The 72089-nt window shown below is 42.4% G+C and overlaps 3 protein-coding genes and 1 long non-coding RNA gene across 4 annotated transcripts; 3 read left to right on the top strand and 1 right to left on the bottom strand.

Annotated features, from left to right (window-relative positions):
• The first annotated feature begins 15251 nt into the window (after positions 1-15251).
• Positions 15252-25837, top strand: LOC148341699 (uncharacterized). Its single transcript, XM_088287926.1, has 4 exons — positions 15252-15274; positions 15748-16877; positions 25610-25731; positions 25796-25837. Exons 1-4 carry the CDS (start codon positions 15252-15254, stop codon positions 25835-25837), a joined length of 1317 nt encoding a protein of 438 aa, XP_088144052.1.
• A 2176-nt stretch (positions 25838-28013) lies between these two features.
• Positions 28014-31766, top strand: LOC148341700 (uncharacterized). The gene is made up of 2 exons (XM_088288471.1): positions 28014-28416; positions 30111-31766. Exons 1-2 carry the CDS (start codon positions 28293-28295, stop codon positions 31514-31516), a joined length of 1530 nt encoding a protein of 509 aa, XP_088144597.1. The 5' UTR covers positions 28014-28292; the 3' UTR covers positions 31517-31766.
• Positions 31767-35136: 3370 nt separating this feature from the next.
• On the top strand, positions 35137-38514 carry LOC148341701 (uncharacterized). Its single transcript, XM_088287928.1, has 3 exons — positions 35137-35144; positions 35652-37917; positions 38491-38514. Exons 1-3 carry the CDS (start codon positions 35137-35139, stop codon positions 38512-38514), a joined length of 2298 nt encoding a protein of 765 aa, XP_088144054.1.
• Positions 38515-43632: 5118 nt separating this feature from the next.
• On the bottom strand, positions 43633-45473 carry LOC148341702 (uncharacterized). The gene is made up of 3 exons (XR_015840635.1): positions 45075-45473; positions 44749-44842; positions 43633-44134 (listed from the first exon to the last, which is right to left on the bottom strand). It is a non-coding gene; the product is annotated as an uncharacterized LOC148341702 (long non-coding RNA).
• Between the last annotated feature and the right edge of the window lie 26616 nt (positions 45474-72089).

The raw sequence follows: 72089 nt of genomic DNA on the forward strand, positions 1-72089 counted from the left end.
TTGTAACTGCAATGATGCTGAACAGCCATAGGGTGTCAATAATGAGTAACAAAGTAACACAAGACCTCGCACTGATACATCATCATCGTCATTTGCAAAAATTACCAGGAACTATGATTTGTGGGGGAGATGCAAACCACCTGGGCCACAGGAACTTTATGACCAGGAACTAAATGTTCCTGGCCTTGTAGGTAGAAAAGGGGGTTGTGACTTTCAGCCTTTTTGAGCCCATAGTAAGCCAAAGATGCAGATGCATTCCTTGCAGCATGCGCTTGTTCACCGATGAGATCCGTGCAACCTTGGATGGATGCATGAAATGTATTTTAAATGTTTGGATGAGGTGAAACGATGCACACGTGCACAAAACAATGCAGAGCCACCGGAGGTTCTGTCAGGTTTAAAAAGGTCCTGACGCCTTCATTAGACTGAATTAAATGCAGAGAACCAGAGGAATAACCAGGGAAGGTTTTGTCTTTTCTCCATCGCGGATGGGAGGAGAAGCCAGGAGGTGGAATAGGCGTCTTGCCAGTTCAATCTCCCGTACTCTCACTGACTTCTTCGCCCATCCCTCTGGACTTTATTCAGAGAAAAACGAAACCTATGGAAAGTGAAACCCAAACAAGCGTGTGGGTGTGCGCATGCGTGCTGAAGCAATGATGTGCGTGTCTGTGAGTGTGTGTGTAATTATCATTGTTACAAATAGTGTATAAAAAACATGATTAAAAATACACAAACTATTTACATACTCTCACATTTCCCCCCTGTTTGTCGGATTTAAATCATGTCCATACGGCTTTAAGATGAGTCATCAGGGAATAAAACATATAAAAATACATTTCAATGTGCCTAGTGAAAAATAACAAAACTGTCTCCACGCAGAGCTTGTCTCTGGGGGACTCGATGCAGGCCCCTTGCCTCGCTGTAGGAGGAGATAGCCGTCTTTACCTCCCGGATCTTCGTGTGTGGGGCTTGGGCGACAAGTCCATATTCTTTTTACGTTTCAGTGTCCAGTTCGAGTCCGTCATTGTCCAGTTCGAGTTTGTCATACTCAACATCAATCAGATTGTAATGTTACTTTTGGACAACAAACATGCAATTAATCATCATTTTTGTCATAAAAATAATGCAACAAAAACAGTCTACACATAACAAAAATGAAAACCATAATTATCCCGATATATTGTCTTTCAAATTCTTCATAGTGGTCATAACATCAATAATTGTTTCATTTTTAAAACTTTAAATGCAATTATGTTCTTCAATCAAGGCTAAAATTTCTTTATGTACGTCATTAATTTCCAAACCATATCTAATCTTTTTATTCTGTGGCTTCAACATTCGTATCTGTGGCTGGTGGTGTGGTTCTGATGTGCGTGTGGTCCGAGATTCTGACTCAGGTGGACTCCTGTTCGAGGGATTCGCGTTGCTAGGCCTTTAGCTGGAAACCGGTGAAGTTTGTACTGCAACTGGTGGATCCAGCTGCCACGCCCCGCGACCTTTGCTGCGTCGGGGTCACCGCCATCATCTGGCGAGGGCCATCTCAGCATTCACTTCCCCCCAACGAAGTCGTTTCAACACCTTGAAGAAGAGTTGGTCTCCCACACGGACGTAATTTCTGTAAATCAGAACAACACTTGACCAGTATTGGCGTCTTTTGGATCTTTTTCGGTCAAACATATTTTTCGTTGGTGGTTCTGATGAACCTGAGAGTCTATAGGGGATAGTGTCCTTCCTTCGGCTGGCATTGTCCTCATTGCTGTGATTGAAACACAGTCTGGCCATTGTCTCTTTTTTTTCATTGTCTTGATAAGTCTGGCCATAACAGTTCAATTAGTGCGTTCCACAAGTCCTGCAGACTGTATGCACAGTGACGCTTTGAGTCCATTTTTTAACAACTGTCCCACTTGTTGCAACATCATTCACAAAATGCATCATTTTCACTTCAAATCACTTCTTGAAATTCCAAATGTCAGGATAATTTGATTACACAACACTTTTCCCAATCGTTTTTAGCATCAGCATGTGTTGATGGAAACAACTTAATCCATTTTGAAAACATTTTAATTATAACCAAACAATATTGCAACCCAAACAACTAACACCTTGTCTAAAAAAAAAAGTTTTTTGTTGAAAAGTCTATATGTGGGAACAATTTCATATCATACTTCCCCCTGTTGACACACGACTATCTGCTCGTGTGTCAATCATCTTATTCCTCTAATCAATGAATTAGGCAGCCAGGATTTGCCATCTGCCAATTTGCTGATCCTGTCCTCAGCAATGTTTGCACCTTTGTTCTCACATGTGCATGTTCAATTAGTGATGCCTTTTTCCCTGGCCTGAGATCAACTTGTCAAGTTGATTTACTGTGTGTGTGGGGGGGTGCGTGTGTGTGTGTGTGTGTGTGTGTGTGTGTGTGTGTGTGTGTGCTTTCATTAAACCTCTTGTGCTTTGTTGACTCTGGGGTTATGGCTTGGCTCCAGCCTTTATTCAATCGTAATCGTGTCATTTTCTGTTCAGATAATTTTTTTTTTATTTACAAATACTTACTTAGACGTGCTTTATGCGCAACTTTTCTTTTATCTTTTGTGATTTTTAAAGCACCCGTTCGCCCAAAATCAACAGAACACAAGAACATGTTATCTTGACTGTGAGTTCCCATTGTAACCATACAGCTCATACAAGATGGGAAACTCCAAATTTTAATTAGCTCACAACCGCCTATGCTCTTCCTGCTTATCCTAACAATTTCTCTCTTTTACAAGTTATCTGTTGGTATCACACTACTAATACTCCCATCGCATAAAAGTCAGCGTGATTTCTTCCTACAACCTTGGTTCTCAGACACTTTCTTATCAGTCTGGAAGGTGCACCTGGTCTTCATGTCTTCACACGTCTTAACTCCTCCAGTCGGGAGGAAAAAATGTCAAAAAGTCAAGTCCTGGGTTTGGTGAAAATTTGGACGGCTCCACAGTCGTGTGGCGCCTTCTAAATGGTGCGTGGAAAAAGAATGACGCTGGGCTTAAATGCATCGCACCTTATTAATGTAATGTTACAATTAAATCGCCGTGCAATGTGAATGTCGTGTGATGGAATGTCATTTTTTCATTCCTTAAAGCAGCAGTGAAAGCTCTTGATCACACTCTTAAGTGGTTCTCTGCCACGAAATCCAAATTGTTGTGACTAATATGCAAATGGGTTCACTTTCCTGTGTTTCTGCAGCAACACAAGTCCATGAAGCCATTTTTTTGCAGTCACTCTTTGCCCAAATGGCTTATATTAATAATTTGGTAGTGCATTAAGATGCTTTGTAAATCCAATCTTGCAGTGTATCTCCACAAGTTCCAACATACACAACCCATTTTATGGCCATCATACTATTGTTTTAAACTCACCCCAAGCCTGTTGGGCTCTTTCTCTGCCGCATAAATTACAGCCCTGAGAGACTTTGGGCTCCAACTTTATCTATGAAAGGTCAGGGACTTAATGGAGGTCATGAAAGTCCCAAGGAAAGTGTTTACACAAAAGTGGTCTGGCAAAGTTTTATTACTATTTTTCTTCCCGCTTATCACTGACAATGCGTCCTTTTAAAGTTTTGACTTTTGGTTAAATTCGCCCTTGCTTATTGATTCTGATATTAAAGTCCAATTGTCAGTGTATCACGGCCTAATAAGCAAAACGCATGTTGATGTAGAAGTCCTTCTACACACACTTTTTATGTTAGTTTTTTTCTTTCGCCATGTGATCCTCTGTTGCTTCTCTCTTCGTCCTGAAAAGTTATTGTTTATCACAAGACTCTCTGCTTCCTTCTTTTTTTCAAATGTTTTCTCTTTTTCTTCCTTCTGCTCAACACGTTCAAGCTTTTTGTGCATAATTTAGAATCTTCTTTTCCATTTTACAAGTTGGCCAATTTAAATTAGGTTGTTTTATTTGAAAAGCCTGTAATTCTCTTTTTCCCTTTTCACATAATCACAAATTTCTTATCACAAAATGAACATGTTAATTCTACTTCAAAGTGGACAAGTACACATCAATGTTATTTGCAATTTCTAATTTCTTCTCTGCTTTAATGAAAATTATAGCCCTTGCCAAATTTTTCCTGTATCATTTATATTTCTGCATTTCATTGCATCTCTGGCCTACTTTAATATAAACATCATCAACTGGAATATGAAATCTAAAATATTTATTTCTTCAATTCACCAAAAAGCAAAATCTAATTTCTATCCTCCTCCTCACAGGAGTCTCTCCACAGTCTGCTCCTAATTTCCAAATTCACTGTAGTTTTTCCACAACCACTCAAACCTACCAATGTCTCGAATCAAAATTTAAAAAATCAAGAAACACCTATGTTTTTGCAAAAATTCCTCATGTTCACTTTCAGAAGCTTCATCCAATTGTTAAAATTTCATAACACCTACTTCTCCCTTTCTGAAGGAGACGCAAGTATACAATTAAGTAAAAACCATCATCAAAATGATATATCTTGTCTATTGAATCATGTAAATATAAATTATCTCATCACTAAACTTTTTCTGTAAATTAATCACATCCCCACAACTTGGGCTCTCATTATTCTGTAAAAATAAAACTAATTTCAATTCATGCAACCAACTCAGTGGCCTTCTGGGTCCCTCAACCACACAGGTTCTAATTCTGTTACTCTATTAATTTTTCCACTTGCAAATCTGACTATGGCACCTTTCTCACTTGCCCTATCATTTGAAATTGATTTATTATAAGCAATCCTATCTGCACCAATGTCACATAAAAAGGGTAATTGGTGTCCCATTACCAATACGGTTATTTCAGCTCAATCATTTAATCAAAAGCCAATATCTTTTGTAAATTTAGGAAAACCTCTTCATTTAAAAACTCATCTGTTCTTTAATCTTTCTATCTTAGTCATGCTGAAGGCTGCTTCTTCTCAAGGCAATTTCTTGCTATCTGGCCTTCTTTTAGTGTGGTCTTCCTGTGTGGTTGACGGCAGTTTCTGGCAAAGTGTCCTGATCTGCCACAACTGTAAAAAATATCATCTCCGGTGGGAAGGCGTCCTTGTCTCAGCCTCTTCCACCTTGATAAAAGACTTTCTGACCTTTATTCTGATAAAAAGTGTCTATAGACCTCTGTTTCTTTTTATTTTCTATCTTCTCAGCATGGAGGGCGTGATTTACATACTCCTCCAGGGTACCTGTTGGCAGGCAAATGTAATGTTTATTTACCCACTTATGAATTTCCTCTCTTGATCCTGCATGTAAAGCATTCTTCAACTGCTGTTGAAATGCCCCATCCACATCACCATCTTCCTGCAGCCCACTGTGGTTTTGAAACACAGCTGTCATTCACCCTCTTCTCTTTTTAAGGCTACCCTCATCCAATATTCTGTTTCCTCAAAGCCATTTTTCTTAATCTTTTTGTGGTCTTTCTTTGTCTTTGCTATGATTGATTTCTGCAATGCGGCTATTTTTCGTGTTTTTAACTGACCATTAAAACCATGTTCAGCTTTCCATGAGTCTAAATACTGAATTTTATCAAGATCCTGTTTTTTTTATGAACTTCCTTATCTTCACTCATCTTTTTAAACCAGCCTAGGCGTCTGGGTTCAATTTCTTTATTTTTCAGAAAACGCACATCAGGCTATTTCTCTCTTTTCTTTTAAGCCTATCCCGTTGTATAAGTTATTTTATTTAATTTCAAATTTAAATGAATTTATCTCCTCAAATCATCTTCTTTATTAACTTCTTTTGTAAATTTAGGAATTATTTTTCTCAATAAGATCTCGTCACTCATAAGTAGCCTTTTGTTGGTTACTAATCCTTGATTCCATTTTATCTCTACTTCATCAATCCTTTTAGCATAATTCCAACCACTTTGATCACTCTCCCTGACATTTAGACACACACACAGACACTCAGACATATACACGGGCCCACAAAACGACACACACAGTTCTCAACACTGAACAACTTCAAACAAGAATAACATGTTAGTAATAACAGCAACACAATCCATCTTTATCTTTTGCCCATAATAAGTCCTTTAATTCAACTAATATCGCTCATAATTATGTATGTGCAGCCCTATAGGGCCAATGCAGCCTCTGCCACAAATGCACACTGTCACTTATACACGCAACACATTGAGGTGAGCGCTTTTTTGGTTTATCTATCTTTTATTGGGGGTTTTTGTCTTATCGATGCAGTTCTGTCTGATCTAGTTCTCATTCTATGTGGCGTTACCTGATAATGTGGGTGGTGGGGGTAATTCAGGATGCAGGGGGCAGTTGCAACCCCCCCCCCTTTCTTTACCTTCTTCAACAACACTCTCTGTCATCCTCAAATACTATTCCTGTTTATAACCCTTATTGCATTATACGGGATAAAATACCAAATGGTATTTGTAATCCCCAATCATACCATTCACTCACTTTGCATACAGCAAAATGATCATTCCACATCTGGTGTTGTGTGTGCGGGTTTTTTTTTGTTTTTTTTTTCTCTTCAGCTTCTCTGCAAATTCTTCTCTCACTACCCTGAAACCTGATCCTTCAGGCTTGGCCCAGCCAGACCTCTTCTTTTGCTGTTGTCTGGTCAGCTACTTCTCCAAACCCACACACACACACACACACACACACGCACCCCCGCACACCCCCGCACGTACGCTCTTTCTCACTGACTCAACCCTGTTTTTTGTCCTCATACACACACACACACACACAGCTGCGCAGCGCCAAAACTCAGTCAAAATGAGCAGTCTGCTTGCCAAAGAAATTCAAATAAAAATAATAAAAACCACCAAAAATAATGCCTTATTATTCCCTAAATTTTAGATGTGAAATTGTTAGTAGACCTCTAAGTCGTCGATAATTTCTATTTATCGACACCGAGGAACTTTTAATCGATGCTACCGTGATGTCGGTTTGAACGAGTTACGACCTAATTTCTTCTTTTTGTATCTCCCTAAACAACACGATCCGGTTTAGACGTACCGCAGGACGTTCTTTTTTCTCTACCGTGCCCTCCGTATTGAAGATCCAGCCTCCCGAGAAGTCCAGCTTCCCTTCAGCGCAATGAGTTATGGCCTAATTATTTTTCTATAACTCCTTAGACGAGCACGATCCAGTTTCTTTTCTTTTCGACCGAACTACTGCAAAACGGCCGGCGCGCGCTTCCTTACTCACATAAATCACCCCTTACGAATTGTGTTAATATTTTAAATTTTAAAATGGTGGCACAAAATAATTTGAAAAACAATACCTGGCTTCCTCTGGATCCGCCTGGTCCGACAGGGAACCGACATCCGGGCAGACGACCGCGCCGGAGCTCAGAGACCCGCTTTCAAATGGTGAAGCGCTGACGTCAGATTCGTTGGCCCCCGAAATATCCAGCGACGTTCGTCCGTCCGGGTGTGGCTCCCGGGTTTCGGCACCAATAAATGTCAGGTTTAAAAGGTCCTGACGCCTTCATTAGACTGAATTAAATGCAGAGAACCAGAGGAATAACCAGGGAAGGTTTTGTCTTTTCTCTATCGCGGATGGGAGGAGAAGCCAGGAGGTGAAATAGGCGTCTTGCCAGTTCAATCTCCCGCACTCTCACTAACTTCTTCGCCCATCCCTCTGGACTTTATTCAAAGAAAAACGAAACCTATGGAAAGTGAAACCCAAACAAGCGTGTGGGTGTGCGCATGTGTGCTGAAGCAATGATGTGCGTGTCTGTGAGTGTGTGTGTAATTATCATTGATACAAATAGTGGATAAAAAACATGATTAAAAATACACAAACTATTTACATACTCTCACACATACCAAATTGGGCACTGGAGGACCCGCTATCGCAAAAAACACATTCCGAAAGACAGAACAATTGGAGATCGGAGCACATGCACATACGCATGCACACACACAAACACTTACATACACTTGCACATACACACGCACATACACAGGCTCATACACGTATACCTGCATATACACGTGCACATACACATGCACACCGACAAGATTCCAGAGGAATGCCAGCGGGGAGAGAGACGGAGAGACTGCCCGCCGGGGAAGGCCAGACTTGGCGTGCCAGTCTTGGGGACCAGACGGGAATCAACTATCCACACGGTGACTAACCTGGGGAGGACCTTCCCTTGGACGTGGACCTGCACCGTGGGAGGGAGCGAGGACGACCGATTCAACCTACATTACCCTTGTGTTGCAAGTATGGTGACGAGCTTGCGTGACGTGTGGGGTGCGCATGCGTGGAGGAGGGAGGGGGCGGATGTTGTTGGAGTGTTGAATGAATGAAAAGGAGGAAGTGAAAAATGGAAGAGGGAAGAGCATGAAAACAATAAAGCGAGGCTACAGGTACACCACTGTCTCCCTGCTGGCGTGTTATTATTGATTGGGAGGACTCTGCTTTTCGACGACGTGCGCCGATCACGATCCCCGGGCAACTCCGGCCTTGGAGACGAATCTCCCCTGCGTCCCCCCCCCGACCACGGTCAGGAGGAAACCGAGCAGGAACGGATAACACTTGACATTGTCAGGGTCGCCGGCTGGCGAGGAGGAGGGTGGACCCAAGAATGCGGGGAAGCCAGGCATAAGGGTAACTTAAAGGGGAATTTATTAAATTAATCAAGATGAGGACAAACAACGTGGCGTGGACAAACAAACGTGGCAGGGTGCAAAATAACAAAGACAAGCTAAACGTGACAAAACTGGGTCAGGACGAGAACATAAACTGGGACGAAGTACAAAGGGACGTGAGCGAGGGCGAGAACAAAAACAAGTACATGAACGAGATCAATGCAAGAGTCATAAAGTCCGTAAGGCAGCAACAGGGAGCAAGCGGGATAATGATCCGACAATGAGTTGTTGAGGTGAGGTGTTTATATAGTCCAGTCAATAGGGGAGCAGATGGGAATCAGGTGTGTTGATCGTTAATGGGGAGCAGGTGCGTGGCTGGTGAGGGCGAGGTGCTGAGGGGAAACGCCCCTACTCGGCTGATCAAAACAAAAACAAAGTGCACATGGCAGGGAGGTGACAAAAACAATAACAAAAACACATGTAGACGAAAACAATGACAAAAACCCCTGTCATGCCCGACGCGGATCATGACAGTACCCCCCCCTCAAGGGACGGATTCCAGACGTCCCACAAAAACACATCAACAAAACGAAACCCATGTCCATAAACGAGGGTGGGCGGAAGGGGTCGGGAGGTGGGACCACCACCCCGATACGAGGCCGGTCTGGCGGATTTCCGGGAGGCCAGACCAGCAAGTCCCTTCGTGGCTCTTCGGGCGGCCGTCCGGGTGGCCAGCCCAGCGAGTCCAGTTGTGCCCATTCGGGCGGACGTCCGGGAGGCCAACCCAGGGAGTCCGACTGTGGCCATTCAGGCGGACGTCCGGGAGGCCCAGATCGCCACATAGAATGCGCCGCCAAGGGTGAGATGAGAAGCGGCGGCGGGTCGAGGGGCGCAACCGAGGCAGGGGATTGGAGCGACGGCTGGTCGTCGAGCCCCGCCGAGGCAGGAACGTGGCGCGGCGGCTGGTCGTCGAGCGTCGACGAGGCAGGAACGTGGAGCGGCGGCTGGTCCTCGAGCCCCGCCGAGACAGGAACGTGGAGCGGCGGCTGGTCCTCGAGCCCCGCCGAGACAGGAACGTGGAGCGGCGGCTGGTCCTCGAGCCCCGCCGAGACAGGAACGTGGAGCGGCGGTGGACCGTCGGACGCCGCCGAGGCCGTGACGAGAAGCGACGGCGGACCGTCGGACGCCGCCGAGGCCGTGACGAGAAGCGACGGCGCATCGTCGAAGGCCGCCGAGGCAGAGTCGAGAGGCGGCGGCGTGTCGTCGTCCACCACCGAGGCAGGAGCCAGGAGCGACCGTGGGTCGTCGAGCGCTGCCGGGGCAGGCCCTTGCAACGGGCGCAGGACAGGCTCCGCCGGAACGTGAGCTTGGGGCGGACGCACAATGTGCTCCGCCGGAACGTGAACCTGGGGCGGACGCACAACGTGCTCCGCCGGAACGTGAACCTGGGGCGGACGCACAACGTGCTCCGCCTGAACGTGAACCTGGGGCGGACGCACAACGTGCTCCGCCTGAACGTGAACCTGGGGCGGACGCACAACGTGCTCCGCCTGAACGTGAACCTGGGGCGGACGCACAACGTGCTCCGCCTGAACGTGAACCTGGGGCGGACGCACAACGTGCTCCGCCTGAACGTGAACCTGGGGCGGACGCACAACGTGCTCCGCCTGAACGTGAACCTGGGGCGGACGCACAACGTGCTCCGCCTGAACGTGAACCTGGGGCGGACGCACAACGTGCTCCGCCTGAACGTGAACCTGGGGCGGACGCACAACGTGCTCCGCCTGAACGTGAACCTGGGGCGGACGCACAACGTGCTCCGCCTGAACGTGAACTTGGGACGGACGCACAACGCGCTCCGCCGGGACATGGACTGGGGACGGACGCACAACGTGCTCCGCCGGGACATGGACTTGGGACGGACGCACAACGTGCTCCGCCGGGACATGGACTTGGGGCAGACGCGGAACGTGCTCCGCCGCAACATGGACTTGGGGTGGACGCAGGACGCGCACCACCGGAACATGGACTTGGGGCGAACGCACAACGTGCTCCGCCGGGACATGGACTTGGGACGGACGCACAACGTGCTCCGCCGGGACATGGACTTGGGGCGGACGCGGAACGTGCTCCGCCGCCACATGGACTTGGGCCATCGGCAGGGCGCCGGAACGGGGCTCAGCAGCTGACGAGGAGCCGAGACGGGGCTCAGCAGCTGACGAGGAGCCAAGACGGGGCTCAGCAGCTGACGAGGAGCCGGGACGGGGCTCAGCAGCTGACGAGGAGCCGGGACGGGGCTCAGCAGCTGGCGGGGAGCCTGAACGGGGCTCAGCAGCTGGGGAGGAGCCAGAGTGGGACTCTGGAGGCTGCAGCGGACGAGGAACCGGCACGGGGGTCTTCCGCTGACGAGGAGCCGGCACTGGAGGCTGCAGCTGGCGAGGAGCCGGCACTGGGGGCTGCAACTGACGAGGAGCCGGCACTGGGGGCTGCAGCTGACGAGGAGCCGGCACTGGGGGCTGCAGCTGACGAGGGGCCGGCACTGGGGGCTGCAGCTGACGAGGGGCCGGCACTGGAGGCTGCAGCTGACGAGGGGCCGGCACTGGAGGCTGCAGCTGACGAGGGGCCGGCACTGGAGGCTGCAGCTGACGTGGAGGCGGCGCGGGTTGCTGCAGCTGACGTGGAGGCGGCGTGGGTTGCTGCAGCTGACGTGGAGGCGGCGTGGGTTGCTGCAGCTGACGTGGAGGCGGCGTGGGTTGCTGCAGCTGACGTGGAGGCGGCGTGGGTTGCGCAGCTGACATGGAGGCTGCAGCGGGCCGGGCGCAGCAGCCGGGCCGGGCGCAGCCGAAACGGGGAAACTGATCCCTATCAGCCTGCCGCCATAGGGAGTCAGGGGAACGGGAAACATGAGGGACCGTGACTACTGGTGCTGGTGAACGTGAGCTATGAAACGCGAGGGGAACGTGACTAGGAGCGGAAACAGACCGTGGACGTGGTGAACGACGTGGCCGTGATCTACGTGATTTGGGACGAGGTGAACGACGCGAGGTAACGTGGGAGGTGGTCTCAAAACGGTCAAAAGAAAAAGGTGACGGAAATTGTTCGGGGGGAGGAAAGTGACTGGTACTAACTGCATCTGTGTCGTGCTGAGCATACAACAGGTCGTAAATGTATTCAAAATCATCCTCATGATCCGAGTCTACAACAATGCGAGGGGGTGAAATGGCAAGGCGCTCAAATTCCTCTTCGTAATCGGAGTCTATAATAAGATGGGGAGGTATGACAGGTGGGTAATCCTTAACATTATCATGAAACGCAGGGGAGGAAACAAACGGGGAACGAAAAATTGAACCTACGTGAAGGACACGGGATTGGTCGGCAGGCTGAGGGGGTAGTCCGAGCAGCGACGACGATGACGTCGCCGAGAGCTTCCCGCTGGGTCCGTGGTTGGTCGGATCATTCTGTCAGGGTCGCCGGTTGGCGAGGAGGAGGGTGGACCCAAGAATGCGGGGAAGCCAGGCATAAGGGTAACTTAAAGGGGAATTTATTAAATTAATCAAGATGAGGACAAACAACGTGGCGTGGACAAACAAACGTGGCAGGGTGCAAAATAACAAAGACAAGCTAAACGTGACAAAACTGGGTCAGGACGAGAACATAAACTGGGACGAAGTACAAAGGGACGTGAGCGAGGGCGAGAACAAAAACAAGTACATGAACGAGATCAATGCAAGAGTCATAAAGTCCGTAAGGCAGCAACAGGGAGCAAGCGGGATAATGATCCGACAATGAGTTGTTGGGATGAGGTGTTTATATAGTCCAGTCAATAGGGGAGCAGATGGGAATCAGGTGTGTTGATCGTTAATGGGGAGCAGGTGCGTGGCTGGTGAGGGCGAGGTGCTGAGGGGAAACGCCCCTACTCGGCTGATCAAAACAAAAACAAAGTGCACATGGCAGGGAGGTGACAAAAACAATAACAAAAACACATGTAGACGAAAACAATGACAAAAACCCCTGTCATGCCCGACGCGGATCATGACAGACATAAAAAAATCCTATAAAAACTGAAGCTGGGCTGAAAGATGGCGCACATTTGTCGACTGTGCTCGCCAGAGTGCAGTTTCTCGTGAGATTAAGAAAAAGCCGCCCAGATGTCTTTGTACTATTTCCTGAACTCCAGAAATGGAAGAAACTAAATATCGGAACTCTCATCAGTTGTTGAGTCTTTATTTTACCCTTTTCTTCTTGAGTACAAAAAAAACGAACACGCATTGGAGTAAGTTTGGCTTTTAAAAGTTGATTTACTAAATACTTCTCATTTCCACGGTGACTCAACTCCAACAATACTAAAGCTGTTGCTTTATGTTATCCCTATAGAATTTTTGTTTAAAATCCCCCTGGCTCTTCTTTTTGTCTTTTCTATATTATGTACGTATTAATAACTGTGTTTGTTAATGTTAATAAACTTTTTGGCAAAAAACGTATTAGTAAATATTTATCATGTCACTGATGGTGGAGTGGTACACTCGCCTGAGTTGTGTGCAGGCAACGTGGGTTCAGTTCCCACTCAGTGACGGTGTCTATGTCTGCCCTGTGACTGGCTGGCGACCAGTTCAGGGTGTAGTGCGCCTTTCGCCCGTAGTCAGCTGGGATAGGCTCCAGCAACCTCCCGCGACCCTGTTCAGGATAAGCGGTGAGGATAATGAAATTCCATGACAAATATTTATCATCTCATCAATATTTGCACAACAGAGTACTGAGCTTCGAGATCCTCACGATAATAGTTCTCGAAATTATATTTCTTATCAATGTAGGTTAGTTAAGGGATATTTTATTGACAATCTAATCTCAATCTACAAAGACAGAAAAACAATTGGTGGTGGGGGGGGCGCGAATCTTTTTCTTCTTGGTAGGGGCGGGCGTGATATAATTGAGAAGCACTACTAGTATATGCAGAGATTATATTCATACAATCTTACAGCCCGAGTGAACCACAGCATTGTTGCAAGTTCGGGAGGAGAAACGTAAACGTCCCACTGCTGTTGCAGCAGCGGCTTCTCGGGGCATAGGCGGAAGTGACGTCGGAGCTGACTCGCGAATGTGGCGTTAATTTAGTTATTTTGTTAAATTTTTTCATAAACTGAATTAAAATATTATATAAAATATATATTAAAATAGATCAGCCAGGGGTAAAAACACAGAGGCAAAGAAATGTATTTGAAAAATACGCGCTTAAAGCATGACGTCATTAGCAAGCGCGCAGCTTCCGAAGGACCTCGACCACATCCACCGACCCGTCCACACCGGAACAAAAACAGCCACCGCTAAATTCTTCTGATTTAGTGTGGAACTGACTGCAATTTTCTAAAAGGATGTCCAGTGCTACTCTAAAGGACTACGACATAATTCATTAAGTCTTTGTGTCCCGATAACCTCATCTTCGCGCGTTGATGCTTTTCGGCGTAGTTAGCTTAGCTTGTTAGCTAGCTAGCCGCTAACAAAAAGAGGCACATGACTCATCGCCAAGCAGAGATCGAGTGCGGATTTGTTGAGATTGGCGTTTGAAAAATGTGTGCAAGAACGACACCCAAGTACAAAGAGGAACTTTGTGGAATAAAAGAAGAGTCCGGGCAACATCTTCCACTGCTGGGCGAAGGTTGCAACCAGCCTCGTGTTGTGCTACACAAAGCAGGTTTGTACACGTCTTACTCTCATTTGCTTTGGAAAGAACGACTTTCTATCGTTAGAAATATGCATCACAACATTAAGTTGTTTGGGGACATGCGTTCACGGTTATTGCCGTTTTACTTTTTAATATTGACTTCTACTTGTCGGTTTGCTGAACATTTGTTTATGCCAAATTAAATCAGTGCAGAAAATAAATGCCAAAGAATAACCAAGAGTGGGGGGTCAACTCCATGTTTTTTCCAGTATAAAATTTGAACTGATTATTGAACTTATTTTATATCTTTTTCATGCAATTCTTGACAGAAGTAATTCTGCCTGACTCTAAAAAATGTGCACACTGCGGCGAAAACAATGGCGGTTGATCAATTTTAGTGGATAAAACACAAAATATTAAGTTAAAAAAAACCAAGTACGTATTGGTCTTATTTATTTATGAAGTTTGTCCTGGCTTGGTCGGGTGAGAGTCAATGAACCTCCGGTGGCCCTGCACAGTTTTGTGCACGTGTGCATAGTTTCACCTCATCCAAACAGTTAAAATACATTGAATGCATCCATCCAGGGTTGCACGGATCTCATCAATGAACAAGCGCATGCTGCAAGGAATGCATCTGCATCTTTGGCCTTACTATGGGCTTAAAAAGGGAGATTGTCACAACCCCCTTTTCCACCAACAAGTCCAGGAACATTTAGTTCTATCTCTTAATGCAAAATGAAATACTTGTAAACATATTTCACTTGAAGGATTCCTATTCTATCAATGACATTATGTTGCGATGGCCCCCAGTGGTCTGCATCAATATGTTAGGGTCCCACAACAGGTCTTCCATCAGACGCACACAATAGCCTGCGTGTGCTAACTTCAGCTCGCTTCCAGAAACGTCTATGACAATGTCAGGAATTAAATCGGGCATCAAAAGGGAGGTTTACATCGTAGGACGTAATTTTATGAAATGTCCCCATGGTCCGGTCAAAATTGGGGTCGCACGCATTGCTCCATGTGCGGCAGGCGCAAGTCAAGGTAGCACTGTTGAAACAATATAAGACAAAGTCGCTGCATGAGCTTTGACTTGACCAAACCAAATTTGTCTTTTTGTGTCCTGCAGACGTCAGTGAATACGATCTCCGTTCTGTGAAAGAGGAGCCAGACTTGACTCACATCAAAAAGGAGGAGGAGGAGGAGATCAACAAGTCACCAGTGAACGTTGTCCCTATAAAGACTGAAGATGAAAAAAAGGATGTGAGTGAGGACAACAGAGGGGCGGAGCCTCCAAGCAGCAGTTCAAGTCATCATGTGACAACAGAAGGTGACGAAAACCACTGGGGGCCATCACAAGCACATAATGAGGACACATTATCAGATGCTCATGACGATGATGATGATGATGATGATGGGCAAGCCAAAGGTGAAAGGGCATGTCACACTGACAGTTGGGTATGTTCTCACTGTGGGAAATCATTAACCTCAAAATTCTCTTTAAAACTGCACACAAGAACACACGGTGGAGAAAAACCTTTTTCCTGCTCAGTTTGTGGAAAAAGCTTCTCTCAAAAGGCGAGTTTAACAGAACACACAAGAACACACACTGGAGAAAAGCCTTTTTCCTGCTCAATTTGTGGAAAATGCTTCTCTCAAAAGGCGAGTTTAACAGAACACACAAGAACACACAGTGGAGAAAAACCTTTTTCCTGCTCAGTTTGTGGCAAGAGTTTCTCTCATAAGATAAGTTTAACAAAACACACAACAACACACAGTGGTGAAAAACCTTTTTCCTGCTCAGTTTGTGGCAAGAGTTTCTCTCAAAAGGCAAATTTAACAAGTCACACAAGAATACATAGTGGAGAAAAGCCTTTTTCCTGCTCAATTTGTGGCAAAAGCTTTTCTGGAAAGTCAATTTTAACAGAACACACAAGAACACACAGTGGAGAAAAACCTTTTTCCTGCTCAGTTTGTGGAAAAAGCTTCTCTCAAAAGGCAAATTTAACAAGTCACGCAAGAACACACAGTGGAGAAAAACCTTTTTCCTGCTCAATTTGTGGAAAATGCTTCTCTCAAAAGGCGAGTTTAACAGAACACACAAGAACACACACTGGAGAAAAGCCTTTTTCCTGCTCAATTTGTGGAAAATGCTTCTCTCAAAAGGCGAGTTTAACAGAACACACAAGAACACACAGTGGAGAAAAACCTTTTTCCTGCTCAGTTTGTGGCAAGTGTTTCTCTCATAAGATAAGTTTAACAAAACACACAACAACACACAGTGGTGAAAAACCTTTTTCCTGCTCAGTTTGTGGCAAGAGTTTCTCTCAAAAGGCAAATTTAACAAGTCACACAAGAATACATAGTGGAGAAAAGCCTTTTTCCTGCTCAATTTGTGGCAAAAGCTTTTCTGGAAAATCAATTTTAACAGAACACACAAGAATACACAGTGGTGAAAAACCCTTTTCCTGCTCAGTTTGCGGAAAAAGTTTCTCTCGAAAGTCACAATTAACAGCGCACTCAAGAACACACAGTGGTGAAAAACCTTTTTCCTGCTCAGTTTGTGCCAAGAGTTTCTCTCAAAAGTCACATTTACGAAGCCACGCAAGAACACACAGTGGAGACAAGCCATTCAGTTGCAGCGTTTGTGCTAAAAAATTATTTTCTAAAAAGGGTGCTGAGAGACACAATTGTGCTGGTGAGAATTGCAGCGATCCATGAAGCTTAAAAAAAAGACCAAAAAAACTGAAGGGACTGACTCTTTGTGGTAAGATGTAAATGTGATTTTGAATGAAATATAATAAATTAAATTTTGCAAAGCTTTTTTATTGACATTAAGCCAATGTGATGAGTGTCAGAAGAACCAACGTGTCTGAGTGATGATGATTTTTTTTGTTTTTAAGATCAAGCATTATAAATAAAATTAATTGCCTTTGCCTGGAACAACATTTTTTAACATTATGTTTTTCAGTTGTCTTTTTAATCGTACTTAATGGAAAAGTTGTGAGAAGAAACAGTGCTTATGAAATCGGTGCCTTCCACAATCATCAATAAAATCACTTGTTCCACTTGCTCAACTGGCCTTCATTACGTTGTGTGAAAAGGTGAAAAACGGATCTAGAAGTTGAACTATAAAAAGAACCAGACAGAGAAATGCAAATCATCTCAGTTTCTCTTGAAGGTTTTGGAATGTCAGGAGTTGGCAATCTGATGGCGACTGGAGTCAGCGTTTATTTGTCACCACGAAGGAGATGATCCCCATCACGCAGTTCGTTGCTGCGCCTCTGAATACTGAAATGAAATATTTAAGTACTTAATTAAATGCTAAGATATTTTTTAACACTCTAACATTTCAATAATAAAATAGTGAAACATTTCAATTTGAAATTCACAACCACATACAGAGTAAATTAAATTCATAATAATATAGAAACATTTACTCAATATTGAACAAATTTAGGAATCTAATTTTGAAAGATAAAAAAAAAATTCTTAAATCAAAATTTTAAGTATTAAATTAATTCAATAAATATTTGGGCACCCACATTGTAGCGGGAGACTTTAATAAGGCCAATTTAAAGACTGTACTCCCAGAGTTTCACCAGCATGTCAAGTGCCCGACGAGGGGAGACAACACTCTCGACCATGTGTACTCGAACATCAAGCACGCATACAGAGCCCTCCCACTCGCCCCCCTCGGCCAGTCAGACCACCTGGCCTTGCAGCTCGCACCTGCGTACACCCCTCTCAGGCGCAGATTCAGGCCTACCACAAAGACTGTGAAAACCTGGCGTGACGACGCCATGAGCGAATTACAGGACTGATTTCAAGACACAAACTGGGACCTCTTTGATCATCAGGACCTTGATGTCGACACACATGGACTACATCAAGTTCTGCATGGAAACTGTGTCCCTACACAGGACTATACGGACCTTCCCAAATGCGAAGCCCTGGATGTCCAGCAGGGTTCGCTCTCTCCTCGAGGCCCGTGACGCTGCCTTCAGGTCAGGCGACAAAGCCCAGTACAGGGTGGCTCGTGCTGACCTGTGCAAAGGCATCAAGCTAGCCAAGGCAACCTACAAGGGGAGGCTGGAGGCCCACCTTGCCTGTAACAGACCACAGGAGGTGTGGCAGGGTCTACGGAGCATCACCAACTTCCGAGGCAGCAGCACGACCTCTGTAGACCCGAGTGCATCGCTGGCAGAGGAGCTTAACTGCTTCTTCGCTCGCTTTGACTCGCCCCAACCGTCACACCCCCGCACTTCATGCTCCAACTCCCCCCCACTCATCGTAGAGGAACACGATGTGAGGCGCGCGCTCCTGGCGTTTAACCCCAGGAAAGCTACTGGACCCGACGGAATACCAGGCAAGGTCCTCAGAGCATGTGCCCACCAACTGTCACATGTTTTCTGCAGGATCTTCAACTGCTCCCTGGCTCAAGCAGTCATCCCCTCCTGCTTGAAAACTTCCATCATTATTCCTGTCCCCAAAAAGTCACCCGCCGTCCACCTGAATGACTACCGTCCTGTTGCCCTCACACCAATCATCATGAAGTGCTTCGAGAGGCTGGTTCTCCAGCACATCAGGGACTGCCTTCCTCCCACTCTGGACCCCTACCAGTTTGCATACCGGGCTAACAGATCCACTGAGGACGCCATCGACACTGCTCTGCATGTTGTGCTGGGCCACCTGGAACAACAGCAGAGCTATGCAAGGATGCTCTTTGTGGACTACAGCTCGGCATTCAACACGATCATCCCAGACATCCTCGTCGCCAAACTGGACATTCTCGGCCTCTCTGCCCTCACACGCATCTGGATTAAGGACTTTCTGACCAACAGACCCCAGACTGTGTTGCTCGGCCCCTACACGTCCTCCACCCGCATGCTGAGCACCGGTTCCCCCCAAGGATGCGTGCTGAGCCCTCTCCTGTACGCCCTCTACACCTACGACTGCAGCCCGGCCCACGGCAACAACACCATCGTCAAGTTTGCTGACGACACGACAGTGGTCGGTCTGATCTCGGAAGGTGACGAGACAGCCTACAGAGAGGAGGTAAAGAGACTGACAGCTTGGTGCAAGGACAACAGACTGCACCTTAACACTGCAAAGACAAAGGAGATTGTTGTCGACTTCAGGAGGAACAAGACGGTGCCGCCCCCCTCTGCATCGAAGGCGTGTGTGTGGAGAGGGTCCACACGTTCAAGTTCCTGGGAGTACATATCTCCGATGACCTTTCGTGGACTTACAACACCACAGCAGTGGTAAAGAAGGTCCGCCAGCGTCTGCACTTCCTGAGAGTCCTCAGGAAATTCAACCTGGACAGGAAGCTGCTGCTGGCCTTCTACCACTCGTCCATCGAGAGCCTGCTGACGTACTGTGTCTCCACCTGGTACAGCGGCTGCACTGAGGCGGACAGAGTGAGGCTCCAGAGGACAGTCAAAACAGCGCAAAGGATTATTGGCTGCCCTCTCCCCTCACTGTCGGACATCTACACCGCCCGGTGCCTCAGAAGGGCTCTCAACATCGTCAAAGACAATACCCACCCAAACTCACACCTGTTCGACCTGTTGCCCTCTGGCAGGCGCTACAGATGCATCAAATCAAGGACCAATAGACTGAGAAACAGTTTCTTTCCGAGAGCCATCTCCATTCTGAACTCTCACACACACACACGAGATCTCCCTTACCTTGCAGAACAGCATCGTGATGTGTTTTTATATGCCCTATTCAGTACTAAATTTCCATTGCACTCTCTTATTTATATATCTAATTTATATATTTGTCTGTATTATTGTTGTATTGCACTGGAGAGGGGAGCCCTCTAATCTCGTAGCACATTTGAGTACAATGACAATAAAGGGATTTCTAATTTCTAATTTCTAATCTCGAAACTGAGTACTCCGTTGTGCAAATATTGATGAGGTGACAAATATTTGTCATGTCATGTCATTATCCACACGGCATCTCCTGAACAGGGTCGCGGGAGAGTGCTGGAGCCTATCCCAGCTGACTTCGGGCGAAAGGCGCACTCCACCCGGAACTGGTCGCCAGCCAGTCACAGGGCAGACATAGACACCGTCACTGAGTGGGAACTGAACCCACGTTGCCTGCACACAACTCAGGCGAGTGTACCACTCCACCATCAGTGACATGATAAATATTTACTAATACGTTTTTTGCCAAAAACTTTATTAACATTAACAAACAGTTATTAATACGTACATAATATAGAAAAGACAAAAAGAAGAGCTAGGGGGATTTAAAATAAAAATTATATATGAATAACATAAAGCAACAGCTTTAGCATTGTTGGAGTTGAGTCACCGTGGAAATGAGAAGTACTTAGTAAATCAACCTTTAAAAGCCAAACTTGCGCCAGTACATGTTCGTTTTTTGTACTCAAGAAGAAAAGGGTCAAATAAAGACTCAACAACTGATTAGAGTTCCGATATTTACTTTCTTCAATTTCTGGAGTTCAGGAAATAGTACAAAGACAGGTATCTGGGCAGCTTTTTCTTTATCTCACGAGAAATTCCACTCGGGCGAGCACAGTCGACAAATGTGCGCCATCTTTCAGCCCAGCTTCAGTTTTTATAGGATTTTTTTATGTCAAGGGTAATGGAGGTTGAATCGGTTGAATCGGTCGTCCTCGCTTCCTCCCACGGCACGGGTCCACGTCCAAGGGAAGGTCCTCCCCAGGTTAGTCATGGTCTGGATAGTTGATTCCTGTCTGGTCCCCAAGACTGGAACGCCAAGGCTGGCCTTCTCCGGCGGGCAGTCTCTCCGTCTCTCCAGCTGGCATTGCTCTGGAATCTTGTCGGTGTGCATGTGTATGTGCACGTGTATATGCAAGTGTATGTAAGTGTTTGTGTGTGTGCATGCGTATGTGCATGTGCTGCGATCTCCAATTGTTCCGTCTTTCGGAATGTGTTTTTTTATAGCGTCTGTGTGAGTCCTCCAGTGCCCAATTTGGTATGTTTGCATCTCTACAGCCAATGTGGAGAATGTGCTTCGTCATATTTGACCATGAAGTGCTGTGAATGTGAATGCAAGTCATGGAAATGCTATGTGTGCAAATTTGTTCTCACTACCCAAAATTTCAATAAAGTTCACACATTTAAACTAAGTACTATAAATTTAGCATATGAGAAAAATATAATAAATCAGAAAACATCAGGACTACAATCCCAGTTATTCTTGTGACCCGTGCTTCTAGTTTCATCTGATAAATGCTTTTTGTTTCATCAATGTTTAACATATTCCGTAAATATGAACCTGCTAACTTAAATAATTGACCTTCTGTCCTGTAAGTGTTTAAAATAATGCCAGCAATCATAATACAATCCTTCATTTACCATTGCAGTCGTCTTATCATTGCAGTTGTCAGGGTCACCGGTTGGCGAGGAGGAGGTGGACCCAGAATGCGAGGAAGCTGGAGAAGGTGTAACTTAAGCAATTTATTAGGGGACCAAAATAATGACAGACAGACAGACGGGTTATGACAGCAGTATTTTTTATCATTGCAGCAGTTTATTAATTTTCCCTCTGTACCATAGACAGACATTCGGAGTGTTTCCTTACACTTGTATATGTTGTGGGATGTAAGTGTGTATATACACATGGGGATTTGTGTATTTACGTATATACTGTGTATATTCGCATAGGTTTGCTTTTTCTGAATGTCTGCTGCTAATGTTATACATTAACGGCCACATTGCACCGCCGCCTCAGTGTGATCTATATGTTTGCTGCTGTCACACTGCAAATTTCCCCATTGTGGGACTATTAAAGGACATCTTTATCGTTATCTTTAAAAACCTTGTGTTGGTGCTTGCAAAATAATTTTCCATAAGATTAAGATTGAACAAAATGGTGAAACAAAAATTTAAAAAGTAAATACTGTAACTATTAAACATTGAATACTAAATTATTCCTAAAACAGATCTGATAAAATCCATGGTCATGTGGCATCATAGGATTATACCTTGATGCCCAGTTGCAGCAGAATAATTCTGATATGTAGACAACTTCTCTCGTTAGCCAACTGGCGTAGTTTATTTCAGCAACAAACACGAACTGCTCTTCTCCAGAGCCAAAAGCAGAGAGAGAAAAAAGGCTTGAACACCTGCCTAACATGGCATCGTCCAAATAAGCACATTACAGTAACAAGCAGTCATACAATAACACTCAACACTCCCACTTATGAATGATTTGTATACTGTACAACTTTCACAAAGACATTAAAAAAAAAAACAAATAACATGACATTTGAATGTCAACTATTTACATGCCAAACAGGACCCCTGTAAATTTCTTCAATTTAGATTTGGTAACAGGCTTGGTCATAACATCTGCTGCCATGTCATTTGTGGGACAGTAATCAAGTATCATCTTCTCGTCTTTTATAATGGATCTAATGAAATGATATTTGATGTCCACATGTTTACACCTCTGCCTGTACACAGGGTTCCTCGCAAGTGCGATAGCCCCTTGATTGTCCTCATGAATGATAGTTTTCGTGTACACATAGTCATCAATACCTTTTAATAGTTGTTCCAAATATATACACTCCTGTATTGTTAAGGCTAAAGTCATGTATTCTGCCTCACACTAAGATAGTGCTACTGTTTGTTGTTTCTTGGTCCTTCATGAGACCAGTGCACTGTCATCACACATACTCACACAATGCCCCATGGTACTGCATCCGTCAGTAGCGTGTGACGCCCAATCTGCATCACTGTAAGCTCGAAGGCCTAGACCCTCACTGCTCTTTCTGAAACAGAGCTGTCTGTCGGTTGTACCTCTGAGATAACGCAAGACATGTTTGACCGTGATCCAGTGCTCATCTGTGGGTTCAGAAAAAATGTTGCGATAGTCGGCTCACCACAAAACATAGATCAGGGTGTGTGCAGGTGGCCAAATATATGAGACTGCCAACCGCTTCTCTGTACATTTTTACGTCAGTCATTCTCGGCGCATCTTCAGTGTAGTCTAGTTTTTGTTTGCAGGGTGTTTCCCTTGTTCTACACATTTACATGTCAAAATGGTTTAGGATCTTTTCCACATACTTGTTTTGTGTCACATTTACACAGCCTTCCGAGTGACTGAAGACCATGCCAAGGAAATGTTTTAACCTGCCTAGGTCCTTCATTTTAAACTTGGTGGATCGCATGCTCTTCACTTGCTCGAAGCCACTTTTGTGTTATTGGCAGCAATGATAATGTCATCATCCCAGATAACAATCATCACTTTCCCTTCTACTTCAGACTCTTTCGTGTATACACAGTGGTCTGCTGGGTTCTGGATGTATTTGTTCCCGATTAGGTATTTGTGAAGTAATAAATTCCAATTACGTCCAAATTGTTTTCGGACGTAAATGGACTTCTCCAGCTTATTCACTAGCCCATCTCTTCCTTTCTCATAACCCTCAAGTTGTTCCATGTATATTTCTCTATCAATGGGTGCGTGCAAATAAGCTGTTTTTACGTCAGCCTTTTGCATCGCCACCCGTACACGAGTCAGATTTGCTGTTGGTGAGAATATTTCACCATAGTCTATTCCTGCTCTCTGGCTATAACCTTTCGCTACAAACCTGGCCTTGTACATCTCACGTCCATCACTGTTTTCCTTGATTGAATAGACCCACTTTCCTCCCACTGTCTCTCTGCCATCTGGCAATTTAGTCAAAGTGAAAGTGTGGATGTCCTCTAAGGACTTCATCTCCTTGTCCATTGCTTTCTTTCATTTTTTTGACTCAGTTGATGTTAAGGCCTCTTTAAAGTTTTGGGGAATATTGCACATTACTCGGTAGCAGTGGTCTATGCTAACGAGTGTACTGTCATCCTCCTCACTGCTGTTTTGAGTATAATCTTTTAGATAACCCGGTGGTCTATGTTCTCGGGTAGGATATCTCCCACTACTTGGGACCTGTGGTGTCCCTTTAGGGTGCTTGTCATCATCATCTTTTGGTTGTTTTGAACCACCAATTTGTATGTCTGTGCTCGCACTAGGTTGTGGGGTGTCTTTGACTTCACAACTCACTCTAGGTTGCAGGTCTAACTCATAAATCAGCGTTTCATTTTCACATGTTGTCTTGGTGACAAACTTTACCAGTTTGTGCTTTTGCACCTTTCCCTCACTGGATAATAAACTAGAAAGGCTGGACTGCCTTTGTCTTGCCCTACAAAGTGTCCTTTTTCACACTTAAAGTCTAGTTTAATCCTGTCTTGTTGATAGGCATAGCATATTGACCCGAACTTGTGCATCCTTGATAAATGACACATTTTTCCTGTCAGTGCCGTGTATAGTGTGGTGCCTGTATGCTTATTAAAACACAGATTTCTTATATATGCCGCCTCCTGAACAGCATTGTGCCACAGGCTCTTTGGTAAGTTGCAGTCAATAAGCTTACACCTGGCCATATCAAAAAGAGTCGGCCATTCCCTCTCAGCTACCCCATTCTGGTGTGGGGAATAAGGACAGGAGGTTTCATGTCTCATATTGTTCTTTCGTAGCAGTGTCTTAAAGTCTCTGTTTGTGAACTCGGTTCCATTGTCTGATCGCAGTGCCATATGGTGCTACATCAGATAAGAACTTCTTGGTAGCTTGAAGAGCATCGCCATCATCCTTGCTTTCAAAAAATAAACAAACACCGCACCTGTATACACATCTGTAAAAGATTGCACATACTTAAAACCATCAATGGATTCGTTGCTAATAGGACCAGCTAAATCTGTGTTCACCAGTTTTAGCAATGTCTTTACCTTGTCAGTTGGATTTCGGTTTCTCGTTTGGGTGAACTTCCCTTTTATGCATACATCACATTCTTTATCAGGCTTGTGTTTCGCACCACTAATGTGCATGCCAACTGTTACATTCTGCAATTTCGATATATCCTCATAGTTGCAGTGCCCCATTATCTCGTGCCATGTCTGAATATCATGGCTGACTTTACACACACCATTTTCATGACACTCTGTTTTCAAGTAGTACATTCTTTTATACATATAAATGTCAAATGTTGGACCATCAGGCGCCGTAAGAACGTCTTCGCCTTCCTTGAAGAACACTTTGGCACTCTTAGCAGTAGCTGACTTCATGGAAAACAGTTCTTGAGGCAAGGATGGGATGTAGAGGGCGTTCTTGAACGTAACTTTACACCGACGCCCCTTACTGACTATTAGACACACCTGTGCGTTTCCCTTGCCTTGTGCCAGCCCAAAAACACGTTTCCCATCTGCGAGCCCCATGCTGTGTTTCTCCGGCCTGAAATTGCTCACAAAGTTCTTAAACCATCTTTTGTCGTTCATAAAGTGGGACGATGCACCTGTGTCCACAATCAATACCTTTTGTTGCATTTGCTGTGCTGTCCAGCTGGTATTCTCAGTCTCCGTCTTGAAGGAGTAATCCTCACCTCCGGTTGTTCTCCTGGCGTCATCATGTTGCATTTCATGGCTGCCACCGCCGTCATCGTCTCCGCCTTTTTGGACGCATGCGTACCGAGCGCTTTGTCCGCGCTTCTTCCGGCATGCTTTGTCCGTGTGTCCTGTGTGTTAACAGAAACTACACCAAATAGTCTTTGAGCAGTTATCTTTACGGTGACCCTTTTCGCCGCAACGCCAACACGCCAGCTCCGTCGGCGGTCTGCTTTTCTTCTTTTGCGCCGCCCGTGCTTTCATCACTGTCCCTCCGGCCTCCTCGGCGAGTGATCCTGTGTCTTCCGCTGCCTCGAAGTTCCATAATTTGGCCTTGAACTCCCCCAGCGAAACGTCCGTTGAGCCGTGCGTCACCATTAACGTGAACGGCTTATATTTTTCCGGTAGCCCTCTCATAATCATTGCCATCATCAACCCTTCGCTCGGCGCTTCACCCGCGCGTCTCAGCGCCGTGATATTCTGTTCAGCTCTGATGACTTATTCAGTCACAGTCTCTGTGTCCGCTTTCTTCAGCGCCGTCATCAATGTATAGGGAGACAATGCGGGGCCTACCTTTGCCGATATAGTGTTCTCTCAACACTGAGGGTTTCCAGGCCCTTGTCTTTTGTGTCTCTGAATATGAGTTGTTAGCGCCATTTCACAAATGTTTATATTTTTATGGATAATGATTGCAAATATTTGTTTTTTGCCATTTGTATGTTTGTGAGAAGAAATTATACATTTCTTTGTCTTTTGTAATTATTTTGATTTGTGGAGTGAAATGTGTCAACGTTAGAGGGCGCAATTCTTTATTTACTGTAATGCACGAAGAAGAAAGTGTTTTTTGGTTGAAGAAGAAATAAAGATGATGGCGAAGGAGCAACACAGTCTTTTTTCCGTGCTTCGACCATCAGTGTTTGTTCACGCGTAAAAAGTTGTTTTTATTCGCCACCAAACGAAGAGGTTGAACAACGAAAATAAGAAGAAACTAATTGAATCTAAAATAACCTCTACACATAGCATTTCCATGAGCTGCCCTCACATTCACAGCACTTCATGGACAAATACGACGAAGCACATTCTCCACATTGGCTGTAGGGATGCAAACATACCAAATTGGGCACTGGAGGACTCACACAGACGCTATCAAAAGAAAAACACATTCTGAAAGACAGAACAATTGGAGATCGGAGCACATGCACATACGCATACACACACACAGACAAATACATACACTTGCACATACACGCGCACACACCGACAAGATTACAAAAGAATGCCAGCGGAGAGAGAGACGGAGGGACTGCCCGCCGGAGAAGGCCAGCCTTCGCGTGCCAGTCTTGGGGACCAGACGGGAATCAACTATCCACACGATGACTAACCTGGGGAGGACCTTCCCTTGGACGTGGACCCGTGCCGTGGGAGGGAGCGAGGACGACCGATTCAACCGATTCAACCTCCATTACCCTTGACATATAAAACTCCTATAAAAACTGAAGCTGGGCTGAAAGATGGCGCGCATTTTTCGACTGTGCTCGCCCGAGTGCAGTTTTCTCGTGAGATTAAGAAAAAGACGCCCAGATATCTGTCTTTGTACTATTTCCTGAACTCCAGAAATTGAAGAAACTAAATATCGGAACTCTAATCAGTTGTTGAGTCTTTTTTTTTACCCTTTTCTTCTTGAGCACAAAAAACGAACAAGCATTGGAGTAAGTTTGGCTTTTAAAGGTAATTTACTAACTACTTCTTATTTCCACGGTGACCCAACTCCAACAATAACATGACAAATATTTGTCATCTCATCAATATTTGCACAACATAGTACTGAGTTTCGAGATCCTCACTATAATAGTTCTCAAAATTATATTTCTTGTTAATTTAGCTTTGTTAAGGGATATTTTATTGACAATCTAATATCAATCTACAAAGACAGAAAACAAATTGGTGGTGGTGGGAGGGCGCGAATCTTTTTTTTCTTGGTAGGGGCGGGTGTGAAATAATTGAGAAGCACTGCTAGTATATGCAGACATTATATTCATACAATCTAGCAGCCCGAGTGAACCACAGTATTGTTGCAAGTTCGGTAGGAGAAACGTAAACGTCCCACTGATGTTCCAGCAGCGGCTTCTCGGGAAATAGGCGGAAGTGACGTCGGAGCTGACTCGCGAATGCGGCGTTAATTTAGTTATTTTGTTAATTTTTTTCATCAACCGAATTAAAATGTTATATAAAATATATATCAAAACAGAACAGCCAGGGGTAAAAACAAACACAGAGGCAAAGAAATATATTTGAAAAATACGCGCTTAAAGCATGACGTCATAAGCAAGCGCGCAGCTTCCGAAGGACCTCGACCACATCCACCGACCCGTCCACACCGGAACAAAAACACCCACCGCTAAATTCTTCTGATTTAGTGTGCAACTGACTGCAATTTTTCTCAAAGGATGTCCAGTGCTACTCTAAAGGACTACGACATAATTCATTAAGTCTTTGTGTCCCGATAACCTCATCTTCGCGCGTTGATGCTTTTTGGCGTAGTTAGCTTGGCTTGTTAGCTTGTTAGCCGCTAACGAAAAGAGGCACATGACTCATCGCCTAGCAGAGATCAAGTGCGCATTTTTTGGAATTATCATTTGAAAATGTGTGCAAGAACGACACCCAAGTACAAAGAGGAACTTTGTGGAATAAAAGAAGAGAACGAGCAACATCTTCAACTGCTGGACGAAGTTTGCAACCAGCCTCGTGTTGTGCTACACAAAACAGGTTTGTACCCGTCCGACTCTCATTTGCTTTGTAAAGAACGACTTTCTATCGTTAAAAATATGCATCACAACATTAAGTTGTTTGGGGAAATGCGTTCAAGGTTATTGCCGTTTTATTTTTAAATATTGCCTTTTACTTGCAGGTCTGCTGAACATTTGTTTTTGCCAAATGAAATCAGTGTAGAAAATATATGCCAAAGAATAACCAATAGGGGCGGGGGTGAACTCCATGTTTTTTTTTTTTTTTTTATAAAATTTGAACTGATTATTTAACATTTTACATTTTCTGGTTTTTATATCTTGTTCAAGCAATTCCTTACGGAAGGAATTCTGCTTGAATCTAAAATATGTGCACACTGCGGCGAAAACATTAATGGCGGTTGATCAATTTTAGTGGATAAAACACAAAATATTAAGTTTAAAAAAAAAAAATCAAGTACGTATTGGTCTTATTTATTTATTTATTAACTTTGTACTGGGTTCGTCGGGTGTAATTCAAGTTTTGTGCACATGTGCGTAGATTCACCTCATCCAAACATTTAAAATACATTGAATGCATCCATCCAAGGTTGCACGGATCTCATCAGTGAACAAGCGCATGCTGCAAGGAATGCATCTGCATCTTTGGCTTACTATGGGCTTAAAAAGGGAGTACGCCACAACCCCCTTTTCTACTAGCAAGCCCAGGAACATTTAGTTCCTGGTAATAAAGTTCCTGTGGCCCAGGTGGTTTGCATCTCCACTGCAACTCATAGTTCCTGGTAATTTATCCAAATGGCAATGATGACGTATCAGTGGGAGGTCTTGTGTTACTTTGTTACTCATTACTGACACCCTATGGCTGTTATGCATCATTGCAGGTACAAAATAATTAAGTGAACTCTAATATTATTATGGTGTATCTTAGTCTAATTTTAATACATATTGGATAACTTTAAAATATACAGTCATTATTCAAATATGTCAACATGAAAGTCAGAGTGAAAGTGTTATTGCTTAATGCTTATGTGTAAGAACTTTTACTCTTCAAACGTAATTTTGTTTTAAAATTTATTTCAAAACAGAAATTTTATAAAAATAAAAAGGGTAACGTCGGAACTTACTCGCAGGATAAATGTCATTTTGGGTTAAAAAAAAGTAACGTAAATCATACAATAAATAGCGACTCTGATGCCAGGGCTCCTTGAATTCTTTTAGGGATCCAGATTATAATGGAAGCAAAAAGTACCCACAATGAAACTATCCATAAATGCAAAATGAAATACTTGAAAACATATTTCGCTTGAAGGATTCCTATTTTATCAATGACATTATGTTGCGATGGCCCCCAGTGGCCCCCCATTAATATCTTAGGGTCCCACAACAGGTGTTCCATCAGACGCACACGATAGTGTGTGCTAACTTCAGCTCGCTTCCAGAAACGTCTGTGACTATGTCAGGAATGAAATCGGGCATCAGCCGCAACGTGCTTCCTTTTTAAATGCTCGTTTATCACTGTTGTGCTGCTAAAAGGAGGTTTACATCGTAGGACGTAATTTTGTGAAATGCCCCCATGGTCTGGTCCAAATCGGGGTCGCATGCATTGCTCCGTGTGCGGCAGGCACAAGTTAAGGTAGCACGGGAGAAATAATATAAGACAGTCGCCGCCTGAACTTTGACTTGACCAAACCAAATTTGTCTTTTTGTGTCCCGCAGACGTCAGTGAAAACGATCTCCTTTCTGTGAAAGAGGAGCCAGACTGGACTCGCATCAAAAAGGAGGAGGAGGAGGAGGAGGTCAACAAGTCACCAGTGAACGTTGTCCCTAAAAAGACTGAAGAGGATGAGAGTGAGGACAACAGAGGGGCGGAGCCGACAAGCAGCAGCTCAAGTCATCACTTGACAACAGAAGGTGATGAAGACCACTGGGGGCCATCACATGCACAAAATGAGGGCACATCAGACGCTCATGACGATGATGATGATACTAATGATGATGATGATGATGATGATGGGCAAGCCAAAGGTGAAAGGGCATGTCACACTGACTCATTAACTTCAAAGCTGTCGTTAAAACCGCACACGAGAACACACAGTGGAGAAAAACCTTTTTCCTGCTTGGTTTGTGGTAAAAGCTTTTCTCTAAAATCAAATTTAACATACCACACAAGAACACACAGTGGTGAAAAACCCTTTTCGTGCTCAGTTTGTGGTAAAAGCTTCTCTCGAAAGACTCATTTAGTAAGGCACACAAGAACACACAGTGGAGAAAAACCTTTTTCTTGCTCAATTTGTGGCAAGAGTTTCTCTCAAAATTCTCATTTAACAATCCACACAAGAACACACAGTGGTGAAAAACCCTTTTCGTGCTCAGATTGTGGGAAAAGCTTCTCCCATAATTCTAATTTCACAAGGCACGCAAGAACACACAGTGGAGAAAAACCTTTTTCCTGCTCAGTTTGTGCCAAGAGTTTCTCTCAAAAGTTGCATTTAACAAACCACATAAGAAAGCACAGTGGTGAAAAACCTTTTTCCTGCTCAGTTTGTGGCAAAAGCTTTAATGTAAAGTCATTTTTAACAAATCACACAAGAACACACACTGGAGAAAAACCTTTTTCCTGTTCAGTTTGTGCCAAGAGTTTCTCTCAAAAGTCGCATTTCACAAGCCACACAAGAACACACACTGGAGAAAAACCTTTTTCCTGCCCAGTTTGTGCCAAGAGTTTCTCTCAAAAGTCGCATTTCACAAGCCACACAAGAACACACAGTGGAGAAAAACCTTTTTCCTGCCCAGTTTGTGCCAAGAGTTTCTCTCAAAAGTCGCATTTCACAAGCCACACAAGAACACACACTGGAGAAAAACCTTTTTCCTGCCCAGTTTGTGCCAAGAGTTTCTCTCAAAAGTCGCATTTCACAAGCCACACAAGAACACACACTGGAGAAAAACCTTTTTCCTGCTCAGTTTGTGCCAAGAGTTTCTCTCAAAGGTCAAGTTTACAAAGCCACACAAGAACACACAATGGAGACAAGCCATTCAGTTGCAGCGTTTGTGCTAAAACATTCTTCACTAAACAGCATGCTGAGAGACACAATTGTGCTGGTGAGAATTGCAGCGATACTTGAAGATTAAAAAAAAAAAAAAAAAAAATGAAAGAACCGACTCTTTGTGGTAAGATGTAAATGTGATTTTCAATAAAATATGATGAAATTGAATTTTGCAAAGCTCTTTTATTGACACAAAGCCAATGTGATCAGTGCCAGAAGAACCATTGTGTCTGAGTGATGATGAGTTTTTTTGTGTGTTAACATCAAACATGTAAATAAAATTTATTGCCTTTGCCTGGAATAACATTTGTTAACGTTATGCTTTTCAGTTGTCTGTTTAATCGTACCTAATGGAAACGGTGTGAGAAGGAACTGTGCTTATGAAATCGGTGCCTTCCACAATCATCAATAAAATCACTTGTTCCACTTGCTCAACTGGCCTTCATTACGCTGTGAAAAGGTGAAAAACTGAACTAGAAGTTGAACTATAAAAAGAACAAGAAAGAGAAACGCAAATAGTCTCAGTTTCTCGCAAAAGTTTTGGAATGTCAGGAGTTGGCAACTTGATGGCGACTGGAGTCAGCGCTGGTTTTCTCGCTGTGTTTGGCTGGCTCGTATATGTATGGTCCATTGAACAAAACTCAAACTCTTCAAATATCCCCTCAGATACATTTAATATTTCGCTTTCTGAATAAATTTCTGACTGGCTAAATACACTTTCTAGGTTGAGCTCTATCAAGTGTTTGGGGTTTGTTGCTAAGCAGAATCTCACTTCGGAAAAACTATCATTTTGTCAAATATACTAAATATTTTTGTTCATGCTATATTATATTTTTTTTACTTTGGATTGCTTATATAATGAAATCGGGAAATATTAAAATGTAAAATTAGCAACGACATACAGACTTAATGCAATTAATAAGAAATATAGAAACATTTTATAAATATTGAACACATTGAGAAGAGTCCTCATCTTGAAATAAATATTGAAATATAAAAAATACTTATGTATTAAATTAATTCAATAACCCGTCCCTGGATGAGCGGCAGAAAATGGCTGGATGGATGGAATAATTTAAATTGCATACATATTCAAATGAACAAATATGTTAGGAAATATTCAAGTGTGAAATAAAAAGGTTTAAATTAATATTGATATAATTTTGCAAATTAAAATAATTGAATAAATATTGTATTATTACATAAGCAAGCTTAAATATAAATTGAAATAAATGAAAAAAAAAGTCGTGTATTTTTAAATGGCCTAATATAGGTATGGGAAGTAATTCTCTTTATAAGATAAGATAAGATGTCCTTTATTAGTCCCACAATGGGGAAATTTGAGGTGTTACAGCAGCAAAGATATAGATCACACAGAGTCGGCGGCGTAATGTAGCCGTTAATGTATAACATTAGCAGCAGACATTCAGAAAAAGCATGCAAATATACACAGTATCAACGTATCTAAGTGTAAGGAAACACTCCTAATGTTTGTCCATTATACGGAGGGGGAAACGCTGTAATGATAAAAACTACTGAATGATTAAAAATACTGCAATCATAAAAATATTGCAATGATAAAAGTACTGTAATGGTAAGAGTACTGAAATGATAGAAAAGTACTGCATGATAGAAAATACTGCAATGATAAAAGTACTGTAATGGTAAAAAGTACTGCAATGATAAAATATACTGCAATGGTAAAAGTACTGTAATAGTAAAAGTACTGCAACGATAGAAAAATACTGCAATGATGAAAGTACTGCAATGGTAAAAGTACTGCAATGGTAAAAGTACTGTAATAGTGAACATCCTGCAGTGGTAGAAATACTACAGTGATAGAAGTATTGTAATAAGAATACTGTAATGGTAAACAAAATACATCATTGGTCAATATTTAAGTACACCCTTGGCTGAAAGTACAGTAGTAGTTAATATTGCATCCTAGGACTGCACAATTGCACTAATGCCCTCCCGTTTGTAGGCCTGACCCAATGTTCTTGTTAAAAAGTCTGACAGCAGTTGGCAGGAAGGAGCGGCGAAATCTCTCTTTGGTACAGCGAGGGTGTAAAAGTCTGTCACTGAAGGAGCTGTAAAGTGTTCTCAGAGTGTCATTGAGTGGGTGGGCTGGTTTGTCCAGCATTGATGACAGTTTTGCCGTCATCCTTCTGCCCCCCACTGAGTCCACAGAGTCCAGGGAGCAGCCCAGGACAGAGCTGGCCCTCCTCACTAGTTTGTCCAGTCTCTTTTTGTCTCGGCCCGAGATGCCTCCTGCCCAGGAGACCACTCCATAGAAGATGACTGATGAAACCACCGAGTCATAGAAGTTCCTGAGGAGTGTTCCCCGAACGCCAAAGGACCTCAGCCGCCTGAGTAGGATGAGTCTGCTCTGACCCTTCCTATAGAGAGCGTCTGTGTTGTCGCTCCAGTCCAGTTTATTGTTCAGATGAACACCCCGGTACTTGTAAGTTGAGACCCTCTCAACGTCTGTTCCCTGGATATTCACTGGTGCAGGTGGAGAGTGCCGACGCTTGCGGAAATCCACCACCAGCTCTTTGGATTTCACAGCGTTGATTTGGAGGCGGTTCTGCTGACACCAGTCCACGAACCCCTGCGTAACCCCTCTGTACTCCCGATCGTCATCGTCAGTGATGAGGCCGACAATCGCAGAGTCATCAGAGAACTTCTGCAGGTGACAGGTTGTGGAATTGTTTTTGTAGTCCGAGGTGTAGAGGGTGAACAGGAAGGGAGCCAGCACAGTTCTCTGCGGCGCTCCCGTGCTGCAGAGGAGCACGTCAGACACACAGTCCTGTGTTCTCACGTACTGTGGCCGGTTTGTGAGGTAGTTGTGAATCCATGTGATGAGGTGGTGGGCCACTCCCGCCTGCTCCAGCTTGTCTCCCAATAAGGCGGGCTGGATGGTGTTGAAAGCACTTGAGAAATCAAAGAACATGATCCTCACCGTACCCCCCGCCTTCTCCAGGTGGAAGAGTGAAGTGTGGAGCAGGTAGATGATGGCATCATCCACACTGATGCCAGGCTGGTATGCAAACTGGAGTGGGTCCATTGAGGAGCTGACCAGGGGGCGCAGATGGACGAGGACCAGTCTCTCCAGGGTCTTCATCAGATGAGACGTCAGGGCCACTGGTCTGAAGTTGTTGAGCTCCTTCGGATGGGGTGTCTTTGGAACCGGAACCAGGCAGGATGTTTTCCACAGCTGGGGGACTCTGCCCAGCTTCAAGCTCAGGTTGAACATGTGCTGGACGATTCCACACAGCTGGTCTGCGCAGGATTTGAGGAGCTGGGAGCTGATCCCATCTGGGCCTGCCGCCTTCCTCGCCTTCATCTTCCTCAGCTGGTTCTTCACCTGAGATGTTGTGAGGAACAAGGCTGAGCAGGAGGAAGTGGTGGTTGTCTGATGAGGCTGGGAACTGGAGCCTGTGGAGAGAGAGAGGGGCGAGAGAGGGGGAGAGAGGTTCTGTCCTGTTGCGCCCTATTTCGTCCTCATTGTTTTGTTATTTTGTCCCTAGTACCTTGTTGCCTTTTGGTTTCGTTTTGTTGAATAAATTCCCTTTAAGTTACCCTAATCCCGGCTTCCTCGCATTTTGGGTCCACCCCCTCCTCGCCGACCGGCGAACCTAACAGAAATACTTGTAAACATATTTTACTTGAAGGATTCCCATTTTATCAATGACATTATGTTGCGGTGGCCCCCATTAATAAATTAGGGTTCCACAACAGGTGTTCCATCAGACGCACACAATAGCCTGTGTGTGCTAACTTCAGCTCGCTTCCAGAAACGTCTGTGACTAATTCAGGAATGAAATCGGGCATCAACCGCAACGTGCTTCCTTTTTAAATGCTCGTTTATCACAGTTGTGCTGCTAAAGGGCGGTTTACATCGTAGGACGTAATTTTGTGAAATGCCCCCATGGTCTGGTCCAAATCGGGGTCGCATGCATTGCTCCGTGTGCGGCAGGCACAAGTTAAGGTAGCACGGGAGAAATAATATAAGACAGTCGCCGCCTGAGATTTGACTTGACCAAACCAAATTTGTCTTTTTGTGTCCTGCAGACGTCAGACAAAATGATCTCTGTTCTGTGAAAGAGGAGCCAGATTTGACTCACATCAAAAAGGAGGAGGAGGAGGAGATCAACAAGTCACCAGTGAATGTAGTCCCTATAAAGACTGAAGATGAAAAAAAGAATGTGAGTGAGGACAACAGAGGGGCGGAGCCTCCAAGCAGCAGCTCAAGTCATCACGTGACAACAGAAGGTGATGAAGACCACTGGAGGCCATCACAAGTACATAATGAGGACACATCAGACGCTCATGACGATGATGACGTTGACGGTGGGCAAGCCAAAGGTGAAAGGGCATGTCACACTGACTCATTCACTTCAAAGCTGTCTTTAAAAGGGCACAGAAAAACACACAGTGGTGAAAACCCTTTTTCCTGCTCGGTTTGTGGCAAAAGCTTCTCTCGAAAGTCTCATTTTGTAAGGCACACAAGAACACACAGTGGAGATAAACATTTTTCCTGCTCATTTTGCGGAAAAGGTTTCTCTGAAAAGGCAAGGTTAATAGCACACAAAAGAATACACAGTGGAGAAAAACCTTTTTCCTGCTCAGTTTGTGGTAGACGCTTCTCTGTAAAGTCAAATTTAACTTGTCACACAAGAACACACAATGGAGAAAAACCTTTTTCCTGCTCAGTTTGTGGCAAGAGTTTCTCTCAAAAGTCTCAATTAATAATTCACACAAGAACACACAGTGGAGATAAACCTTTTTCCTGCTCAGTTTGTGGAAAATGCTTCTCTCATAAGGCAAATTTAACAAGCCACACAAGAACACACACTGGAGAAAAAACATTTTCCTGCTTGGTTTGTGGTAAAAGCTTTTCTCTAAAATCAAGTTTAAAATACCACACAAGAACACACACTGGAGAAAACCCTTTTTCCTGCTCAGTTTGTGGCCAAGGATTCTCTCAAAAGTCTCAATTAATAATTCACACAAGAACACACAGTGGAGATAAACCTTTTTCCTGCTCAGTTTGTGGAAAATGCTTCTCTCATAAGGCAAATTTAACAAGCCACACAAGAACACACACTGGAGAAAAAACATTTTCCTGCTTGGTTTGTGGTAAAAGCTTTTCTCTAAAATCAAGTTTAAAATACCACACAAGAACACACACTGGAGAAAACCCTTTTTCCTGCTCAGTTTGTGGCCAAGGATTCTCTCGAAAGTCTCATTTAATAATTCACACAAGAACACACACTGGAGAAAAACCATTTTCCTGCTTGGTTTGTGGTAAAAGCTTTTCTCGAAAATCAAGTTTAAAATGCCACACAGGCACACACACTGGAGAAAACCCTTTTTCCTGCTCAGTTTGTGGCCAAGGATTCTCTCAAAAGTCTCATTTAATAATTCACACAAGAACACACACTGAAGAAAAACCATTTTCCTGCTCAGTTTGTGGCAAGAGTTTCTCTGGAAAGTTTCAATTAACAATCCACACAAGAACACACAGTGGTGAAAAATCTTTTTCCTGCTCAGTTTGTGGAAAATGCTTCTCTCATAAGGCAAATTTAACAAGCCACACAAGAACACACAGTGGTGAAAAACCTTTTTCTTGCCCAGCTTGTGGCAAAAGCTTCTCTCAAAAGTTTGATTTAACAATCCACACAAGAACTCACAGTGGAGAAAAACCTTTTTCATGCTCAGTTTGTGGCAAGAGTTGCTCTCGAAAGTCTCATTTAATAACTCACACAAGAACACACACTGGAGAAAAAACATTTTCCTGCTTGGTTTGTGGAAAAAGCTTTGATCTAAAATCAAGTTTAAAATACCACACAAGAACTCACAGTGGAGAAAACCCTTTTTCCTGCTCAGTTTGTGGCAAGAGTTGCTCTCGAAAGTCTCATTTGATAATTCACACAAGAACACACACTGGAGAAAAACCATTTTCCTGCTTGGTTTGTGGTAAAAACTTTTCTCTAAAATCAAATTTAACAAGTCACACAAGAAAGCACAGTGGCGAAAAACCTTTTTCCTGCTCAGTTTGTGGCAAAAGCTTCTCTCAAAATTCAACTTTAACAAACCATAGAAGAACACACAGTGATGAAAAACCTTTTTCCTGCTCAGTTTGTGGCAAGAGTTTCTCTCGAAAGTCTCATTTAATAATTCACACAAGAACACACAGTGGTGAAAAATCTTTTTCCTGCTCAGTTTGTGGAAAATGCTTCTCTCAAAAGGAAGGTTTAACACGCCACACAAGAACACACACTGGAGAAAAAACATTTTCCTGCTTGGTTTGTGGTAAAAACTTTTCTCTAAAATCAAGTTTAACAAGTCACACAAGAATACACAGTGGTGAAAAACCTTTTTCCTGCTCAGTTTGTGGAAAAGGTTTCTCTCAAAAGTCGCATTTACGAAACCACACAAGAACACACAGTGGAGACAAGCCATTCAGTTGCAGCGTTTGTGCTCAAAAATTCTCCACTAAACAGCATGCGGAGAGTCACAATTGTGCTGGTGAGAAAAGCAGCGATCCTTGAAGCTTAAAAAAAAGAAAACAAAAAACTGAAGGAACTGACTCTTTGTGGTAAGATATAAATGTGATTTTAAATAAAATATGATATTGAATTTTGCAAAGCTTTTTTATTGACATTAAGCGTGTGATCCGTGCCAGAAGAACCATTGTGTCTGCGTATTTGTATTTGTTTTTATTTTCGAAAGTATACAGGGACTGTGCATATTAATCAAACTGTTTCCTGTAAATATGCCAGATTATAGCCAATGGCTAATTTGCATCCATTGTCCCTGAGTGATGATTTTTTTTTGTTTTCATATCAAACATTATTAATGAAATTAATTGTCTTTGCCTGGAACAACATTTGTTAACATTATGCTTTTTCAGTTGTCTTTTTAATCGTACTTAATGGAAAAGGTGTGAGAAGAAACGGTGCTTCTGAAATCGGTGCCTTCCACTATCATCAATAAAATCACTTGTTCCACTTGCTCAACTGGCTTTCATTACGCTGTGTGAAAAGGTGAAAAAGAGAACAATAAGTTGAACTATAAAAAGAGCCAGAAGGAGAAACGCAAATAGTCTCAGTTTCTCTCAAAGGTTTTGGAATGTCAGGAGTTGGCAACTTGATGGCGACTGGAGTCAGCGCTGGTTTTCTCGCTGTGTTTGGCTGGCTCATATATGTATGGTCCATTGAACAAAACTCAAACTCTTCAAATATCCCCTCACATACATTTAATAATTACGGTTTCTGAATAAATTTCTGACTGCCCAAATACACTTTCTAGGTTGAGCTCTATCAATTGTTTGGGGTTTGTTGCGAAGCAGAATCTCACTTCGGAAAAAAACTATAATTTTGTCAAATATACCAAATATTTTTGTTCATGCTTTATTATATTTTTTATACATTGGATTATTTATATAGTGAAATAGGTAAATATTAAAATGTAAAATTGGAAATCACATACAGACTTAATTCAATTAATAACAAATATAGAAACATTTTATAAATATTGAACTCATTGAGAAGAATCCTGATCTTGAAATAAATCTTGAATTATAAAAAATACAAAAAAATTAATTCAATAACCCGACCCTGGATGAGCGGCAGAAAATGGCTGGATGGATGGAATAATTTAAATTGCATACATATTCAAATGAACAAATATGTTAAGAAATATTCAAGTGTGAAATAAAAAGGTTTAATTTAATATTGATATAATTTTGCATATTAAAATAATTGAATAAATATTGTAGTATTGTATAAGCAAGCTTAAATATACATTGAAATAAATAAAAACAAAAGTTGTGTATTTTTAAATGGCCTAATATAGATATGGGAAGTAATTCTCTTTATGAAACTATGAAGGGATTTGAGCTCACAGAAGTGACCAGTCTTGGTGCTGAAGTTCCGATGTAACCAGAAACTGCCCTGAGAGAAAATAGGCCTGAGCATTGTTTATGGTGGGGGCAATTCTCTCGCCAGGTCAGTGACCTTCCAGGGTATGAGAGTAATTTAAGGTGGTCACGAGTAGACTGGTCGTATCAACGGGGAGACGCATCTGCTCTCCCTCTGGGGGACTTTTGGAGGGAAATCCCGAAGACTAGCGTGATGGGAATGCATATGCAACAAGGGAAAATTAGATATTCATGTCCTATTTGGGCATTCCCTGTAAGAAGGGAATGTCTGAGAGGGGGCTCGCACGTTTTTGGGGAGACTTCTTTTGACATCAGCATGTGACGAGAATAAAATCTTTTTCGAACCATCGCCAATCCAGCCTTGCTCGGCTGCCTCTCCGGAAGGCAGCAAGGACCCACACTTCAAAGACAAAATATACGACATATTGAAAGAAAAATAATACTCAAATATTGAAATAAGTATAGAATTGAATGAATAAACAACAAAGAAATAAATACCTCCTGGAAAATATCATTATTTTCAACATTTGTCAACATTTTTCTTTCTTGCACATTCTTAAACAATCGTAAATTTTTTTTACTTTTTCTTAAGTTACTTCAGTGCATTTCACACCTGTGCCTTCAGTGAAGTCCTACTTGAATGAATCCACATCAAAATACCATCATTTATGACACCACGGCTGGACAAATAATATCCAGAAAAACACTTACACACTGAAGGAGTCTATTACTATTGATTACTGGCATTATTTTAAACACATGCGGGACAGAATGTCGATTATTAAAGTTAGCAGGTTCATATTTACTGAACATTTTCAACATTGATGAAACAAAAAGCAATTATCAAATGAAACTAGAAGCACAAGTCACAAGAATGACTGGGATTGTAGGCCTGATGTTTACTGATTATATTATTCTTCAATGCTAAATTTATAGTACTTAGTTGAAATGTGTGAACTTTATTGAAATTCTCAGTAGTGAGAATAGATTTGCGCACATAGCATTTCCATGAGCTGCTCTCACATTCACAGCACTTGATGGACAAATACGACGAAGCACATTCTCCACATTGGCTGTAGAGATGCAAACATACCAAACTAGGCACTGGAGGACTCACACAGACGCTATCAAAAGAAAAACACATTCCGAAAGACATAACAACTGGAGATCGGAGCACATGCACATACGCATGCACACACACATACACTTGCACATACACACGCACACATGCACACCGACAAGATTACAGAAGAATGCCAGCGGAAAGAGAGACGGAGGGACGGCCCGCCGGAGAAGGCCAACCTTGGCCTGCCAGTCTACGGGACCATATGCTATATGACTTAGTTTAAATGTAAGACCTCAAAATTGCACACATAGGCCGTGTCCAAATTAACAGGCTGCGACCTCCGAAGGCTGCTTTTTCGGCCGCATGACGTCACTTTCGGCGCGACACGACCGCGCGTGGTGTCCAAATTCACGGCTGTCACGTGCGACCTTCGAATCCAGCCTTGGAATTGGTCTTCGTTTCCATGGAGCCAAGGCCGCTTGGCGCAACATTTACGTTACGCCCCCATGTACTTTGCTCCTCTGTTCGACGCAGGCGATAAGTATTTGCGGTGGATTTATAAACGGCTTGGATAATCAATGGATAATCAGCGACGAGCGCCAGACCGAAGGCATCGGCTTAGCAAAACATTTGTATTATTTCATTTTAAACGATGGAACCCGAACTTTTCTTCATTTTATTTCACTTTTTAGTTTATTTCCATTTTGTTCTTGAGGAGAGGAGGATCACGCTTTCCCATCGCAGAGTTGTCCTTTATCGAAGGAATGAAGTAAGTTCTAAATCCGTCTATCAGCATTTTCACACTATTACCAACATTGACAGGTCAATAGGGTTATAACGTGATTGTTACAGATGAACTAAAAACATCAGTGGTGCAACTTCAGTAGTACATGTGTTCACTTCATAATAGAACAAATATCGAATGGAAATGATAGAATTATATACATTCTGAAAGAGTTTTTATGAATTTAGATACTTGTGACGGCTTAATTGTCCCCGTGATTAGTTTGTAACCAAACACATACTTTTACATATGGCAAAACACCAGAATACCACTAGAGAGTTTAGGGCCAGAGTTATTAAAATTAAGTTGGTGATACTGTAGGAATGATGAAAGCAAACGAAACAAGTACAATAATTAATGTGTTCATGTTTTTTTTTTTTATTCAAAACATTAACAGCCAAGAAGTCCATACTGCAGGATAAACCTGGGTGTGCCAGCGTTGGATCGTTTTTTCAATGGAGAGGATCTCCAAACAGACTTTCGCCTGAGCAGGGACTCTTTCAGAGTGTTGCTGAACCTCCTGGACCAAGACCGACGACATGGATGGGGTGTCGAGATAGAGGTCCTTGTCTTTCTCTTCTGGCTGGCGAGTGGGGCATCATATCGGGTGGTGGCACGAGCATTTGGGATGCCGCGGTCCACCGTCCACTACATCATCCACCGGGTCACTGGGGAAGTGGTGGCTCTTCGCCACAGAGTCATCCACTTCCCCAACACTGCAGGAGACCTTCAGGCAGTGACCCAGGCATTTGCAAGAGCTGCTGGAGCAATAGATGGTTGTCATGTCCGAATCAAGCCTCCAAGTGGCCCTGATGGTCATGACTACAAGAACCGCAAGCTTTTCAGCAGCATAATCATGCAAGCTGTGTGTGACCATCAGGGTCGCTTTCTGGACATATTCTTGGGTTGGCCTGGATCAGTCCACGACTCCAGGGTCCTCCGGCACAGCCCTCTTTACCAAAGAGGGCTGTATCCTCCTCCAGGGCACTTCATCTTGGCAGATGAAGGGTATCCGTGCCTCCAGCGACCACTCCCCGTCATCACTCCTTACAAGCGGCCGGTGCAGGGCGTGGGGGCCCGGCGCTTCAACGTTCATCATTCCAAGGCACGCTCAATAATTGACAGCACAATTATTGAGCACAGCCACACAAACATGGCAAAATATCAGAAGATGGAAAAATAGATTCAAATACAATGTAATGAATGGTTAATAAATCTATCCCATCTTTTGTAGTGACATTCACTTTGGAATGATGAAGGTGAGATTCCGGGCCATCTTTTTCCACGCCCTGGAGGTGCACCACACCTTTGCACCACATGTAAGTAAATAAAAAAAAAATGTATAATTGATACTTATACTTTCAATATGTTGCTCTTTATTCAGGATCAAATCATGTCCTGTTCAGTGCAATAACTATCAAATATAGCTAATATAGAGCATTTCCTTTTTATTTCTTTTAGGTCATCGCTGCCTGTGCCGTCCTCCACAACATCTGCCTTGGGGTGGGAGACCTCATGGCCTCGGAGGACGAAGGGGAAGAGGAGGCTGCTGTGGAAGAGGTGGCTGACACAGTCGCTGGAGTGCAGTGGAGGGACCACCTGTCTGCTCAGGTGTCTGCCCTGGAGGAGGTACCAGAGGACCACGAGTATATTTAGGTATTTAAATACTTTTAACTGCACAATGGTATTTGAGCAATCATCCCATCAAATATGCCACAAAATAATCTTTAACTGAATCATCAAACAGCACAGCCACACAAACATGGCAAAATATCAGAAGATGGAAAAATAGATTCATATACAATGTAATGAATGGTTAATAAATCTATCCCATCTTTTGTAGTGACATGGCAGCCATCTATTGCCCCAGCCACCCCTGCAAACCCCCACGTAATGGATGATGTAGTGGACATTGCAACTGGTATGATGCCCCACTTCAAGTCACGAGAGGAAGATCAGGACTCTTGCTCGTGCCCCATCCATGTCATGGGTCTTGGAACAAAGGTTCCATCCATGCTCCAAATGAGTCCCTGCTCAGGCGAGAATTGGCAAAACAGCACTGACACACTCAGGTTTATCCTGCAACAGTTATGAACTGGGGAATGCTTTTTATTTTCTGTGAATAGTTACTGTGAATTATAATGTACTTCATTTATGCCTTGTTTGTCCACCAGTTTTTCAATGAATTAAGTTTGTAAGCAAAACAGACATGGTGGAGTCTTCATATTATTGTAAAAGTTTTGGTCTTTCACAAACCTGGGCTTTTTCACTTTTGTCTGAAGAAGCTGATCTCAAGATGTGACTGGGATACGAACTAGTTCATCTGTTTTGAAAGTACCCCGGTTTTTGTTTACTCTTAAATGAATGTTATCTAAATTTCAGTCTTGAACACCAAGCATATTTCACTCATTTTTTATTTTGATCTATCAACTTTTCCATCAAACTGAAAAACCTTTCAAATGTCTCCCTCCTCTCAGTTGCCCTTCCCTCCTCTGCCAACCTCTGTCTCTCCAATTCCTGTCTCCGCATTGCTAAATCACGTCTGTATAGTTCAATCAATTCATCCTCTCTCCTTCGCTTTCTCCCTCTCAGTCGTTGCTCCGGCTGTTGGCCTCGCTCTTCTTCCTCTTCTACGACCACGACTTCTTCCTCCTCCGACCACGACTTCTTCCTCCTCCTCCTCCTCCTCTTGCGTCACCCTGGCCCGACTTGGCCCTGGGAGTTCTTCCGGGCTGGCCTGACTTGGCCCTGGTCTTTCCTCAGGGATGGAGGCAATTAGGACAGGGGGGGTGATGGACGGTCTCTGTCCGAGCACTCCATCCATAAGTTCGAACCAGGGCCAAGTATCGGCAGTAGCTCTCCCTGCCACTCTTCGCCAGTGCCTGGGTTTTTGCAATCCTTTATATGAAAAGAAGCAAAAAGATAAAACAATTATATCTTCATTTTCACACACAAGAAAAAGAAATGTGGACTTCCATACTTTATACTTCATTTTTAAATTATCCCATTTTTTTTTGCCTGCAGGGGCGTCACTTTGCCCTGCAGCTCAAGTTTTTCCACGATGGTCCTGTATTAAATAAATAAAAATGCATGCAAAAATAAAGGATGAAAAAAAGGGTAAAAAGATGCAAACATTAGTCAGAAATCCTGGTGTTATGGGTAACATGCAGATTTATGCACTTCAGTACATTAGTTCATGACCGTTTCAGTGCGTTTTATCATGTTACTGTGGAGGGTGATTCATCTATTATTCATGAATATCAGTAATTGGGGAGCACATTGCAGGAGGTACATGGAATTTATACAGGGCACATTCTGTGCTAGGATAAATAAACAGCTGCGTGTTAGCGCAAATCTAATTCAAACACAAATGGCTGATGAATGGAAACTAAAATTGCTATAGTGGGTCTCGCCATTCTTATGCGTTTTCCTTTTGATATTTTGAGTTTAAATGGATGTTAATAAGACAATAACCCGTCAAATATTTTTCCCGATAGTAATTGTATTTTTACCTCCATGCTGTGGCTGCGGAGAACTTGGCCCCCGTAAAGAGGCTGTCGTACTCCCCGCGCAGCTTGATCAGCCGCGCGGTCATCTCCTTGCTCCCTAAAACATAAGGAAAAGATTAAATAAAATAATGCTAACATGCAGAAATAAGACAATTCAAATGTTTCAGCCGTACCTCCTATGCAATAGTTCTTAGAGCTACCTTAGTTATATTTGGCCGATTTCGCAACTAACAAAATTATCTTAAGCTGGAGCTAAATATCCAAACATTGCTGCCCAATATTTCTCATGAGTGATGTTTTAATATTGCATATAAAGAACTTATACTTACATCTGAAAGTGCACTCGGGTGAGGCGGAAGACTTGGCTTCGGTAGTTTGCATCTTGCGAGTGTAGAACGGCGTAGAAGAAGAGCGAGGCTTTTAAGGCTGCGAAGGTTGCATGCTCGTAGCCTTCACTCAGGGCCCGTTTCCATGGAGTTTCCACGGAAACGAGGACAGATTATAAAGCCAGTACTCGGAGGCCGCGTGAATTTGGACACCGGCGTAAGCGTCCTTGTCGCACCGGAAATGACGTCTTCTGTCCGCCATATTAGACATCGAAGGACGCAGCCTAGTTATTTGTACGTAGCTATCGAGCCTGTCCAAATTCACCACGGGTTATGCGGTCCATATAAGGCTACATGAGGAGGAGCCTTCTTAGGCTTCGAGGACCCAGCCTGGGAACTGGCCTTCGGAGGTCGCAGCCTGTTAATTTGGACACGGCCAGATTGTCAATAAAATATCCATAAACTAAGCTAAATTGATAATAAATATAATTTTGAGAACTATTATTGTGAGGATCTCGAAACTCGGTACTCTGTTTTGCAAATATTGATGAGATGATAAATATTTACTCATAGTTTTTTGTATCAACTTTATTGACATTTGCAAACCAAACACAGTTATTAATACGTACATAATATAGAAAAGACAAAAAGAAGAGCCAGGGGGATTTTAAACAAAAATTCTTTGTAAATAACATAAAGCAACAGCTTTAGTATGTTTACGATACGTTTTTTAAAAAAACAATTTTATTGTTACTATACGTTTTTTTTTAATGGTTACTGTAATGTTCCGTCTTCTATCTTAAGAAGTCACGCTGGTACAGTGATGCTGCAAGCTTGTGTCTCTTTATTTATTGACTTGCATTCTCGTCTATGTGCAGACACACGAGTTCGTCTGGTAACCAAAACACACATCAGGCAATACTGCCAACTAGTGACTAATGATATAACGGCTATCATTACATCTCCCTTTCAAACGTTAATCAATGCCTATGCCTTTTTTTTAATAAACATTTTTTATTTTATAATTATTATTATAATAATTTTGTTTTGTTCGCAATTATTTTCACTTCTTTTCAATATCTACCCATTTTTTTTCTGACAACAAGCAGCTCTACAACAATTTTAGCAACAATAACACAACATTAAACATTTTCAATCAGCCTGTCCGGTTGTCGTCTAACTCTTGTTGATCTTCGAAGAGGTTCAGTCATCCCAGAAGTTGCTGGTGGTTGAGGTCTGTGCTCCTTCGATGTATCCACCTGCTTTGCAGCCTCAGCCTTATCAGAAGATTTCTCACAGTCCTCGGGAACCTTCAGCAAACTCCTCCTGTTCCTCCTCACTCTTTGTCCATCCTTTGTTTCCACAATGTAAGATCTCGGTTCGGCTTCGCTGAGGACAGTCACTTTTTCTGTCCCAACAATTAGGTCCCTCAATCCTTACAGTGTCTTTCTCAGAAAGAGGTTCCAGATGTTTTGTAGCTCTGTCATATGCAATTTTCTGTTTGAGTTTGAGCATTCTCTTCTTTTCAATCCAAATGTTGTGGTCATGTCCTTGTGGTATTTGTGGAAGCGTGGTGCGAAGCTTACGGCACATGAGTAGGTCAGCAGGCGAAGCTCCCAACTCCAGAGGCGCAGCTCTGTAACTCAATAGGGCAAGGTAAGGATCAGATGCATCATCCTTGGCCTTCCTTAGCAGTCTCTTGATGATTTGCACTCCCTTCTCAGCCTGGCCATTTGCCTGTCGGTATAAAGGGCTTGAAGTGTTGATGTGAGCCTCAGCCTCCTCCGCCGTAACGCAGTCCTTGATGTCACTGTTATGGTGCGGCGCTCGGGATAACGCATCAGCAAGCACTATGTATTTTCCAGGCGTGTATATTAGCTCAAAATCATAGCGCTGCAATGTCATCATCATGCGTTGAATTCTGGGCGTCATGTCATTGAGATTTTTCTTCCTAATTGAAATCAGTGGCTTATGATCAGTCTCTGCTATGAACGTGGGCAGTCCATAAACTATACTAAATTTGCCAAATCCAAACACTAGACCCAGTGACTCCTTTTCGATCTGAGCAGAGCGTTTTTCAGTCTCTGACATTGACCTGGATGCATAGGCTACAGGTTGCCAAGTGTCTCTCGCCTTTTGCAGCAGTACGGCACCTAGCCCATCTTTCGACGCTTCAGTGGAAATTTTGGTTGGTTTTGATGGATCAAAGTAGGCAAGGACTGGCTCAGCTGTCACAGTTCTCTTTAGATCTTGCCATTCTTCGTCATGTTTTGTTGTCCACTCAAAGACTACGTTGTGATGCAGCAGCAAACTTAGGGACTTTGACTTGAAGAGAGGTTTGGAATGAACTTGCCCCGGAAGTTTATCATCCCCATTGCTCGCAGAAGTCCTTTTTTCTCAGTTGGAACTGGCATGTCCAGTATTGCTTGCACTTTGGTTCTGTCTGGCACCACTCCATCTGCTGTGAGCTTGTCTCCCAAGAATGTCAATTCTGTAACTCCAAACAGACATTTCAGAAATCAGAAATCCCTTTTTTGACATTGTACTCAAGTGTGCAACGAGATTAGAAATTTCTCTCGTTTTAGTTTAAGTCCATTCATTTTAACTCTTTGTAGCAGTTCCTCAAGTCTCTCATTGTGTTCTTGTTCCGTGTTTCCCCACACAACCAAATCATCAATGTACACACAGGTTCCTTCCAGACCTTCTATGATTGACTCCATAGCTCTGTGAAAGATCTCAGGCGCAGACTTTATGCCAAATGGCAGTCTCAGAAAACAGAAACGCCCAAATGGTGTGTTGAAGGTGGTGTACCTGCTGCTTTCGGTGTCCAGCTTCAGCTGCCAAAATCTATGCGATGCATCTCATTTGCTGAAGTACTTAGCACCTGCCATGTCACTCAGGATTTCTTCACGCTTGAGAATCTGATAATGTTCTCTTTTAATGTTCTCATTCAGATCTTTGGGTCGAGGCAAACACGTAACTCTGGGAAGTTCCTCTTTTTAACACACGTGATGGAATTTACCCAGTCGCTGGGTTCTTCCACTTTCTCTCTGACTCTTATTGGTGTCATTCTGCTCAGTTCCTTTTTTAATCTATCTTTGAGAGGGGCTGGAACTCTTCTCGGGGCATGTACTACAGGTTTAGCATCTTCCTTGAGCTGTATTTTGTAAGTGTAAGGTAGCGTACCTTGTCCTTTGAAGACAGAAAAGTATTTGTTCACTATACTCTTACTACCTTCACTCTTCAACACTTTGTTGTTCTTATTGACATCCTTGCTGTTGATTTGGTAAATTCTTTTTACCAGTCCAAGCTCTTCAGATGTCTTGTCTCTCAGGATTGACTCCAGTCCACTTGGCACAATTGTGAATGTTAATTTGTGTTGTCTTCCCTTTGCTGTCACTTTTAGCCTACAACATCCCTTTGTTTTTATTGGCTGATTGTTGTCGGTTTTCAATTTCACGGCCTTGTCTGTGACTCTTTCCGGTTTCTCTTCAAGTGATTTCAAGACTTTTTCATTAATTGTTTGCTTTTGCTCCTGTGTCAATTTTAAAAGTAACAAGTGTCCCATTGACAAGCAGTGGTGCAATCCATTTATCTTCTTTTACTGCTTGCTCTGGGTCTCCTCTAGTTTGTTGTTGCACATCGCGTTTGTCATGTGACACGATTTTGATGAAAAAAGTGTCACTTAGGTCATCACTATCATCTGTGTCTTCCTGCACGTTGTGCACTTTCTTCTTGGTGTAGCACATCTTAGCAGAGTGATTTTGCTTTATACACTTAGTACATGTTCTCCCAAATGCAGGACACCGTTTTGGCTCGTGCATTTCTCCACACTTTTTACAGCTGAAATGAGCTTGATCATTTTCATTGTTTTTGGTCTTTTTCTTGAATCGCAGTTTATCTTTCCTCATCACTGCCTTCACGGACTCTGTTTTTTCATAAGATGGTGCTGCTTGGGAAGTTAGCACGTGCTGCTTTGCTAGCTCGTTAGCTTGGCAAGTCTTTATTGCACTTTCCAATGTTGGGTCGGCTTCCCTCAACAGCCTCTCTCTTAGTTTCTTTTCGTTCGTCCCGAACACAATCTGATCCCTTATCATTGAGTTTTTCAGATCACCAAAGTTACAAGACTTAGCTTTAATTTTGAGATCAGTGGGGAAATTGTCAAAGGACTCACCGGGCTGTTGGAGTCTTGAACGAAACACGTATCTCTCATAAGTTCCGTTTTTCTTAGCTAGACAGTGTTCATCAAATTTTTGTAGGACCTTTTCAAACTTGTCTTTATCTTCGGGTTCATTGAATACCTCGATGGCCTCGGCTCCGGCATTGGTTCTCAAAAGGGCTATTTTTCTTTCGTCCGTTCTGTTTCCGACTCCCACGGCAGCAAGGGAGAGCTGGAATTGTTGCTTGAAAGCCGTACATAATTTCAACAGGAGGTGCTGCTGTCAGACCCAAAGTGTATCCTCAACCTGAGCTTCATTCTGTCTTAACTGGGGCCGGTCTGTCATCACTACCAGCAGGTGTACAACGTGAAACTATTCCAACAATACAGAGTGACCAAGCTTCACCAACAACCTGATCGTTTGCTTACAGCACTGGAGAAGCAAAATGAAATTACATCTTCACTTTTCAAACAACAATCACTTTTGCTGTTACCCAAACGAGATTTGCAAGTTTTTGATGGAGATCCATTACAATACCTAAGTTTCATAAGAGCCTTTGAACACAACATCGAAGAAAGAACTCCTAATCACAAGGACTGTTTGTACTACCTCGAGCAATATACCAGAGGCCAGTCCCTGGATCTGGTCCGAAGCTGTCAACATCTGCCACCTTCTCGTGGATTCATTAAGGCGAAGTCTTTGCTACAAGAACATTTTGGAGATCCGTTTAAAGTAGCTTCTGCATACATGGACAAGGTACTTTCATGGCCTTTGCTAAAGGGAGAAAATCTCAAGGCGATGCAGGCCTACAGTTTATTGCTTCGTGAATGCTGTAATTCAACGGGAGATTCTGTAGGTGACCTAAACGTGCCCACCAATATGCAAAATATGGTGAAAAAACTGCCTTACGAGCTTAGAGATAAGTGGAGAAGTGTGGTCTGCCATCTGCAAGAAACGTACCATCGCAGAGCCACATTTCATGACATTGTGGAGTTTGTGGAGAAGCAAGTTAAGATTGCAAGTGACCCTCTCTTTGGAGATATACAAGATTTGCCTGCAACAGGAAAAAGAGTTTAATCCTGTGACTTTTCGGACTGGTACGAAAGCTAAAGGGAGTAGCTTTGCCACTTCATGTGGAAAAGAAAATGGAGCCTGTAAATAAAATGGAGAAGAACTTACCTGTAAAGGCATGTTTGTTTTGTGGAGCTGGACATTCTTTGGATGTTTGCCTTCTATTGGATAAAAAGACGCAAGTCGAAAAGATGTCTTTTTTTAGGGAAAAAGGAATGTGCTTTGGTTGTTTGTGCATTGGGCACAGAAGCAGAGAATGCAAAGGACGTTTGGTGTGTAGAGTATGCAATAAGAAGCACCCTACCTTGTTGCATATTTATTCCCAAACGAAGCAAATAAGTTCAACACAGGCCGATGTTGATTTAGAAAGTGTCAGAGACGGACGGTGCTGTGGTGTCAATTCAGTCCAGTGGCTTGACTGGGACCAGTAAACAGGACTATGTGTTATCAATACTACCCGTCCAGGTGAAATCCAAAAGAGGTAACAAAACTTTGTCTTCTGTTGGGTACAGAGGCGCGCAGAACTTTGTTGAGAGGGCTTTTGTACTTGATCTCCTGTGAGGAATAAATCGGCTCCTGTGTGAAGTTGCCGGCTTCCTGGTCATCTTTCTCTCAAAACGAGCGCGCATAATTGTTGGATGAATGTCGGTCATGTTTGGTTAATCATTAATGGAATCAGATAATTAATTCGAATAATTTGGTAAAAGTTATGCTACAGTCTTAGAGTTAAATTCCAACGGCACCAAGAGAACAAAAATAATATACTTGCTTAGGAGGAAAGGTAAACAAATTCAAAATCTTTGACTTAAACAAACTTGTGAAACATTAATGTCTATTCAAGACATGAGAGAGGCAATTAACCTTGAACGCATTTCCCCAAACAACTTAATGTTGTGATGCATATTTCTAATGATAGAAAGTCGTTCTTTACAAAGCAAATGAGAGTAAGACGTGTACAAACCTGCTTTGTGTAGCACAACACGAGGCTGCTTGCAAACTTCGCCCAGCAGTTGAAGATGTTGCTCGTTCTCTTCTTTTATTCCACAAAGTTCCTCTTTGTACTTGGGTGTCGTTCTTGCACACATTTTCAAACGCCAATCCCAACAAATCCGCACTTGATCTCTGCTTGGCGATAACTCGTGAGCTTCTCTTTGTTCGACGAGACGAATTAAAGATGGCGTCGATTTTTAAAGTAGCGCTGAATGGATTTCCTGCGTGAAAACTGCAGTCTGTTCCGCACGAAATCCGAAGAACAGGACACACCCCGCTGTGATATGATTGGCTGCTGGCCATGTGGAGCACTGTCACCGCTCACCGACAGATGTCGCCATTTGCGATGTAAATCATTGTTATCTTTTTCTAAACATTGGAAAAACGTACGATTTGAAAAAAGAAAAAACGAAAGATTTAAACCGTATGCATTTGACCAAACATTTTAGTTCCCAAATATGAACTTTAGAGAATTTTACTTTTGTTGCTGGCTTTGTTAAAACATCTGACACCATGTCGTCGGCTGGACAGTATTCCAAATGTATTTCCCTATTATTAAGAGTTGACATGATAAAGTGATACTTTATGTCAACATGTTTGCACCTTTGCCTTTTTACAGGGTTTTACGCCAGCGACGTTGTTGCGAATTTTAAATTAAAATACGTCACTGTTTCATTATCTAAATATCTAAATATTAGAGTGTTAAAAATGATTTCAGTGTTGATATAAGCACTTAAATATTTCATTATTCGTCTCAGTATTCATTAAACTACGCCGATTCACTATTATTTCAAGATTCATTCAACTGTTTGAGTAATAATTTAGTATTCAATGTTTAATCGTTTCTTTTTAAATATTCGTGTCAATATTTTGTTCAATCTTAATGTTATGGAAAACTATATAGCAAGTAAGGTTTTTGTTATTTATTGTGGCCACCTGCTTTTGAGAAAGTGCCTTTCGCTTCTTGTACAACACGACTTTGACTGATAAGTATGCTCAATGCAGAAAAAATATCTGTTTTAAGATTACACTGTCAAATAAATCTTCATCTTCCTGTGTGCATCAGTATCTTCCCACGCACTTCTCCCACTGAGATCACTCTGCAGACTGACCCAAAAGACAATTTATTTTCCAGACTATCTCATTGATCTTCCCTTACTGCTGAAAATTCCACAACAATTTGGGGTCAGACGTGGGATAGCTGAAGATCTGCCGGTGAAATTCAGGACGCAAATTCAGACAGCAGCAGCAACGAACTGCGTGATGCGGATCATCTCCTCCGTGGTGACAAATAAACGTTGACTCCAGTCACCATCAAGTTGCCAACTCCTGACATTCCAAAACCTTTGAGAGAAACTGAGACTACTTGCGTTTCTCTTTCTGGTTCTTTTTATCGTTCAACTTCTTGTTCAGTTTTTCACCTTTTCACACAGCGTAATGAAGACCAGTTGAGCAAGTGGAACAAGTGATTTTATTGATGATTGTGGAAGATACCGATTTCATAAGCACCGTTTCATCTCACACCTTTTCCATTAGGATTAAAAAGACAACTGAAAAGCATAACGTTAACAAATGTTGTTCCAGGAAAAGGTAATTAATTTCATTGATAATGTTTGATATAAAAACAAAACAACTCATCATCACTCAGAGACAATGGTTATTCTGGCACTGATCACATTGGCTTAATGTCAATAAAAAAAGCTTTTCAAAATTAAATTTATCATATTTTATTCAAAATCACATTTACATCGTTTTTTTTTTAAGCTTCAAGGATTGCTGCAATTCTCACCAGCACAATTGTGACTCTCAGCACCCTGTTTAGTGAAGAATTTTTTAGCACAAACACTGCAACTGAATGGCTTTTCGCCACCGTGTGTTCTTCTATGATTTGTTAAAGTTGATTTTTGAGTGAAACCTTTCCTACAAACTGAGCAGGAAAAAGGTTTTTCACCACTGTCTATTCTTTTATGTTTTGTTAAAGTTGACTTTCCAGAGAAGCTTTTGCCACAAACTGAGCATGAAAAGGGTTTTTCTCCACTGTGTGTTGTTGTGTGTTCTATTAAATTAAACTTTCCAGAGAAGCTTTTGCCACAAACTGAGCAGGAAAAAGGCTTTTCTCCACTGTGTCTTCTTAAGTGGCTTGTTAAATTATACTTTTGAGAGAAGCATTTTCCACAAACTGAGCAGGAAAAAGGTTTTTCTCCACTATGTATTGTTGTGTGTTTTATTAAATGCGACTTACGATAGAAATTATTTCCACAAATTGAGCAGGAAAAAGGTTTTTCACCACTGTGTGTTCTTGTATGTTCTGTTAATCGTGACTTTTGAGAGAAACTTTTCCTACAAACTGAGCAGGAAAAAGGTTTTTCTCCACTGTGTATTGTTGTGTGTTTTCTTAAATATGACTTTAAAGAAAAGCTTTTGCCACAAACTGAGCAGGAAAAAGGCTTCTCTCCACTGTGTGTTCTTGTGTGTTCTGTTAAATGTGACTTTTGAGAGAAACTTTTTCCGCAAACTGAGCAGGAAAAATGTTTTTCTCCACTGTGTATTGTTGTGTGTTTTATTAAATATGACTTTAAAGAATAGCTTTTGCCACAAACTGAGCAGGAAAAAGGCTTCTCTCCACTGTGTGTTCTTGTGTGCCTTGTAAATTGTGCCTTTTGTGAGAAGCTTTTGCGACAAAATGAGCATGAAAATGTTTTTTCTCCACTGTGTGTTCTTGTGTGTGGTTTTAAAGACAACTTTGAAGTTAATGAATCAGTGTGACGTGCCCTTTCACCTTTGGCTTGCCCATCATCGTCATCATCATCATCGTCATGAGCGTCTGATAATGTGTCCTCATTATGTGCTTGTGATGGCCCCCAGTGGTCTTCATCACCTTCTGTTGTCACGTGATGACTTGAACTGCTGCTTGTAGGCTCCGCCCCTCTGTTGTCCTCACTCACATCCTTGTTTTCATCTTCAGTCTTTATAGGGAGAACGTTCACTGGTGACTTGTTGATCTCCTCCTCCTCCTCCTCCTCCTCCTTTTTGATGTGAGTCAAGTCTGGCTCCTCTTTCACAGAACAGAGATCATGTTGTCTGACGTCTGCAGGACACAAAAAGACTAATTTGGTTTGGTCAAGTCAAAGCTCAGGCGGCGACTTTGTCTTATATTGTTTCTACCATGCTACCTTGACTTGTGCCCGCCGCACACGGAGCAATGCGTGCGACCCCAACTTGGACCGGACCATGGGGACACTTCACAAAATTCCGTCCTACGATGTAAACCTCCTTTCGCAGCACAACGGTGATAAACGAGCATTTAAAAAGGAAGCATGTTGCGGCTGATGCCCGATTTCATTCCTGAATTAGTCACAGACGTTTCTGGAAGCGAGCTGAAGTTAGCACACACAGGCTATTGTGTGCGTCTGATGGAACACCTGTTGTGGGACCCTAACATATTGATGCAGACCACTGGGGGCCATCGCAACATAATGTCATTGATAGAATAGGAATCCTTCAAGTGAAATATCTTTACAAGTTTTTCATTTTGCATTCAGAGACACAGTGGAACCTCGGTTCTCGAACGACTCGAAGGTCGAACAAATCGGAGTTCGAACAAAAAAAAGAGAAATTCTTGCTTCGCAGTTCAAACAAACCTCGGAGTTCGAACGCCGGTACGACGCGTGAGTGTGCGCACGCGAGGGTGGGATGCTGAGCGGCGTACGGGTGTAGATCGCTCTCTCTCTCTCTTCGTGACCAACTGTTGTCGCGTGCGGACGTGCTGCGTTTTGCTCTCGCGTTTTATATAGGTGTACGAAGTGTTTTAGCCCCTAATCATGCCTCCAAAGAAAGTCAGTGCAAGCAGCAAAGGAATGGTTTCGGTGTTCGAACAATTCGCTTTTCGAACAGGGTTCTGGAACGGATTATGGTCGAGAACCGAGGTTCCACTGTAGTTTCATCGTGGGTACTTTTTGGTTCCATTATAATCTGGATACCTGAAAGAATTAAAGGGGCCCTGGTAGAACAGGGGGTTGTGACGTTCTCCCTTTTTAAACCCATAGTAAGCCAAATGAGCAGATGCATTCCTTACAGCATGCGCTTGTTCACTGATGAGATCCGTGCAACCCTGGATGGATGCATTAAATGTATTTTAAATGTTTGGATGAGGTGAAACTATGCACATGTGCACAAAACTGTGCAGGGCCACCCGAGGTTCATTGACCGAGCCAGTAAAATTTTCATAAATAAGACCAACACGTACTTGATTTTTTAAAAATCGTAATCCTTTGTGTTATATCCACGAAAATTCATCAACCGCCATTGATCATTTTGCCCCAGTGTGTACAGTTTTTAGAGTCAGATTGAATCATTCCATAAGGAATTGCTTGAACAAGATTTGTCAAAGAAGTTTTCAAAAACGAGACACGCCTTCATAAATGAATCACCCAGCCAAGATTGTCTTTGTCACTTGCGAGGAGCAGTCCGGGAAAGAAAAAAGCTTTCCCGCTCCTGTGCGGCGTTTTATTGAAGCACAGCAAAGCAATTTGAATATGCAAACTCATAAAGAATGGAAAAACATGAACACTTTGACTTTATCACACCCGTCCACACGCTTCCTGTTGTTCGAACGGTTTCAGCTTACAAGACATGTTTGGGTCACAATTCTGTTAAATGCGAGCTAAACGGTTTCCTGTCAAACACGGTTAAAGACGTGCATCTGTTTTTGTTGCTTCCTGCTAAACTGCCAGCATAGACACAACCCTGTTACCGCTGAACTCACGTTTTCCTGTTTAAGAGGTCCATGTTTTTGTGACCTTCTATTAACCTGTGTGGTATATTTAGTTGTTGATGTGTGGGTCTGGCTCAGCTTCCCTCCGCACAGGTCGCTGGGCATGACAGAATTGGTGATGGAAAGAACCTCTCTGACACAGCCATTTTGGTTCGAAAGAGATTTTATTTTCGTCACATGCTGATGTCAAAAGAAGTCTCCCCAAAAAAGAGAAAAGGGAAAGGGTGTCCCCTCACGTTCCTTCTTATCGGGAATGGCCAAACCGGACATGAATGTCTAACTTTACCTTGTTGCATATGCATTCTCATTGTACTAGTCTTCGATTTTGCCCTCAAAGCTCCCTACGGCGAGAGCAGATGTGGTTGCTCTTTGAAGTGGCCTTCTGGTGCCATCTTGACTGCTTCTATCACCTCGAGTGCTCCACACCTAGAGCTGGTCAAGCCTTTTGTCCTCCTGGACACCATCTCGTTCACATTGGAATTTCAAAACCAAAACTGGTCACTTCTTTAGTCTCCAATCCCCTCATAGTTAAAGAGAATTACTAAAATGTTCATAAGAGTGAATAAAAAAAATACACTACATATTTCCCCCCTCGAGGCAATCTTGTCCTGATAAAGCAAAAACGACACCAGCATGTCACCAAAAATCCCATTCCAACCTTTTATATGAATCCATTGCCTAAAATTTGGGAAACCTAATTGACTAAAACCTAAATCATGCTCAAGGCATGCTACATAAGGGTAGTTTAACTAGGAAAACTAAGTGTATGGCCAAATTGCTCCCTGGTGTCACTCTAACACCTCCTGCAGGACCACACATAAATCCAGCAATAATTCCAAAAAATCCCAAATCAACCACCTCGGTCACGAAGGAGTTCCCCCCGCAATGTTAGATCTTTAAGCAAACCGGCAGTAACACTTTCCAGTTTAGTCCATATGGAGGCATCAAAGCTTCGCTGAACCTTTCTAGTGAAGCTGCATCCACAAGGCAAGTAGGATGAAGGAACACCGTTACAGAACAGAATAAATCCACAGCGTGATAAAGGCATGATAGGACAAGAAACAAACACACAAAATACAAACACGAGTCAAATGATGTGCAAAAACATAGTTGAGGCCACGCTCCAGTGTGAGAATCCCATGGCATCGTCTCCCTCGAGAGATGCCAAGCCCTCGTCACCGACGAGCTCTTGCAAACAGTATTGTTTCAGATTATCACGTCCACATCCTATGACCCTCATAGGAGTCCTCCTCGTCGCTTGCTCCAAGTGAGATTGCAGTCTACATCCAACTCCATCTACACTTTAACTGAAACACAACAAGCAGACACACTCCACACAAAAATTGAGCACCAGAGATGCCAAAGAAACCATTTTCCACAAGAATGAGTCCATTCCAGGATGTGGAGGGCACCAAGCCATTATCTCCGGAATGCCCCCTTTTGCCCCCAAGCTGTGCCGGCATTAACTCTGTCAAATGGGGAAGGCGCAGACATAGCAAAAACAAATTGGAGAAGCTGTGGAGCAGAGCACAACATCAGTCAGACCCCGGGTCCACAACCCCTCTGGCAGAGACGCAAACAGAGCTTTCGCTTCAGAGTGACCCATTCACTGCCTACCATAATGTCGAAATTCGGAAAATGTTCCAGAACAGAGAAATTCGTAATGGGTGCTGAAACACCACACCCTGCTAGTGACATGGAGTATTCAACATCTGAAATTAATTCTGCCAAAAGTCTTCACCAATGGGCCGAAACCTTTAGTATGATGATGCGCACCAATAGTTAATGTGATTTGTGGCTCAGCGAACAGAGACAATTCATACGGTTTCCTCTGCTCTGGGGCAAGGCACACATCCAAGGCAGCACCGGTAGACATCACAAATACATAATCCTAATGCAAGATGCACTTCTGACCCTCGAAATTGGGTGAATGCATCCCGACAAACCAAATAATCATAACTCAGTGTCCAATGCAAAGGACCAATTGGTGGTTTGAAGGGGTGGAGGCGGCTACACCGCGCAGATCAGAGCAGGAACAAGGACGTACCACCCGCGGGAGGATGGAGACCCTGGTCTCAGAGCTGCCCAGTCTACCGGAACGGACGACGACATATGCTTCCCCCGCCGGATGTGCACAGTCAAATTCAGTCCCTTCTGGAAATTCAGTCCCACTCGAATTCCAGTGTTTGTTTCACAGGTGCGGGTTCGGACCACGGCAGTGACTCGGCCAATCTCAAGAGTCCCACAAGGGTGACAGTGTTGTTGCTCACTGGGATATGCAGAAGGAGCTTGCAAAGCGTGGAATATCTTGTTCCACCATCAAAAACTGTTGTCCATCAATCGTCACCGGAATGCCAAGACCTGCCGGTCCTTGAATGCTGAGGCGCCACGGGCACCCCTATCGTGGAATGTGGTCCCAATCGGGTTGAGGCGTCAAGTGTGCATTTGGAAGCCATAGAAGCGTTGTCGGAGGAGGGGGTAGCGATGGCGCCCCCGTGCTAGTGGACCTCTTTGTGACTGGCATGGCGCTGGACCACAGGATGGTACATTTCAGGAAGTGGCTCGGTTTGGACCGCTCATCACCCAGTGACCCCACAACCCACAGCAAGAGCACGTCCCACTCACAACCCATCTCTATAACCACCCCTACTTCTGTCTGACCTTGTTGACCGGCAGGTGCGGACAACAAGCCTGCTGTGGCGCTGCGTCACCAGAACCTGGCCCAGGAGCAGCGGAAACGGAAAGAGCAGACGCAATGGGAGCTGCATGCGTCGGCGGCTGCATTAACTGCTTCCCCCCGCTTTTATTTAATTTTTTTTCCCATATTCTTTTTTCCTTTCCGGGTGAATTAGCACTCTTGGCGCCCTGAACCCGCAAGTGTAACAATTCTTTTTCTACATCCAATACAATATTTTCTTTCATCGATGCAGAAACGGGGGTTCTACTCATACTGATTAGCAGTTTCTCATTGACGGACTGTTTCGCTTGATGTCAGTAACTGGGAGGCGCACGCCCTCAAGGACGGCCACCCGGCACAGCTGTGTGGTGGTGACACTATTGGACGGGTCACTGGCGGAAGCTTCAATCCATTCGCGTCTCGCCTTGTCTCCCATAAGAGCTCACAAACTTAATATTTTACATATATTTTACAAATGCCAATTGGTTTTGTCTTCTGTTTATGATTCATATTCAATCCCCATGAACACGTCAACTATAATTTAGCTCCTCTTTTTTAACCAACTAATACAGTGATTCTCAAATAGTGGGGCGCGGTGCGATGCTGAGGGGGGCACGTGGGACCCTGGGGAACATGATTTGCATGGTTTTGGGACCAAAAAATTCGATCTCAGGCAACAAGTTTGAGCTCGTCAATTTTGTTTGTGCCCCGAGTTCACGCAGTACTGGTTTTTAAAAAAATGTGTTGCCCTGTCACGCAGTACTGATTAAAAAAAAAAAAAGCGTCGCCCCATCGCTCGTTGACCCGGAAGTGATTTCTTTCGCCGCTCCTTAAATGTCCCGCGCCAAGCTATCTTGCGCTGCAGCTGAGCGAGCAAGGAGGCGCTAATCGCTAAAATGAATTGCTCGATGGACGCTCGACTTTGAAAAGAAGTCTGACTCAAACCGCGTTCGGGCGGAGAGCCAGCAGCTATGAACAGAAATGTTGTATTGCAACCATGACGTATCCAAAAAAATAAGACGATGGCTACGTGAGCAATTTAGCAGACGCTCTCAGGCTGGAACACGGAAATGGCTGACGTCATCACAACGAAGCCGTTTGACGTCAAACGGATTATAAAAATTAAAAAAAATGTATAGTCAACATATTAAAACTGTTGCTTTATGTTATTTATATAGAATTTTTGTTTGAAATCCCCCTGGCTCTTTTTGTCTTTTCTATATTATGTACGTATTAATAACTGTTTGGTTTGTTCATGTTAATAAAGTAAAAAAAAACTAAACAAAAACGTATAGTAAATATTTATCATCCCATCAATATTCGCACCACAGAGTGCTGAGTTTCGAGATCCTCACAATAGTCGATCTCAAAATGATAGATTTTTTTTCGATTTATCTTTGTTAAGGGATATGTTATTAACAATCCAACATTAATATACAAAGAACATGTACATTAGTACGAAATGTAAAAAAAAACTGTAGTGGGGGGGCGCAAATTTATTTTCTTCTTGGTAGGGGGGGCGTGACAGGAAATAATTGAGAACCACTGAACTAATATAACCCCGTTTTCCTCAACCAATGAGTCAGTATTCTTTGAAGTGGATTATGCGCAGACTAAAAATTTCTAATTTAATTTATATTAATTAACTGTATATGAAAAGTCCCCTCATAACATGATAATTCAGTCATTTCCATCTCAAAATGTCGTTCCATTAATTGAATTACCGTAGTACATCCGTCGCCAAACTGAAGTATGGAACATCAGATGTTTTTTTTTTGTTTTGCATGACCTTTAACCTTGCATGTTCTGTTTCAACAAAATTGTATCTCTTATCAGTTTCCCTGTTTCATGAGTTCCTGCCGGGGGCAAAAAGGAGGAGTTCAGAGAGGAATTTCACCCTCAGGGGCAATCCCAAACTTTTGTTTGCAGGACATTGTAACACTCTGGGCTGGTTTGTTGTTCTTCTTATTGCAATTTTACTGCATTCAGTCTTCCTCGAGACTGAATACGTTCTAGTGTTTGCCAAATAGTTAATCCTAGTTTCTCACTTTAGCTTTTCACAGTCAAGATATGAACTTTTTCAACTGCACAATCACTTCATTGAGGTCTAATTATCAATTGTTTACCATAGTCAGACTTTTGCAGTCAAAGAGACCTGTTCCTTCACCGTACGTTAACGTTTTTATCACTCAGGGCGTTTCCGTGTTGACAAATCACATTCCATGGAACATGCATTCATCCTTTTATGATCTTAGATTTCTCCATTTAAATCACCCCTTCTTGCAATTAAGATTAATTTCACCCCAATGATTATGTAGCCAATTATCTTTCTCATTCTAATTTTGCTTTAGTTATTATCCAAATTTTTGAACATTTTTTATGCTGCATCTTTCAATGCACACTAAGACGCACATGCGTTAGTTGAACTGATAAAACGGAATATTAATGCAATAACATTTGGGTTTTAGAAGGGGCAATTCGGCACTGGTTTATAACTATCACCCCTTATCTCCTGCGTGGGGGCTGCCTGACTTCCTGGTCCCACAGTAGATGGAGGTGAGACCACAACGCTCTGCTTGCATTCTTCCTGCTGGGCCCAATCTTCAACTCTTTCACCTCTGCATGATCATTGTTGACATGTCCTATTGACACCTAAAAATCCTTCCATGCAAAAAACAATTATGAAAACAAAATACTGCACCTATCTCCCCCCTTTGACACATGCCTCACATGTGTCAACACAAATAACAATAAAAACAAACGAAGCAGCAACCCCCCTAATTAGGCCGAACTTCGACGTACTTTCATCTCATCTCTTCACAAACCCCTGCGTACATCCTGTGCCAATACAGGACGGACCGCAGCCAGGTTTTTGATTTTGCGCGGCCTTGACCAGAACACGATTAATCACAGGGAACGTATCTGAACAGCGGAATCGAACCGGCCCAGACTTAATGCATTACTATTGCTACGTACCAGCGAAACCGTTGGGCCCTCCACACAACGGTACGCCTCGATCCTTACTGTGTTCCATGCCACAAAGTGCCCAATATGATACGTGGAAGCGCGCTTCTCTTCATTATTTCTATTTTCAGCTCATAATTTTCCTGCTAAAATTTACACCATGGCCAGAGTCTGTGCTCAAACTGATCTTATTCACGACTATGTTGTCTATAGCTATAATTGTACACTTCTTATTTCTCATCTCTTTAACCACAAGACCTTTCTTTTCTTTATCTTCTGCACATTTCTCCCCATTTACTTAGTTCCTATCATCAATTTTTAAATGTATTTATTTTTTTTTTATACTTTTTATAATGTTCTTTCAAAGTGCGGTGACTTTGACATATTTTAATGTCTTAATCAATCATTATAGAGGCCTCTTGTTTAAACAATAACTGAAACTAACACAGGCACATTTTCCATGACCAACCAGAGAGCAGACCCACACGCACAAGCTCTCTTTAACAACCCCAAAAGCCCCGACCGCTTGGACACAGGCGCACAACACCCATTGTGAGTAAAAGCATCTCACCAAAAGTTCAGCCGGCCGGCTGTTGAACGCCTGCGCCCCAGCACCCTGAGACCCTCAATGGAGCAAAATGCCAAAAATGTGGTATATTTTGTTGTTGATGTGTGGGTCTGGCTCAGCTTCCCTCCGGACAGGTCGCTGAGCATGGCAGAATTGGTGATGGAAAAAAATTCTCTGACACAGTCATTTTGGTTAGAAAGAGATTTTATTCTCGTCACATGCTGATGTCAAAAAAGTCTCCCCCAAAAGAAAAAAGGGAAAGGTGTCCCCTCTCTCTGGCCTTCCCTTCTTATAGGGAATGGCCACACCGGACATGAATATTGAAGGTTTGTACAGTGAAACCCCGCAACTTCGCGGTTCACCTTTCGCGGGTTCAGTGCTTCGCGGGTCTAAAAAATATTCGGGGGCATTGTAGTTTCGCCGAGCGGCACGACGGGGCGCTGGAGCGGTTAGACGGCCGGCGTGCGCCGAAGAAGAGCGTGGGAGAAGAAGAGAGTGGACAGAGAAGAGCGACATTTCGCCTCGCTCGGGGCCTTGCGAGAGTTCCGGAGGAGACCGGCCGGCGTGCGTGCGTGGCAGTCGAGCCGTAGAGGAACAACCTCCGCCCGTTTCGTTCGGGACCGGTGTCGTGCCAAAGTACTTACCCCCTGCCAAAATCTGCATCCCCTGTCGCGGGAGCGCGCACGCATTGACTGAAGGCGGCGCGATGTTACTACGTTTGTTTTCATTGAAAGGCACGAAGAATGTATGAGTTTGTGTTTTTGATTTGCTTTCATTTAAACTAGGGTTTCCATCAGTGGTAGTCTTAGTCGGTGCGGTTTTCAGCACACCATTCGCTACAATTCAACACGTCAAGTAAGCGTTAGACTGCGCCAAAATCGGGTGGGGTGGGGGGGGGGGAATTCCCTCCATTTGCATTCGTTAGACCAAAGAAATTTCGCAATCAATGAAGCTACCATACGGGAATTTCAGTGATTAAAACACGATGAAAAGGGGAGAGGATTAGTGACGTGGGCTATATCGTGTTTCCAGCGAGATCAAATTAAGTGTCAACATACACATAGGTGGTATCCTGTTAGAGAACACGTAATTGTATTCCAATTGACTGATTTGTTTATTTTTTATAACCACCGATAGCTGCGTCAAGAGTAGCAAAAGAATAAAAAAATAAAGTCACTCGCGTTCTGCGTCGGACTCGAGGTGCATTCACTGACCACTTACGCAGTAGGAAAGTTACCAGGGGTGACTGATTCTGGCAGCCCCCCCCCCTGATAACTTTGCCTAGAAAAGAGAGATCCTGCTCAAATTTGCCACACATACTCAAAATGACCCAATAGGTACACAGAATAAGTCACTTGATGGTTGGGGTCAATTTTTGTGATTAGAGGGGGGGGTACTTATTGTGGCAGAGGCTGCCAGAATCAGTCATATATATATATATATATATATATATATATATATATATATAACCGGGGGTTCACTGTATTTCGATTGCTGGCATTATTTTAAACACTTACGGGACCGAAGGTCAATTATTTAATTTAGCAGGTTCATATTTACTGAATATGTTCAACATTGATTGTTAAAGATGTGCTCTCAAAGTCCTTACTTTGTTACGTATGTTTATGATGTATTACTTTGTCACATGCATGCTTATGATGTGCCGCCCCTTTCATCCCTTTTATCCTTTGTAGCCTCAGAATAAAATCACTTCTTCCACACTGTCAGACGAGACAGGTTGTGTGCAGTTATTCCTCTGTCAATACAGAAATTCTGGTTTGCTGATCCTGAAAATAGTTGGACGCGATACTACTGCTGCGTAGTACCACTCTGCCAACATTGATTCAACAAAAAGCATTTTTCAAATGTATGTACAAGTACAGTGCATCGATAAGATTGACTGGGATTGTAGTCATGGTGTTTACTGATGCATTCATATGCTAAATTTATATGACTTAGTTTCAATGGAAGACCTCAAAATTGCACACATAGTATTTTCATGACCCACACTCTCATTCAGAACAGATTCAGTCTGCTCAGGTTAAACTGATGACAAACCAGATAGCACATCATGGACAAATACGACAAAACACATTCTCCACATAGGCCATAGAAGATACAAACATATCAAGTTGGGCAGGGGAGGACGTCACCGGGACGCGATCAGGAACACCAAAAACACAATTTGATCTGGGAAAACATACACCACACAATCTGTACACTGACGAGATTACAGGGGAATGTGAGCAGGAGAGACGGAGAGACTGCCTTCACCTGAGAAGGTCAGCCTTGGACGTGGAACGTGGGAAGGAGCAAGGACGACCGATTCAACCTACATGACCCTTGACATAGAAAACCTCCTATAAAATGTGAGGCTGGGCTGAGATCAGCGCGCCATTTTTCGATTGTACTCGTCTGAGTACAGTTTCTCGTCAGATTAAGAAAAAGCCGCCCAGATATCTGTATTTGTACTATTTCCTGAACTCCAGAAATCAAAGAAACTAAAATATCGGAACTCTAATCAGTTGTTGTTGAGTCTTGATTTGAGTACAAAAAACGAACACGCATTGGAGTAAGTTTGGCTTTGAAGATTCATTTACTAAATGTTTCTCATTTTCTCAGTGGCTCAACTCCAACAGTGGATATAAAAATACACTTCATCTGTCAGCATAGTTTTGAAACTTGATGACATGACAAACTTAATTTCTTTAGCAACATATAAAAACCGGAATATGTAAAATTTTAAATATCAGTTCAAATTTTAAACCGGGAAAAAAAACACGGAGTTTACCCCCCACTAATAGTTATTCTTCGGCATCCATGTTCTGCACTGATTTCATTTGGAATAAACAAATGTTCAGCAAACCGACAAGTAAAAGGCAATATTTAAAAATAAAACGGCAATAACCTTGAACGATTTCCCCAAACAACTTAATGTTGTGATGCATATTTTTAACGATAGAAAGTCGTTCTTTACAAAGCAAATGAGAGTAAAACGTGTACAAACCTGCTTCGTTCTCTTCTTTTATTCCACAAAGTTCCACTTTGTACTTGGGTGTCATTCCTGCACTCATTTTCAAACGCCAATCTCAACAAATCCGCACTTGATCTGTGCTTGGCGATAACTCGTGTGCTTCTCTTTGTTCGACGAGATGAAAGAAAGATGGCATCGTTTTTCAAAGTCGCACTGAAAGGATTTCCTTCGAGAAAACCGCAGTCTGTTCTACACTAAAGCGGAAGAGCAGGACACACCCCGCTGTGATATGATTGGCTGCTGGCTTTGTGGAGCACTGTCACCAACTCACCGACAGATGTCACCATTTGCGATGCAAATCATTGTTATCTTCTTCTCAACATTGGAAAAACGTACGATTTGAACCGTATGCACATGAAGAAACATTTTAGTTCCCAAATATGAACTTGAGAGATGTATTGAATTTTACTTTTGTTGCTGGTTTTGTTTTCACATCTGATGTGGTGTATTGTATTGTTTGGGACTGACGGTGCTGTGCATGAGACAGGTTCATCTGGGCTGCAGCTGATCCTTGATTACGGCCTGCAGCTGATCCTGATTACGGGGATGGTATATATTGGGGAGGCACTGTTGCTTTAGGTTGATGTGTAAGCAGAGACAAATAAAGCCACCGACAAACCTGCAGTTGTTCCCCCGTCTACTTTGTTCCGTTGAAGAACACGACATCTGACACCATGTTGTTGGTTGGATAGTGTTGGAGCAGTTTTCTTTTGAGTAATGCAGTATGGCAACACCACCACTAGGGCAATTGATGACGTCAGCGCCAGTTGCGCTCATCCATCAATAACGAATGCAGGGAGAGAGCCAAGATGGCTGCGACGTAAGAGAACGTATGTTGTTCAGATAGTCAAGGGGTTTTGTGATTAACACCAAGTTATGTAAGTACAAGTTGATTTTTTTTCAGCTTTCACGCATCCAACCTTGTATTTTGAAGTGAGACACGTTTTCTTTGGATGGGAAAGGGAGTTAAAGGGAAGAAAAGGAAGAAAAGCAATAACTTGTCGACAGCGGAGTCCTCAGTCATGCCCAGCGACGACACAACTGCCGCGGTAACAATGGAAGAAGTTGATGGAAATATGGAACTTTCAAGCTTTAAAATGCCCCAGAACGGTACTCCAAAGAAACCGGCACCGAAAAGAGCAAAGCAAAGCGAAGATGAAGGTGGTATACTAGCGGCAATTAAAGCTCTATCTGCTAAACACGATGAGACCTTTCAGAAAATTTCAACCATTGAGAAAACAACGGTGGCCACTTCACAAGAGCTTGCAAAACTAAATGCGACAGTCCAACAACTAACGTTAGATGTTAGACAACAAAAAGAAAAAGCAGTACAAATGGAGAAGGAAATTAAGAAACTCCAGGCTGAAAATAAACTCCTGAAAGCAAGTATTGCAGAGAGCCATCGCTACAGCCGTCGCTGGTCATTGAAGATTCACGGAATAAAGGAAGAAGACAACGAGAATATCAGGTCCAAAGTTATCACCATCCTGGAGGGAACTGCACCATCCACCCGAGGTTGCTTGAAGGAGGGGATTGACATCGTTCACCGCATTGGACAGAGCCGTCCAGACGGCTCGACGCGCTCAACTATAGTCCTGTTTGCTTTGCGACGACACCGGGATGCTGTTTGGAAGGAGGCGAGAGATTCCAAGTTTCTTCTTGACAACAAGCTGAGGATCACCGAAGCTTTGTCCCCAGAGGATAAAGCTGCAAGAGAAAAGCTTTGGCCTTTGGTTCAGAAAGCAAGAGAAAGCTGTTTTCCGTGGTCCTTTCGTCTTCATAAATGGGAAGAAGATGGACTTTCCACAGGTAACTTAAAATAAATTGGTCTTTTTGACTAAAGTGGGCTAATCCGGAACAAAACTGTAGAATGTTTGAGACTGTGCAGACTTTCATGGGACCCCTTTTGGAGACAATTATTATTTAATGTGAACTTGATTTTAAATAATTTGTTATTTTAATTATTTGGTTGTTTTATAGTTTATAATTTATTTAATTTCTACACTAGTATATTTCGAATACAAGGTTGTTTTGAATTTTATAGAAAAGATTCGTTTTGATTACAAAAGGTTCCTTATATTTATGTGCGTGTGTGTGTGCGTGTATGTGTGTTTGTTTGTTGTTTTTTTTTTATATATCTTCTGTCTTACTTATTTATATATATTAATATACACATTTTATTTAATTATTATTCATTTATTTATTTTCTTTTTATATATTTATTTATTATTACGAAACTCTTTTTTTTTCTACAAACCATTTGTAGACGCCAAATAGGGGTCAAATGTGTGTGTGTGTATTACTTTTGTTGAGCACTGTGTGGCGCTCTGACTGATTATATAAAAGGGAAGAGCAAGAAGGTATGCCCAGGTACGGACTTGAAGGGCATACAGGTTTTTGACCGCTTGGGCGGAGCATGTGCAACTTTATGGTGTTTTAGATTGATTTTAATATTGACGATTGATAAATAAACCTAACCTTTTAACAAGATACTCATGGACTCTTTGGTGAATAACATCGCAAAGCAATCACAGGTAGCAAAGCCGCCAGCGCGTCAAGCCAAGCCAATCTAAGCAAACAAACAGACAGTCAATACCTCACTAGCCTACTAGTATACTGGCTAGTATACCATTCCTATACTTTGTTGCACTAATCACTCGTCCTACAACTGTCTGACATCTTCAATCACTAAATAGTCTACACATACTTTAGATCCTTTATTCTTCAAATTTGTTTAACTCACGATTGTGCCGTGAGAGCAAAATGTTCTTTTACTAAATGCTTAGATAATTTAAATGGTTGTTAATCGCCACCTCTTCAGATCTTTATTTTCTAAAAGCGCATTTCTTGTCTGGTATTTCAAATTTCAAGTGTTCTACTCTGTTTTCATGGATCATTTGTTTAAGTCTCTTAATGTTGTGTCCTTAAATGTTAAAGGTCTGAGGGATATTACTAAGCGTAAGGCAATTTTTTTGTTTTGTAAAAAATCAGAAGCTGACTTAATTTTGCTTCAGGAAACACATTCTGGCGAGTCAGACGTTAATTTTTGGAAAACACAATGGGGGAATCTATCTTATTTTAGCCACGGCACTAATCATTCTGCAGGGGTCTTGATTTTCTTGCATAAATTCAAGGGAGAAGTTCTTGAGACAATATCTGCTAGTGATGGTAGATGGATTCTGTTGATAGTTAAACAAGACAATGCTAAATTTATCATTTGCAACATATACGGATTTAACTCTCACAGTCTTAATAAAATATTATTTGAATTAATAAATTTAAAATTAAAGGACCTCAACAAAAAATACCAAGGAGCTGTCACCATTATTTGTGGAGATTTTAACGAGTGCCCAGACGACACAAAGGATCAATATCCTCCTAGATTATCCCAGAGATCAACAAATAACCTTCTGTCATTACTTTGCTCTAATCTCTCCGTGACTGATGCTTGGCGATTTTTTTAACCCCAATGTGGTGGAATTCACTTGGTGTAATAGAAATGCAACACTGAAATCTAGAATAGATTTATTTTTAATATCATCTATTCTTCAATTTGTAAAAGAAGTTTATCATAAATATGCCCCATTAACAGATCACATGCAAATAATTTTAAAATTGGGTAAAACCCAAGAAAACTCTGGTTTAAGAGGATACTGGAAATTTAACAACTCTTTACTTAGTGACGATTCATTCAATAACTCCATCAAATCCTTAATAAATGACATTCTAAATGATCGGGCGGACAACAACTTTAGTAGGAAATGGGAGTTTTTCAAATTTAAGGTCCGCTGTGTTTCTATAAAAAGAAGTAAAGAATTAAAGAAAGAGAAAAACCTCCATGAATCTGATCTGCTGGATAAGCTTGACTATTTATTAAAAACTAACAATCTAACCGAAGAAGAACAACTTGAATTGAAAGAGATTCAACTACAATTGGACCAAGTGTATTTAGATATGGCAGAAGGAGCATTTTGGGCCCGGTGGTTAGAGGATGGGAAAAGAAATACTAGTTATTTCTTTGCTCTTGAGAAAAGAAACATTAAAAGAAACTCAGTTACTGCTCTTAATATTGATGGAACTCCCTCCTAAGATCAAAAGTTGATATCTGATTTTATCAGTAAATTTTACAAAAATTTATATGAAACGAAATTTAACGAAAACGACTGTGAGAGGTTTATGAAGAAAGTCCACAGTATTCCTATGATCAAAGAGGATTTTAGATTATCTTGTGACTCAAATTTGTCCATGGCAGAAATTCAAGATGCTCTCGTATCCATGAAAAAGGGGAGATCCCCCGGAATTGACGGACTCTCTGTTGAATTCTACGTCCATTTCTGGGATCACATCAATGTTCCTTTAAATTTAATGTACAGCGAGTGCGTCAGTCGGGGAGAGATGACAACTACAATGAAGCAAGGAGTTATATCGCTTATTCCCAAACCTAATAAAGATCCTTTATTAATAGAAAATTGGCGCCCCATTACACTATTAACAATAGATTATAAGATCTTGGCTTTAGTTTATGCAAACAGGCTGAAAAAAGACCTGAACTCCATCATTGCAGAAACACAAACAGGATTTATGAAAAATCGCCACATCAGCTGTAATATAAGACTAGTCTTGGATTTGCTAGATGACGCCGATGATGTCAAATCTAAGGCTCTTATTTTGTTCCTGGACTTTTATAAAGCCTTTGACACGGTTGAACACGCATTTCTTTTCCAATCTCTTCGGGCTTTTGGTTTTGGGAACAACTTTGTTAACGTTGTCCGTATGTTTTACAAAGATATCAATAGCTCTGTGATGGTAAATCAGAAAACATCTAATAGATTCTCTGTCAACAGAGGGGTCAGACAGGGCTGCCCAATTTCCCCCTTCTTGTTTATTATTGTTACAGAGCTATTATCTATTTATATTCGTAATGACAGAATACTGGAAGGGATCACCATTTTTGGCAGGGAACTTAGAATTTCTCAACTTGCAGATGACACCGCCTTATTCCTAAAAGACAAAAACCAGATAGCTCATTCTATAGCATTGATTGATGACTTTTCCAAGGCTTCGGGATTAAAACTAAATAAAACCAAATGTGAAATTCTACCCTTACATGACTACGAAGATTCTGTATTGGATGATATCCCTTTGAAATCGTCAGTTAAGTATTTAGGAATTTTCATATCTAAAAATCTTATAGTTAGACAGCATTTACACTTTTCAGACAGACTTAAAAAATCTCGACAGATATTTGGTTTATGGCTCCAAAGGGATTTATCTTTTATAGTAAGGGTACTCCTCTCAAAAGCAGAAGGTTTATCTCGTCTTGTTTATCCATCTTTGTCTGTTTTTGTGAAAGAGTCAACAGTCACTGAAATAAATAAGATATTTTTAGATTTCATTTGGAAAAATAAATCCCACAAACTCAAGAATAGAGTACTAGCTAATTTGTCTCTAAAGTGTCTCTCGAATCCAAATTCAATCTGGTATTTTATCCCTAATTACATCTTCAGCAAAATTGGAGGACTTCACTTTCTTCTTCAGTGTAATTTTGTGCCAACCAAATTACCTCTCAAACTCTCCACATTTTATCAACAGGCCCTGCTTGCGTGGGTATTGGCCTTTGTCCACAATTTCTCACCTCACAAAACTCTCCTTTGGAACAACTCCAATATACTTGTTCGAAACAAGTCTCTATTTCTTCCCAAATGGCACGAAAAAGGAATTAATCACCTCCTAAATTTATTTGATGAATTGGGTAATATGCTATTTTATGAGCAATTCATGTCTGTACACAACTTTCCAATTCCTTTCAAAATCTTTAATTTAGTAATACGTGCCATTCCTAATGGTCTGATTCATTTTATGGCAAACCACTTAAAATATAATAAAGCTGTTCCTACAGATTCTATTTTAACACTAGACGGAATTGAATTAATAGACATAAAATGTAATAATCAGCATATACGACGAATTCTATTAAAAAATAACAAAATTGTGCCCAGAGGGAAATCTTTTTGGAATTCTCAGATTATGGACGTAAATTGGAAAAAAGCATGGCTTTTACCTTATAAATACTGTATTACTAATAAAGCCAAGGTGATACATTTTAATATCTTACATAATATATATCCGGTTAATTCCTTAATTTCCAAATTTATTGATATTAGCAATATTTGCTCTTTCTGTGGGAATGAAACTGAGACAATATCTCATTTATTCTTTGACTGTATGATTTAACGTTTCATTTCTTTAAACCATCTGAAACCCCCTGTGTTCTTAATCTGAAGGATATTGTTTGCTATTATAGTAACCCAAATGATAACAATTTTGCATACTTAATTAATTTCATCATTCTTTATGCAAAATTTTTTATCCACAAACAGAAATTCTCAAGATCCTCTCCCAGATTTACGCCTTTCCTGATAGAATTGAAATCCATATTCAACTCGATTAAATTAATTAACAACAAGAAAAGCAACAAGATATTGACATTTTTGAATGCCTTTTTCCTTTAAAAGCCTTAATTACATATATCCAAAGACATTGTTCCTGTTTTACTGTGTATTTTTATTTTATTTTATAATATACATTTTTTTCTACATGCATTACCCTTCGTTGTAAATTATATTTAAAGATGAAAATGTATATGTTAGTTTAATACCTGAAGTGAACTTGTGATACTGTTGTGTTGTACTGTCTATTTAAAATGTTCAATAAAGTTTGTTATTTAAAAAAAAAAAAAACAAAAAAAAAAAACGACGCCATCTTTCATTCGTCTTGTCG

Source organism: Idiotropiscis lumnitzeri, chromosome 2, assembly GCF_059441095.1.
Source record: "Idiotropiscis lumnitzeri isolate Australia: NSW breed Sydney's pygmy pipehorse chromosome 2, RoL_Ilum_1.0, whole genome shotgun sequence".
NCBI classification, from domain to species: Eukaryota; Metazoa; Chordata; class Actinopteri; order Syngnathiformes; family Syngnathidae; genus Idiotropiscis; species Idiotropiscis lumnitzeri.

What these genes read in the sequence shown, in the direction of transcription:
- LOC148341699 (XM_088287926.1), top strand. Translation starts at nt 15,252, where the DNA reads ATGTGCGGCAGGCGCAAGTCAAG. An exon ending in TGCGGCAGGCGCAAGTCAAG is followed by an intron (nt 15,275 to 15,747) that starts GTAGCACTGTTG and finishes ACTGCACACAAG; the next exon opens with AACACACGGTGGAGAAAAAC. An exon ending in GCCATTCAGTTGCAGCGTTT is followed by an intron (nt 16,878 to 25,609) that starts GTGCTAAAAAAT and finishes TGTGCTGTCCAG; the next exon opens with CTGGTATTCTCAGTCTCCGT.
- LOC148341700 (XM_088288471.1), top strand. Translation starts at nt 28,293, where the DNA reads ATGTGTGCAAGAACGACACCCAAGTACAAAGAGGAACTTTGTGGAATA. An exon ending in TGTTGTGCTACACAAAACAG is followed by an intron (nt 28,417 to 30,110) that starts GTTTGTACCCGT and finishes TGTGTCCCGCAG; the next exon opens with ACGTCAGTGAAAACGATCTC.
- LOC148341701 (XM_088287928.1), top strand. An exon ending in ACAAGCCATTCAGTTGCAGC is followed by an intron (nt 37,918 to 38,490) that starts GTTTGTGCTCAA and finishes CTGTGTGAAAAG; the next exon opens with GTGAAAAAGAGAACAATAAG.